At 40.0% G+C, this 63,344-nt stretch overlaps 2 protein-coding genes across 3 annotated transcripts; both read right to left on the minus strand.

Annotated features, from left to right (window-relative positions):
- Positions 1 to 672: 672 nt before the first annotated feature.
- On the minus strand, positions 673 to 10,532 carry pdcd4b (programmed cell death 4b). 2 transcript variants are annotated; one of them, XM_068592472.1, is made up of 12 exons: positions 10,402 to 10,532; positions 9,827 to 9,935; positions 9,120 to 9,434; positions 6,564 to 6,658; positions 5,307 to 5,420; positions 4,930 to 5,151; positions 3,291 to 3,388; positions 2,744 to 2,858; positions 2,273 to 2,380; positions 2,035 to 2,145; positions 1,492 to 1,631; positions 673 to 1,398 (listed from the first exon to the last, which is right to left on the minus strand). In XM_068592472.1, exons 2-12 carry the CDS (start codon positions 9,867 to 9,869, stop codon positions 1,338 to 1,340), a joined length of 1,422 nt encoding a protein of 473 aa, XP_068448573.1. In that variant the 5' UTR covers positions 9,870 to 9,935; positions 10,402 to 10,532; the 3' UTR covers positions 673 to 1,337. The 2 variants fall into 2 exon arrangements, with proteins under 2 accessions (XP_068448573.1, XP_068448574.1); XM_068592473.1 differs by having other exon boundaries at positions 10,383 to 10,479.
- Positions 10,533 to 11,121: 589 nt separating this feature from the next.
- Positions 11,122 to 52,776, minus strand: rbm20 (RNA binding motif protein 20). Its single transcript, XM_068592650.1, has 14 exons — positions 52,259 to 52,776; positions 26,975 to 28,010; positions 26,456 to 26,520; positions 25,972 to 26,081; positions 24,788 to 24,888; positions 18,630 to 18,776; positions 18,035 to 18,166; positions 17,875 to 17,954; positions 16,942 to 17,677; positions 16,773 to 16,859; positions 16,085 to 16,637; positions 15,458 to 15,523; positions 13,539 to 13,660; positions 11,122 to 12,197 (listed from the first exon to the last, which is right to left on the minus strand). Exons 1-14 carry the CDS (start codon positions 52,378 to 52,380, stop codon positions 12,129 to 12,131), a joined length of 3,426 nt encoding a protein of 1,141 aa, XP_068448751.1. The 5' UTR covers positions 52,381 to 52,776; the 3' UTR covers positions 11,122 to 12,128.
- Between the last annotated feature and the right edge of the window lie 10,568 nt (positions 52,777 to 63,344).

Below are 63,344 nucleotides of genomic sequence, written 5' to 3' on the forward strand. Positions count from 1 at the left end.
AACATGTATATTTGAGTTGAGTGTTTTTTCCCCTTCTTTTTTGGCAACATCTACAGGGCAACTTTCCATGGAAGACGTACCTACCATGGTTCTGTGTAAGCCAAAGCTGCTCCCACTCAAATCAGTCACTCTAGAGAAACTGGAGAAGATGCAGATGGAAGCTCAAGAGGCTGTCAAGCAGCAGGAACTGGCAATGAAGGAGCAGTTGCCGTAGACACCCAATGAACTCTTCAAAGCTGCAGGAAATGGTCAAATGAGCAGAAAATTCCTTCAGATGGATGGCAAAGATCCAGAATTTCCAAGCACAGTTAAGAGAGTATTTGCATTGACAGTCAAGTGTAATTTGAAGAAGTGACTGATAGTTTTGCTTCAAAGAGCAGATAAGATAAGGAGGGAGCAGTAATCTGAGCTCAACCACTCAACTCTTTTGAAAGTATGAATTATCTATCTATTGCTTTCCAGTGTGGCTGACAACTAAGACCTGTCCTGTGTACTTGTTCTCTACTTTCTATATATTATTGTATCTGTAATTTAGCATTAACGCATGCAAAATGTAACAGCTTCTGGGGGGGGAATATAGGGCAGCGCAATTAATGTGTTGGACCAAAGATGTCGTAAAATGTAATTTGTGTTGCGTGTTGATAGTGTGACATTCACAAAAACAGTCTTGGGTTATTTAATGGTGATTTAATGAACAAACAATGAGAAATACATGGTACATTTCACACACCAGTATTGCCCAGATATAAAAATAAACATTCAAAACACTATTTTGTGAAGTTATCCAACTGGTATTTGTTTTTGCACTTTACTCATGTCTCGATACCTTCAATAATGACATCTTTGTGGAATTTAAAGGGTTAAAAGAAAGAAGAAAAAAGCCAGCACAGCATAGAAACAGCAGCTAGTTAGGGGGGTCAGTATTGCAATTAACCAACGGGCTCCCCTTTCTTTTTTTATACCCCTTTATAAAGCTTTTGACACAAGCCAGTCATCGCTGTACAAACACTGCTTTCTAGAAAAACACAAGAGGAGTGGCAGTAAAATCAAGAAAATACTGTACAAAACAACATGGAATGACTGACACTGCAAGGTGTGGCACTTTAAGGGTGAGCTTATGTAAGTGTTTATTTAAAACACCTTGAAGAAAGTGATCCACTTCAGTTTCAAGCAAAAGTGCAGTTGTTGATGTTTTACCCTAGCTTAGTTTCAGAAGTTTACATTCTTTTGACTTAGAAGGGAAAAATGGACCCGAATTCTTTTTGAAAAATATACATAAGTAAAAAAGTAGCTTTATCCTTTTCTTTTCAGGAAATCTGGCACATAAAAAGGGCTCTTCAGTAACTTTCAGCTTTGACAACACCACCGTCTCCCTCGCTGACAAATCTCTTCCGGCCTCTGACAACAGACAGAACATATTAACCCACAGTTAAAATCAACAACAAAACAAACTGGGAAACAGGGTGTAAGGTGCGTGTAGCGTGCACTTACCGACAGGGACAAAGATCTCTTAACTTCACATCGATGATTCCCAGACTGAAGCTCTTATCAACAAATTGCTCCAGGATGAAGTATGCACGAGGGACATCAATGTTGATTTCAGCAATGTCCATATAAACTCTTTCATAGCCCTATGAAAGACAAAGAAAAAAAGAAACTGTCAAAGACACTAAATAAAAACTAAAATTGTACTGTAAAATTTGCACAGTATAAGAAGACATTATCTAAAACTGTTTTTAATCTTTTGGGCCATTCTTTTATGATAGTGGTTGTTTACTTTTACAACCGACGATAATTTCATCCAGCTGACCGCGAGAGTCCGAAGCAGATTGTCCATTGATGCACAAAACATTTTAAATATTTTCCAGGGGCAGACCCCCATTCTTAATACATGTCACTACCAATGTTGGAACCAAACCTATCCCCTATTGCTGTCTATAATACAGCCTATTTCAGGACGATCAAACAAATAAGCTGCTGCTTAGTCAAATAGGTATATGCATTGCTTAGTTCAAACACCAGGTGGCGCCTTACCCTTCTCATTTGGTCCAGAGTGATGACTGAGGACTCAGAGAGCAACTTGAGTAACTGCAGAACCATCTTCAATGTTTTCTCTCCTTTGGACTCCAATACCATCACAATTGCCTGAGGGAAACAGAAATATTTACAGTTGTATTAGTACTCAAAAACCTTTACTGCAAATCTACGAGAAGCACTTGTGATGCTTTCAGGAAAGTCTGAGTTCTGCTTCCAACTAATACAAAGACTTTACCTCGTAGACAAACTCATGGTGGAAATGGGGAACTTCCAGATCTCTCAAGCACCGCTCAGCCTCCTTGCCGTCTCCAGATAGGATGTACTCCTTCAGCAGCAGGTTCATCTGACAATACAGAAATGAGCATTATTCCTACAGCTACAAAAAGAGCATTCATCAGTTGTAACTGTAGGGAACTCATGGACTTGAGGATGTGTTAAGGCTCAAAGCAGAATAGATTATAGTTTATGAATTATGGTATCACACCCAATAACCTCAACTCAAACTATTACCATAGCCATCCACATTTCAATCTTGTCCACAAAGCCTTTTTATGGTGGTGAACTTACTAGGCCAGGAAAGCTTGATAAGCACAAAATGCATTTGACAGACAGAAAGAAATTAAGATATACAGAAGATACGAGATGAGTGCTAATAAAGAACATGTCTACTACCAATATCTTCTCCAGTCCGCCTTATATAATCTACCTGTTTGATGAGCTGTGGGACGGGTCTCTGTCCCCCGCCGGCTCCCCACTGGTTGTCTATGCGCAGGCCATACCTGCTCATCTTCAGCAGCACAGTGGCCCGGTCCAGTGACACTCTACAGGACAACAAAAACAGACAAAGTTGTTACTGCAAACCCTGTGATCAGACTGTGTCTCCTCTGATGTACCCACATTACTTGTTTTACTTGTAATGTTTGAGAAACCTTTGTTTTTCACATTGTTAATCTTACTGCAAAAGACTTTGGACTTGATAAGTGATCTATAATACTCACAAGATATGTTTCCTTTACCTCCAATACATTTCAACTCTTGTTTATATGAATTAATGCACACCTTAAAGAAAGGTCCAGCTTCTCTTGCACTCTTATGACCATAGTGATAAGACTAATATATGTACAGACAATCTATATGATATTATCGACTGAAGACTCCCATCTTATGGGATTAGCTAGAACCTCTGAGCTGATAATCATAACACAGAAAACTAAAATCACAGCAACAGCAGAGCTCAGCCAACAATAAAGTACCTGGTGTATTCGCAGTCAACTCTGCCTTTGTAGGCCTCGATGTAGCTCTTGGATAATATTTGGTCGCTCACAGCTCGTGCAATAAATTGGCCCACCAACTGGAAAATGAACACGGATGGAAAGAAAAGTGTCAACAAACAAACTATTGAATACGGCAGAGTTTACTGGAATTGTTATTCGGCCTACTCATGTTTTCGTTGCTGCTGTTTACATTCCTCCTGATGCAAATTAAAAAAAGTGGACGACAGGAATTACTACTTTTGTTTCATTTGTGTGACAAATAGGCTACAACTAAATTTCGTTGTGCCTTCTTGAGTTGCATAATGACAATAAATGATCCTTAAATAAAGCAGGTCACCTTGTTGAATGTCAGTAAGTCAAACAATAACAGGTTTAATAGACTGTAGCCAAAAGTCAAGGGGGTTCATTAATGACTGCCACTAAAAACACCACGTATTTCCTACATAGTAAATACAAATTAATATTGTCTTTATATATCAAAAATACAAGACAAGCCATGTATATCCAGGATTCAAGGATCAGTGTCCTGTCCTCAGTAAATAGAATACAGGTTTATTGCATGAGAATACATGAACTCTACGATAAGTGATTTGAGTCCACGTATAGTTTTAAGTCAAACAAACAATTATTTTACACATTTAGTTGCAATTACAAAATTATTTCAATTCGAAGAACTGGTCCCACAAAAACACTGATAGATGACTGACAGTGGCCTCAGAGGCTGGAGCGTTTCTGTTGGTTTACAGTAGTGTCGGCACGTGATTTTAGGGAAACGAAAGAGCTGGCTTTGCTCTTCTGGCCACGACAAAGCCTGTGCTTATCACTGATCATTGTTCCTGGTCAGACAAGAGGCAGCTCTCATTTGACCCGTGGCTGTGGCTAGACTCGCAGGCACATGAGGAGAAAGAGAAGAGAGTGCAGTGTGTGTGAGAAACTGAAAAAGCGAGTGTGAAAGGGGTAAAGGGAAGGAGGTGGGGAGCTGGGCAGAGTCATAATACCCCTTTAAACCCACAGAGGACTGTGAGAGTGGGACAAAAATGACTAGCAAGCCCCAATGAGACAGTGACAGGAGGGGAGTGGGGGAGGATGAGCAATAACCCTTTGAGCGTTTGCTGAGCTTGCATTTTGTGAGCACAGACAGACAATGGACAGAGATCTCATGTCTATGCAAGCTAAAAGAAAGAGAGCTAAGCACACACACACACACACACACACACACACACACACACACACACACACACACACACACACACACACACACACACACACACACACACACACACACACACACACACACACACACACACACACACACACACACACACACACACGTCTTGTGTTTACTGTAATAAGACTGTCATCAGTTTGTAAAAATGTCCTTGTAACATGGTAGTAAAAGGTTGGAATATACTAAATCCTATATTATGTGGATTCACTGCAGCTCCGGGGTCTGGTTTGATTGTTGAACATTTGTCGACTAAGCCATATCAGTTCTTCAGTATTATTATTTCATTTTGAATTTTTCAATCTTGAATTGACAACAATTTAAGGTTATTTACCGCAAATACATAAAATAAAAGTGTACACACACTTATCTCCAGACCCTCAAGAGACTCACCTGCGGGGCTCCGGGTGTATCCAGGACCAGATCGGGCAGCTCTAGGAGCAGCTTGTCAAAGGAGTTTTCCATGTCGCTGCGGGACAGCACCGGCCCACAAAGGTCAGCCAGCAGCCTGGAGGTGAGCTCCCGGTGGCTGGCTTTAGCCTCCAGGGCCAGTGACACAGCCAGCGAGGGAACCTCGCTCCGCTTGGGTCCCAGGTTCAGTTCTGCAAGCAACTCCTGGATGTAGAGACAGATGTTGAGGAGCACATGAGCTTCATGGCTGTGTTCATGTCTTTCAATTTGTCTTATTTTTAGAGAACTTTCTATGAAGATGTCTGCTTCAGTCAAGCATGAGAGCAAGTTTACTGACGGATTATTTCTTGCACACTTACCGCTACTTCATTTGTGTCTCCATGTTCAAAGTACTCTTGCACTATGGGGATGACTGTGTTCTCAAAGTCCCTCTCATCCAGCGGAGGAACCACAGTCTCATATACACAGTTTTCCTGTCAAAACACAATCAAGTTCCAGGTCTATTGTTTGAGAGATAAAATAAGGTTGAACTTCAATGCATGATGGTAATTTTATCAGGCATAGTTTGGGGTATTTAGACAGACAGACAGACAGACAGACAGACAGACATACATATATATATATATATATATATATTAGGGCTGTAAAATGATTACAATTTTTAATCAGATTAATCACAGGTTTCTGAGGATTAATCATGATTAATCACATATTACCGATATTCTCGGTATATTTTTGTAAAAACATAAAGATCTATGATAAAAGACGGATATATACATTGTCATTTATACATTGGGCTGCTGTTGTAAACAATGCAACTATAGGTCGTAAGGTTGAACCCCGTTATTGTTTCATCCCGTTCCACAGTCAAGCATCTACACAATCTTTAGCTCATAAAACAAGAACAAGTCGTGCTAAACTACCAAAAAAAAGTTTGTCGCTGAAATTCTAGTCAATTATTGATGCAGCGATGTAGGAGGAGCATGGAGATTTAATTGGGAGCATTGAATATATTCAGTTGATTCTGCAGGGAATAAAAAGCAAAAAAATAAAAATAAGGATAAGTAAAATGCACAGAGTACATGAACGTGTGAAAGTGACACATGTAAAAGAGCTTTACAATTCTAGATGGAAGCTCAGAAGACGCTCCAACTTACTCCTGCTCAACCGAAAGTACAACTAGAAGCTCTTGTCATCCAGACACAAATCGCGGATAGGTATTTGCCGTACTCTCTTTTAAAAAAAATTAAAAAATATGGCTGGCGAGTTTCTTGGGAAAAACTCGTAGTGCGTTTTTGTCAAGGAGTTTTTTAAGCGGCTGCGCTTTGAAAAGTCTCGTGCTGTGTGATCGGCCCCTCACCTCAGAATCTACCTCCTCATTAACGGAAGCGTTAGCTAATAACGTTCCACCGAGAGAGAGAGAGAGAGAGAGAGAGAGAGAGAGAGAGAGAGAGAGAGAGAGAGAGAGAGAGAGAGAGAGAGAGAGAGAGAGAGATACACACACACACACATATACATACAAACTCTGCATGTTTTGATGCTTTAGATTATACAAGTGATCATGCTGATCTGAACGCGTGCATAAAGATGTACAATATCAACACCAAAGTCAGTACCTGAGCTTCGTCATAGTTAGGGTCTTTCTGGTTTACCGCCTCCTGTTCATAAACTTCACCAGATCGGCCCCACACACCTTTTCCTCCAGCCCCACCTGCAGACAAAGGTCAGTGACGATATTAGGCATGACTTCATCTATTTTACAAGGTAACATGGTATAAAAGTCCATGAGCAGTGTCATTTTCAAAAGATTTAGTGGCACACATATTTGGTTTATGTGAAACACAACTTGATACACAACTAATTAGGAATGCCATAACAAAAGCTTTAGGTCACCACCAGCAAGGATTCTTGCAAAATAGTAGAGCTTAGAAAATGTCTGGGTTCTGCTCAACTTGTGTTGCAAAGACTTGCCCTGTTGTAAAATATGTCTTTTTATCTTGTTGTTCAAGTTGTTCCTAGTACATTCATAAAAAGAAAGTTATGTTGCAGCTGTTGGGCGCATCAGGTTCTCTGAACATGATATCCCTGAAATATAACTCGAGACTAAGAAAACATAAAAGCATTTTCAATGTGAAACAATTAGGAGGTGGTGAAGCATGATGTCGTGTGACAAAATATTGAGACACCAAAACAGCAAGGCGATGCTGATCTAGAGGCCATTTAAATAGATTTGCACTGTATAGCAACAACTTGGGTCCCTGTCTACTTCCTGTCAACTAAAGTCATTTACATACACTGCTAAAGGAAATGAACTGGAACACATTTGAAATGTTTACATTTACAACTGTGAAATGGTTTAGAGCTGGGAAACATATTCAAACCTCAAGTGTTTACAAATCATTAGTCAGATTACATTTTATGAGCAATTTAGGCTCAAACAGCCACTTTATGGTGCTAGTTTCAGATACATCTTTAGAATCCGCTCATTAAGAGCCTGACCTTCCTTATAGGCCTTGTAGTGTTAAGCCTCCCGTATTCCTTTTCAAGTGTCCAGGTCTAACGTCAAGAAGGAAAGAACAGTCAAGAATTATCAGGTGTGATCAACCTAAAAATTGAGTGTGCAGACAGTTACTCAGTGGTTTAGTAAAAATATGTACACGACTCTCTTTCAGACTTCTCACACAGCACATATCTCGGCTATAGCACACGTTAGACTTCAAAAAAGGTCTTGTTCTGCGGTCGAAACCAGTAATACTGTAGTTATAATAATATTACTTTAGTTAAATGGATGGATCTGTATGAGTAAGCCGTACTAATGCCCATGCTACAGTTTTAACCAAAGGACCAAATATGCTGTGATATAGTCACTCTATCTGGGGTGGTGACGTCTGTGTAAGTGTTACACAAACAAACATCTGCTGGGTCTGAGGTAAGCACCGACAGATTGAATTCAGTTTAAGAAGACCAGTCCCAAGCAGCTTGTGTGACATGCTTTAAAACCTCCTTTTGTCCTATATAGATGACTCTATATTTAGCACAGCACACATTGCTTGTGCAAAACTGTTCCACTTCAGCATCTACAACATGGAGGATGCTCATTTAATTAGGCCACAGAATCTGTACATCAACTTGTATTTAGTATTGCAACTACTGCGATACATGGAGGCTTAATGCAGGAGAGCTCAGATAGCAGAGCTCCACCGGTGTGACGGTTCTGTTATGCAACACAAAAAAAAAAGAAAAACGACAAACACTGTGCCAAGAAAAGCTCTACTTGCTCCAGTTCAACTACCCATGGGAGCCAAGTGACTGAGCAAAGTATCTGAGGTGTACTGCAGTCTAATGGGACATACAAGTAGGCATTGCATACTATAAATCTATATCTATATATATGCAGTATGCAATGCCTACTATATGAAGAACCTATAAAGAGAGACAGCTGAATAGAATCATGTTGACACTTGCTAAATTCTGATCTACTATAGTACATTGTGATGTGTCAGTGTTCATTTAAAATTACAGTTAACGTCAAGGAGAAGACAGATCTGAGGAGCCATATTTGTTTTTATGTATAATTTGGATATAAAAAATAAGCCATGATGCAGCATCAGTTGAATGTTGTTATGAGAAGGGTCACAAACAAAAATAAAGTATATCTCTAGCTATCAATGTGCTTTTTAGTAAGTCTAAAACAGAAAACAAATGCTCCTTACACCTTAATAAAGTCAATTCACACTACGTTTTGTTAAAACAACAGCCAGCTGTTTTTGCAGGCAGACATGGCACTCCAAAAGGTGAAACATTTACCACACATTCAATGAATTGACAGATTATCACTATCAAAAGCACCGGTACACTAAAAACACATGGATTACTGTTAACCTCTAACGGTAAAAAAAAAAGAACAGGGTGCTTTCAGATGAGTGACCTGCTCAATATCGCCTCGCCATTTGTGTTCATACTAATTGGTTCATGGCTGCTAGATGGAGGTGACGACAAGTAGGTCGCACGATGATAAAGGCCTTCCCTTTGAAGCACTGGGACTCTTCTAATGTTTACTCGCCTGTGGCATTGACCAGCAAAAGGTTATCCATTGAACATGAGAGAAACAGAGACATTTGATCTCTTTAGTATTACAATGTTACATGATAACATTATTTAAATCTTCTTACCCTTCTTTGGGAGACCTCTGCCCTTGCCCAGTCTTGACTTTCTGTCAAGCAGCTTGCTCTTAGGGCTGGTGGGTGCCACCGAGGTTCCCCTGACCACATCCCCATTATCGCTAAGAGAGTCCCCCCTGCCCGAGTCCCTGGAGGAGTTCTTTCTCAGCCTCCGCTTGGCCTTCGCCTTGAGACGTGCTTCATGGATGTTGTTGCTAGACGAGGACAACCAGTTGCCATTGATCTCATTTTTTACGTTTTGGTTGACAACCGATCCTGTATTGTCTTCCTCTTCAGATACCAAAGAGTCACTCAGGTCCTCTGCCTCTGTTGGATTTCAAGGGGAAAATAATGGGGAAAGGGTTTTAATGTTGAGTAAGTAGCTTGTATGTGCAGAACTGATGAAATAGACTAGAGCTGCTACACATTTGGTATTCTTGGTTATCTTCATTTCAATAGAGGCATGTGAAAATACAATAAACGTGGGTGATGTGTTATGTCAGACTGGCTAACGTAATAAAGACAAACACAAAATGTAGTAAGTGTGGCAGAATGATATTAGTGTCATATTCAACATAAAAAATGTAAAAAATAAAATAAAATAAAAAAAACCTGCAAGCAATGCAAGAAAATGAGCCAGCAACCACATCCGCATGTAAAAGCCCCACAGTAGACGCGTCACACAGCGAATGAGGCATTTAAATAGTTGACACACTTACCAACGGGGTTTGCGTTCAGCCAGGCTGCGCAGTCAGTTGCCATGTTTCACGAAAGAAAGAGATTTTGCAGCTGAACAATATGCAAAAAAAAGAGAATACCAAATGATACCTGCAAAGAGTAAACAGAAATTGTTACACGCAGACAATAGTTAATAACATGTCCAGACATGCAGCAGGATCCCCTCCCCCTCTCCATTCAAAGTCGCTCTGTTGATAAACAATGGAGAGCGTTGCGTTAGCTCCAATTCTCACAATTAGGAGCTGTGTCAAAAGACCAAACTCCGGATTATCTAGCTAAATACACATATACAACGAAAATACTCAAACATAACATCTCCAGGTCCTGTTTACGTGGTGTTACACGTTGTCATATATCGCTGACTCGCTAGTTGCCGAGGACGTCAGGAACGTTACAATTAACGTTACCGTTAATATATAGCTAACTAACTGTTAGCTGGCTCGCCGTAGACTTTTCGAAAAAAAAACGTTACTTAACAATACAACATGTCAAAAGTGAATGTCTAGCTCTCTTTTTGTGCCGATTAAAACAACTCACAATGCATAAAGTCACTGACCGTCTGTCGCGTCCAAGCTTCAAACTCTGACACGAATCCTGTTGTTTTTGTTTTATCTACCCAGCAACTCAAGCGCTGAGGTCTGAGTTCGCTTTTCTGATTGGCTGGAGTTGCGTCGGTTTTTTTTAACCAAAGAACCAATGAAAATGCACCACGGACTTTTCTTCTCGCATGTTCCGTGTAGTTTATGTGGTTTACAAGTGCTGCCCCCTATAGGTGGTGCTGCAGCGCTGCTCTTTTTGTTTGGACCTATTATCACATCGGCTACAACATTCTTGCTAAACAATAATGCTGACGATGGTGATAATATATTGATGATAATGATTGATTGACACAGTCTAAATGATAATGATTTGTTCTCCTGTCCAATGCACGTTAACCATTCGGATCAGTTCACCTAAAAATATTATGTTGTTTAAACCTACTGTGTGAGTAAGCAGACTACTTGTGTCATGTTTAGTAAAAGTACAATAATTTTGGACAGGACCAGTGTGAAATAGAATGTATCACAACTATTTAGTTTTAGCACCCAGATGTGTTGTTAGGCCTCAACACGCAGGGGAGCTCTTTTACAACACTCCCATTCAAATACTCCCATAAACTGGTAAATGCTGTACTCTGTGCGTGTGTCTTAGCTGCATTGCCAATATACATTATATAGCATGCAGAATATGTTAGACTATACATATTGTTCATTTGAGAATAAAATACCAGTTGAAGCAAGTTTAAAATGTTTATTTACCTTTTTTGCATCAAAAATCATATGAAAAGCTTGTCAAAGAAAACAACACTAGTATGTCACAGGATCAGTATTCACAGTATACAAGGACAGCATTTGGCTTAATAATCCCTTTTAACATATCACTGTAACATGAAACATTGCATGTTTGACTGATAAATTAAACACATGGTCCAGTTTAAGGTCTTCAATATTTAAGGCATTAGATATGTCAGTGAATATGACTGGGATTGCTTTATGAATTCAATCCAACATGAAACTTCAGAAAAATTAATGTTTTTTGCATAGTTGCATTATTAGCCATCCAAATGATTTATATTTTTATATGATAGACATATATCATTAATGACAAGATGACAGAAAACAGCAAGAGCCTTTAAACCACATATAAATAAAGATGTAATGTTGTGTACTAAGCTATACATTTATTAAACACATACAACAAACCTGAGAATCATAGTTTTAACAGAGTGAAAACATTCCTTGGCACATATTTCAAGTCATAAGTTGTTATGTATCATTGTTGCTAAAATTGAGAAAATGGACTAACATAAGTCCGTACTGTAAAAACGTGTCTTCTCAGTAATTAGACATAATAGCAAATAGATTTCTATTCCAAAAAATAACAAATACATATCATCACACACAATCCAATAAAACAAGCTGTAAGAAAATCGATGAACCAAAAAAAAAGCAATGAAATACTGTAGCCCCAGATATTAACATAATTGAGATATCTCTAGTTGTCAGTGCCTATCAAGACATCCAGACATCCCTTCTCCCAAAATATCAAAACCAGTGCAATTGTCCTCATACTCTATATTTCATGTGTCACACTATCTGTGCTGTAGTTGTCCATAACCTGGCACCAACAGCGCACACACACCCACGCACGCACACACACGCACACACACACGCACACACACACACACACACACAGATCTGTCCTCTGCTGTGCGCTGTACAAGACGTGAGAAACCAGCAGATGTCACTGTGCAGCTGAGGTTTCAGCAAGAACCCCCGACAGACTCTCCTCTGCCAGCTGGGACAGGTATTTCTGTGGGCGAGTGGGAAAAAATAAAAAATGTTTAAAGTATTACATATCTTGTTGAATATATATATATTCAAGAAAGGCCAAGACAAGAAAGCTGCATCTTGAGAATGTCAGCATTGCGGCCAGCTGTCCAATCGTCTCCACCAGCTGCATGTTGGATTGTACTATACAGTTTCTAACGCAATTTAATCACTCAGAGGCCGGTTTCTTTTCTTCTTCTTGTCCTTGATTTTGTATAGCAGATAAATATGTGAAAAGCTGCATCTGATGCTGCCTTGGATTAAAACTGAATTGATAAAAATGGAAACAAGAATTAACTGAGTAGAACAATGTAGTTGAGTAAGTAAAGAAAAATAGAAATCAATGTAGTCAAACAAGAGATATAAATTGATCCAAAACAATTAACCACCAGAACACAGAGAGCTTTGACAGACAGCACAAGTGTTTAAAACTGTTTTTTTTTTCCCCTCGTGGAATGTAAATCCATCAAACGTTTGAATTGCTGCTCCTCCGGCTCGCCTCAGCTGCACAGCCGGGGACGAGAGAAATGCAAGATGGCTTTGTGCTGAGTGGCCAATATTTAGAAACCTAATACAGTGGCAAGTTGGCATGCAATGTGTATGTTCGCCCATGTGTTTGGGCTCATTTGTGTGCCCATTCGACTGCATTCATACATTTTCTTTTTATTCTATAAAATGTCAGTGAGACAAGTTGTTAAATTGCCTTGTTTGTAATAAATAGCATAAAGCACAAAGACATTTAATTTCAAGTCATTTCGTTTTCAAAAAATTTGATTCAGTTAAGTTTTTGCATTCGACAGTTATCAATTATCAAACTAATATTATTAGTATGAGTGGATATTAACTGTCTTTTGCAATCCAGTTTAGAAAACACCATATTTGATATAAGATGTTAAAGTAAGATTTATCCCCAAAATAACACATATACAAAAGGAGAAAGGCAAAGAAACGGGAATATAACATGCAGGTACTATGAATATGAAGTGATAACTCATCAACAGGTGTTGATCTTGTGAATCTTGCTACCAGACCACACTGAGTGTGGACCACACCTGCAGTTCCCACGGTAGAGTTAAGTATGCAGCATACAGATTTAGATTATATTTGGTAGTATGAAAGGTGTTGTATATGTATACTTACACACTAACACACAGCGTGTCTGCACTTTTTTTTTTTAGCATCCTCATATGGGACGGAAGAATGAATACAATGTGGAATTAAAATCCAGATTATCATTGTCTTCCTTCTCATCATCATCATCATCATCATCATCATCATCATCATCATCCCCTGAAGGACTGGAGTGTCACAGATCCGCGTGTACCTGAAGGTTCCTGTAATGTACGGTGCTGCGGCAGTGAGTGGTCTTTGCAGTCTCCTCACTATTGTAGAACAGGCTGCAGAGTTTGCAGTAGAATCCGGTCCTTGGCACTATGAACTCCACTCCTATGAGACAGCAAACACAACTATTACAAATCAATCCCAGAAATCAGCACCAGACAGATACGAGTTCTAAGAAGCAATATAGTTGAAATAGAACTAAAAAGGTTTCATTGTATCCAAATTTTGAAAGTGAAAACTAAATCCTGCTTATTTAATTCACTGAACAACTTTTTTGTCATTCTCTTTTATTCAAATCAACACAGAGAAACTAAAGCATTCCTCTGTCAGAAATATGACTTATATAACCTCTCTTGGTAAACTACACATCGTGCCTCTGCACTCCAACATACCAGAGCCTATTTGATCGATTCTATTCAACATAAAACATTTTCTAAATAACATGTTTCATTCAATTATCATTACTTTCAATTATAATGAAAAAAGGACAACATATATTATTGGAAAATACAAAAATTAAAACTTTTAAACATACTTTGAAGCATTTTATGTGACTCAGATATGAAAAACAATTTAAAGGGAACTCAATTAAGCGGGAAACTTCACACAATGACCATCAACTTCAAAAGGCTGAAACCATGAGATTAGATGTGAGTTAACTGAACATGAAAAGTTTCCATAAAAACCCACAATTTTATTTTCTCCTTGGATGAATAAATTAAAGAGGAAGGGAAAGTATTATCTGACCTAATGGTTTACACAACATTCAGAGTATTAATAATGTGGCAAAATGCCATTTGCTATCTAAAGATAAAATTGAGTGATGTCTATCTGAGCAGAGAATTAAATCACACTTAGAAAGTAATCCGAGCTGTTAGAATCCAAGCCTTTCGTCATACTGGCTAGCTCGGCACTGCTCTCACACAGCGGTTACGGCTTGAAATCCCGTCCGGACCGACAGCGCCTTTGCGGAAGCTTAGCGCCCCACCCTCTGGTTCCCCCTCCGGTAAACACCGTTAGCACCGTCAGCACTGTTGTGGTTGTTTGCAGCGTTAGCTTCTAGCCGCTGGCTTAGCCAAAAAACATATCACATGTTTGCCGGTTATTTTTACACTGTTCAGATGAGTATCAAGGTACACTTCAACAATATCTGTGACAGAAAAAAATGGCAAAAACAACAACCAGATGACTCATCAGTTTTAAATTTGTCTCAACCATGCTATCAATGAACACAGTTTGCTCTAGACACACACACGCACACACACACACACACACACACACACACACACACACACACACACACACGCATTCCCATTCCCAGGGCGTCATACAACAGGAATAGCTAAACCCACGTGCCTGTACTCTAGGCTATTGTTGTCACACTGCACTGGGTTTATGTAGATCTCCATGCAGCAGGCCCAACATTGGCCATGTGCTCAGCCGTGTCATTCTAGCCCGAATGATAATATAAATACACATCTCTCAGGGGTGCGTTTCACAACCTGCTTACGGAAATAGGTCAGCTATATAGTGGCCAAGCAATTCCAGTCAATTAGAGTGCTAATGCAACAGGTTGTCAGTGCACTTATTAGTTAATGGTGTACATGACAACATGATATCCTTATGACAAAAACCACAAGCTGAAGACTCTCTGAACTCATCTCTGCGACAACCATTAAATACAGACCAGTTCAAAGACTCTTAGACTGAGTTTAATTCAGCCAGAGAAATCTGAACCAGTTTTATTATTATTTCTACTGCGGACTCTTTTTTGTTTTAAATAACTTGAAATTTGCTGACATAATAACAAAATGGAGGGTATCAAATATAGTGTGTGGAGCTCTCAAATTTAGTATATTTTCAAACATTCAGGTTCAGAGTCATAATAAAGCCGATGCTTACCCAAAGGGATGCTGTGTTCACTGACCGCTTTGTCTTGCTCGCGAGATGGCGAGGGCGGCTCGATCTCTGTAAAAGGCATGTAAATTATAAAAAAGGCAAGATGCACAATACAATACAAAATTGTGTCACAGTATGGAACACGTTTTAGCCGTGCACTAATTCACCACGGTGCATTTACTTTTACTGATTAATACATATTTTTTTTAAACTAGTTTGGGACATTACATGACAGAGTTGCAGGGAATGTCTGAAACTATTTCCCTCGTGAATAATAAAACAATACATAGCTGTTTTCAACAATCATGCATAAACTTTATAGTATAAACTAGCATAAACTTTATAGTTGTAATAAAAAACAGAGCTTGGTATGTCAACGACAGACCATTTTTTTGCCTTACACATCCAGTGAACCTCTTGTTTATTTTTTCCCTTCAGAATGCCTTTATTGGACAAAAAGTAAACACTTAAATTATTAATAATTTAGCGAAATCATTTTTTTGACAATCGACTAATTGATAATTTGACTAAACTATCCCATTGGGATAGACTTAAAGAGATCTAAGCCTATCCTTTTGGATGCTTTATGAACTGAACCCTCAATCTTTCATGGTGACGTTTGAAAAGTACCTTTTTGATGAATGTCATCCTTGTGTTGAACCCCATTATTGATTGTTTCCAGGACTTGTCTTACTTCCAGGGTTTTGCTATCCTCTGACGCACAAATGTGATTTTCCATTGACTCCTCTGCTGATGGCTCACTTTTGGTTTTATCCTCTAAACACGTATCCTCCAACGCAGCCTTGAACTCCTCACTGGGGAAGTCCATAAGGTTGTTGACTGGTGGCTCAGAAGTCACTGGACTGAGCGTCTGGTCTTCAGGACTGGCTGCTGTTAAAACACTCATCGGTTTCTCATTTACAGATGTTTCTGCCGGGTCTCCAGCATCCTCACAGGAGGATGAGGATGAGGAGGAGGAGGAAGGTGGTGGTATATGCTCCTCCACTGCTTCGTCATCTGCAGACTCTTTGGGGCAGGATACACACTCTTCCAGCTCGGGAAGATCTGGCTCAATTATGGAATCATCTTCTCCTCCCACTTCATCTACAGTGACCAGTTCCTCCATGTTCTTAGGATACCAACACTCTTCATCACTTTCATCTCCACTTCCCCACTCCTTCACCTTAGAAAACGGATCAAGAAAAGAACCATTAATACTCTACTCTGCGGTAGTAGTAACCTGGAGCTTTAAATGGGATGTTTACAGTTCCCCTAAGAGAAGTTTGAATGTGTAATAAAGATCGCAACGCTTACTTACAGTGTCTCTTTCTTTACTACATTCAGTAGACTCTTTCGGCACGTTGATTTGCGGAAGTGAAACAGATTTTTCTTTTGACTTGCAATCCTGCAAAAATAAATGTCTTAACAGGTAGGAAGATGTGCCACGTACAGCATACAACAACAAATGATTTTGTAAAGTTACTCACGGTAGTTTCTGTCGTGTTTTCTTTGTCATTCTTTTCTGCAGTGATGCACCTCCTGCTTGTCTTTTTGCTTCTGTCTTTGCCTGGCGAACCCTGCCTTTTGTCTTCTTGTGTTCTGCGAAGGGGCTCCTCAGTGATCTCATACTCAGAATGCCTCGATCTACTGTGGTAGTCACCTCCATCCCTCCTCTTTGGCTTGGCGTCATGCCTCTGGTATGGAGGTCTGGGCGGCTTGTCTGACTTGTACATTTGTTCCTTTGTGTAAAACTCGTCCTCCATATTCCTGTAAGAGCTGAAGGACATGCCGTGAGGGCTGCCTCGTGGGTGCCAGTCTCTGTTGCCCCTCACCCCTTCACCTCCACCTCCACTTCCTCCTCCTCCACTTCCTGCTCCTCCACCTTCTCGCTCATCTGCAGATCTCAAGCTGATATGATCCAAGGGTTTCTGGTAAGCCTTCCGACGGTCAGCTGCTCGTCCATTTGGCCGATCGTCATCCATACTGCTCCCATTTCTCCATGGGTCCTCCCTCTCCCTTTCGTCCTCACCCCTTCTTACGTGTGATGACCAGTCCCAAGAGCCCTGGCGGGGGCCCAGGCCATTGCTGTTTCTCTCCGGACCCCTGCCTGATGCTCCCTGGGGGCTGTGGGCTGAGCTGCATGATGTAAAACTGGGGCTGTGGGAATGAGGACTCAGTGAGCGGCTGATCGGGCTGCGGGAGCGTGCTCTCTCCGGGATGTAGCTGGAGGAAGATGATGGTGAGATTACAGGGAGAAATGCTCGCAAACTGCACTTTGTATTTGTAGATCAGAAATACCACATTGGCTTGATAAGTAATCATCAACAAAATGTCTCAATTTTCATTTTGATTTCCTTAATTAGTGACTTAAAGAACTGCACAAAAACTTGAGTCTGATAAAGTATGAAAAGTTGCCTTACTGTTCATGTTCTTGTATCTCATCTCTTCCCCGCTGAGATGTGATATCCTGGATGATGGACTGAAGATCTTTACCTGGTTTCTATACATAAAATAAATTCCAGTTCAGCAATGAGCCGATTCAGCCTTAAACCTGCTGTTTACTTTGTTATTCAGCCTTACCTTGAGCTGCAGCTCTTTGTACCTCTTAGACATTCGTATAAGAAGTTTCTGATTGCTAATCATAGCTGGAGTAAGTTGGTAGTATTGGACCATGGCCTGAGCTGCTTCAACATAAGCCATCTCCAGAAATGCCTGATGGGAGAACATAAAATTTCTACAAACAATAATCCCCTTTTGACAGTTATATGGTTTCTCTTGCGTCTGCACAATAATGTCTCATATTTCAAATGCCTGACTGGATTTAAGATCTTGGAAAATCATCATCTCAAGGTATTACGTTTTATTACCATAACAAACCGCTAAAACAGTTGCTTTAGTCCCTGAAACTAAAACCACCATTTTTGTATGAATGCTTTAAATCTGATAGGCGTGATATTAACAGCGTAATTTAGTCCTGAAACCTTAGTCAGTTGTACTGGTTTTGTACGGTTAGTTAAACAGACAGTTAAAAAAAAGAAGAAATGTGAGCAGAAAATTTGATTTGCATTTTTAAACATGTCTTTTTAAGACAAACTATAATATTAACAGGATCCACACCTGTCTTGGAACTCGTCAGGACAGAAACTTGTGCAAATGAACAGTAATATTCTTGTACCTGATGCGTGGAGCGCATGAGAATGTAGTTGGTGACTTTGCCGAAGGGTAGTCCCAGGTTGATGACATCATTCTCTGTGCAGCTGCCCTCAGGGAGATTGCAGATGTGGACGACTCGCCCAGCTGTGGTCTTTCTGGGAGGAAATGGCTGCAAATAATATAAACAATTACAACCATGAACATTGTATTAAGTATCACACCGACCATTATTCAAAATCCAGTATATCAATATATATCAACATCCTGCTTACAACAACATTAACACCATGAACAGTATATACTGGGCTAGTCATTTGCTTTTTGTTTAGTTGTTAACTGTGGTGAGCAAACCTGCCAACCCGACGCTGAGAACAGGTCTTCTGGGATCCTGTGTGCACTGAACCCACGCTTCTCGCTGCCATGTGTGAGCTGACTGATCCATTCAGAGTGCTTCCTTTTCTATTTCTTCATGGGTAATTATACAAGATATAAGATGTAACTACAGTTAGGGAGCTTTCACACTTCCCTTTTGACATAGTTAGGCTTCCAGTGATTATGTAAAGTGAGGCTTAACCCTCAACTGGATACACAGAAATAAAACAGAGATTAAATCAATATTGATGTTCTCATCTTACTGTGGGATTGACAGCAAACACTAAACACTTCCAAAAGTGCCGGTGTGCTCTTTTAACAAGCTATATAGCACATCAATCAATCCTACTGTATGAAATTAGTCTGTCTAACATTAGTGTAACACTATCACACAGGATGTCATGTCCGTTTCCCTCCTTAATACAACCCGCCTCATTCCATCTATTCATAGTTACTTGGCAGTAGTGCAGCCGTGATAATGAAAGTTTACTTGTTTGGATTTAGAGACTTGTCAGCTGACAGGCCCTAGATATTTCACACATTTGACACAAATCCCTCTGGGCTGCCAACTATAGTGACTCGCACTGTTTTTTTTAACTTAAAGGAAATGGGTAAATTAGCAGTAGATTATATTTTTCTTCATGGAGACACAGAAGGCTGCATAGAAAGAGTATAGAGATGGTAGAACTAATTTAATCTGCTCTGGTATTAGATATTGCATTGTCATTGATTCTGACACGTCATTTATTTATTATGATCACATTTACTTTTATAGAAACAAAATTTCAAGGCAGATACTGTGAACAGTGTTTATTCTTCGATTGGTCTTTCCCTGAATCTTTCCCTCCATGGACTCAACCCCCATCTTTGTCCCCCACCATCTCTTTCCAAACAGCCATGCTGAGAAATGTTAACACCGATAATCTAAAGCTTCAGCCATAGCAGGGACTCAGGATGCTGTGGAGGAGCGTGTGAAGGAAATGATATGCATCCTTTTAATAGTTGTTTCACCATTTCCAGTAGTTGCCCAGAATAATTTACTCACAACATTTATAACTTCAAAAATGCAAAGGCATGTGCCACAGACTGATTTATTCTGTCTATCTTTAATCATCATTAAACTAGACGTTGGACATGCCGTTTCACACCTCCTGTTGCTCTAACATCAATGCAGAAAGCGGTTGTAAATTCAGAGCATCATATCATGGAGTCTTATTTCTGCAACCATTGTGCTGTCACTGCAAGTTTTCCAGTTCCCCTCCTCCTCCTGCTGCTGCTTCTCTGGCTGATAGACCTGACAGACAGTTACATGTGCGAGACAGACTCGGTTTCTAAAACCACCTCGGACCAGAAGCTAGGATCTCTGTTTTTACAGGGAAAACACTAACGTGCGCTTCATACGCTTCTAACAGCGTGACATGTAGAATGTAAAAGGAGGAGGAAACTTATACAATCAAAGTCACTTTACTATGGATGTTGAAACATAATCATAGCAAAAACATAGCAGTATTCATAACATACAAGAAGCACTAATCACAAATAGTTCATAAATTACATGTTGTCACCTTCCCTAAATAATGGCTTAAATCGTTTTTTGACAAAAAATGATTTTCTTGCCTAAATCTTCTCCTCATGATACTGGCCAACCCGATTCTTCCCCGAAAGTATAACAGCCTATGTGAAGAGTGTGACTTAGGCCATTTTATTTTGCCTAAGTCAAAAGACAATGTGACTTATAAGCAATTTTACAAGCTTTTCAAGACGGTATTTTGAAGTGAGCATTTTATCTAGCAATTTAGTTTTTGTCAAAGAAAATCACACGTGAACATAATATTTGTAATCATAACACAATTTGACCGGTATTACAATATGCCTGTTGTGCAGTGTAGCTTGTGCACCCCTCTTACATTTGATCAAGTTTTTTGTGTTTTCTGAAAAACCTGAAAAAATGACGTGGGCCAATATTTTAGGCAGGTGACAATGTGATTATATCGACAAGAATGATGATGATATTAGTAGTTGAATGATAAACTGATTCTCTTTTAGATGGGTACTTTTTGCTAACTCAACTATTTTACAATGTTGATACTATACATTGCAGGTTATTTCTCTTCAGAAATTGTGAAAAAAAAACATATAACTATCCATACAACTATGAGCCAGATGCCTGAATTTCTATGCCACAACTAAATGGCCATCAGATATGAAGAGCAATAATTCTATCAACAGCTCTGTGCCATCATCACGCCACACAAAGGTCAATGCAGGTCGAGGTCAATAAACAGATCCAGGAATAGGCTGTTTATATCGTTGGGATATTAGAGAGAACAAGAGTGTTGCTCACTGCACTCACTAACGTCTGACCTGTAACATGTTTTCTGTGTCTGGAAGCTCAGACAGTTTGACCACAGCATTGATGTCACAGTCAAGGTTGGCTCAGGCTTTAAACGGGAGCTGTTAACTGCAAACCAGAGTCACGCCATGTCAGTGACACTCACAGGGAGGCCCCAGACACACTGCCAGGTTCTCCTTAAATGGTAAAACAGGTTATGCACTCAATCTGACTAAAAAAAAATGTAATTGAACTGGGAATCAACTATTATTGATAAGAATACCTTTCGAAATTAATGATTCTCTACAATGTTTGCATCATCACATTTTTGTTTTACTTATTAAGCCCAAAAGCAAAAGGAAAAAAAAATACATAATTTCTTCCCGTCAATGTACTTTTCCAGAAATCTACCAGTCGGACAATGTGCAGGTTTCACTCTACAGTCAACAGAGTAATGGCTTTACAAGCAGCGTGTGTTCAGCCATATGTTCTGTAGCTGAAATACTTCCAACACTGTCACCTACTGAGCTAGGGTCAAATGGCAAAAAGGATGACAACCATTTCTCACTGACCGCTTTCCTGTTTTCACTGACAGCGTGCTGAGTAACATTAGCTGGAATCTCTCCACAGGGCATGTCTGTTTATTTGTACAAAGCAGAATCCATGTTGCAGAATCCAGGGAGATCAGTCTGGTGTCACAGTTTCTCCCCACGTTCCTTCACGGGGCGCTCACACGCCGATTCCTCAGATCGCCTTCCCCATCTCTCACCAGTCTGTAACGTTACACCCCTGCCTGCGGGTTGTGACCAGAGGGTCTTAAAGTCTGTGCTCCTCACAGCAGTTAGCTGTGATCCCGTGTTTATCTCGGTTTGAGTTGTCTTATCACATAAAGCTACTGTACTACTTCAAGCTGGGCTGCAGAAAACTGAAGTCCAAACTTAGGACGGCTGCAAAAGACATGCTTGTACGCATGTACTAATGCACGTGTGCGAGCTTCTCCTTACAGGTTGTGTATGTTTGTTTATATTAACTTTTATAGACAAACATACGTGAATAAAACGTAATACATTCAAAATAAATGAACAAATCTGTATTCCACACGGTGGTGCGTGTGCATGTGTGAGTGCTCTCTGTTCAAAACAGGACTTTAAAACCAGTAAAACCCCACCTGTTCTGCTTCAACAGGTGTGTGTTTATAGCAACCAACATTAGCTCATGTAGCGCAGCCTATAAATATTTTCCCACCGCCACAATAAAACTCTTTGTCAAAAACCGACCAATGACCTTCAAGTTACTGAGTTCAGGCTCCTGTTAAATTGGCTGCCCTGGCAATGAAGAAAACAAACGGCTGATACGAAACAGCATGCAGACAGTCATGGATGTTTGTTGGAAAGGAACAGTAGACAGGATGTAAGTTAAAACACATGGGCTCTTTATTCTAAGATCCTAAACATAATTCTTTACAAAGCCCAAATTGTCCTGTGTATTTGAATCTTACTTTTCAAATGTTTCTTTTGTTTTTGTGTGTGTGTGTGTGTGTGTGTGTGTGTGTGTGTGTGTGTGTGTGTGTGTGTGTGTGTGTGTGTGTGTGTGTGTGCATTTATATCTACTCTTCACTGAGCTAATTGGTCCTGCATCATAAGTTGCTCTATGGGCCTTTATAACATTTTTTGTGTTTTTGTATCGGCTGAAGAAATGCTTAAAATTGTATATATATATATATATATATATATATATATATATATATATATATATATATATATATATATATATATATATATATTCCTAATTATTAAATATTTGTTAGGCAAATTTAACTATAGTCTACATTTTTTAAACCGTGTGAATAGTGTAAGTGTATATACTGTATAATGTGGCTTAATCACAGCTGATGTATATTTTTAGAAGAATGGCCTGAACCTTTTCTGTAAAAGTTGGTATGTTTTTTTTTCCAAGAACTGCAACTAAATACACGATGGACAGTGTGTACAGTATGCCTCTGTGAGCAGGTATGTGCATGTTAAGGTTTGCCTGCTGACTGTTGAAAGCCTCACGCTGGGCACTAAAGATGGCTTTCCACAGGTTTGCTGGGGCTGATTTTCACCCCGCTCATCATCTGCTCCACTGTGCTTTCAGAGGACACCTGCCTTCATGATGGACGCCCATCAACAGCTGCTGCTTTTCAACCGCAGTCAGGAGCTGAGGCGACTGTGGGGCAGCGAGCAGTGACAAATCCTTTCTTAACAACACTCAAATTTAATTGTAACCAAAAGCATAGTGATGGGATTAACATCATCTTTTCTTTTTGTTATTGATACATTCCTACAATGTGTTATTTCTGCACCCTCCACTGGAATCAACATTTTAATTTAAGTACATTGACAGACTGTGTGGCTAAGCACTAAAATACATTTTCATAAAAATGAATAGTCCTATTATTGTTTAATACACTTCAAATCCTGCATCAGCACCCATAAGAGCTGCAGCCAGTCAAAGGCATTTTATTATGGCTTTGTCACATGTGTGAATACAAATGATTTCTGAAGTGCAAATAATAACTTTCAGTTAGCTCTTAACAGTACGTGTGTGCTACAGTTGGAGCATTTGGTTGTGCACGGCTTATGTGAACAGCTGCTTTCGTTAAAACAATTTCTGTTTTGACGTGCATATAATTCAAGACACTGCTGAGTTGTGTCCAGTCTTAACCAAGTTTTACAGTATTGCACTTACACATGTAAAACGTGTTCCCCTGCTTAAAATCAAACCAATTAATCTGTTAATGTATGTAACAATAACTAATAAGTAGGATTATGCAACAGATTAAAAAATCCCAAAGTATGTATAATATTTCAATATGAATTCACACATGTCCACTCCTATATAACAACACCCTCAAACCATTCTTTTTTTGTTATATAAGCACATTTTACCGCTGAAATTGTATCCAGGGGCTGAAGAATAATTAGAGGTGAAATAAGGATATTATTTTGTTTATAGACAACATTTAAATGACTCAGAGAGACAAGAGCTGTCCAGCCCAGACAAAGCCTGCTGTTGGGCCTCAGCAGCTGTCAACAAGGAGAACTGTGTCTATTAATTAAGCAAATGCCTTCGGGCTCCATCCATTACACACTTTCTCGAGTTTTTCCTGCTGCTGAGCACCACATTATTTTAAGAAACACAGACGAAAGGCAGTAGGAGAGTATTTAACTATTACATATAATGATGTATCATCTCTGCACCAAACACCAATGCTGGCCACTTTCCTCTGAGTCTATTATTGCAGCAGTCATTATAAGAGTCAAATATTAATGATTAATCACCGTCAATCAATTTCCATGACACAAGATATAATCAAGGTAAAGCTAATTCAAGGATGACAGCTGGTCCTTTTCACGTGCATTCTTCAAAACCGGTCACAGCATGGGATTCACATGTCAAGGGCAAACGAAAAATAAAACATACATTTATCTGACCTTTGACTCTGTCTGGTGTGAGACGAATCCTGTGTCTGACATGGGATAAGTCTTCATGGCTGCAACTGGCAAGTATGATGCATTGGCTTCTGTAGCTGCATCTGTGAAAACAATTTGAAATTTGGATTTTTTTTTAGAATCTCTGCATATAGTCGACCAAGTGCGGGATACAATTATTTGTTGGCATGCATTGTTATGAATACTCTTTACAAAGGTTAATCATTCAAATTAAATTATTATAATTTGTTCTTTTTTTATTATTCTTTGTTGATGGAATTGTGAAGCCCTGCTTTGACACAAAATGCATCAGGGCTAAAACTGACATCTGGGAAGCAAGATAGTGCTCTAATGTCAATATACTCTCAGATTCTCACTTATACCCTTTGTTTACAACAGACAGTTTAAAAACTCCATCGAGAATATACACGCAAATGTTAAATCAAAGCTTACTTCTAAAAACTTTTTTTTTTTTAAACTTACAACTAGTTGAATGTGCTGTACTTCTAATGATCCGGCTTGATTTCTCATCCTTGGGCTACTGGTTATACTGGTTATCTCAAAAGAAGGCACATTGTCCTTATTATTTACAGCTATTGTTCTCCAACCTTTCTCAACACAAACCTGAAAGAAGAATCAACAAAAGGTAACATCGTATGTACCAGTAAACAACGGTTGTCTAAGTGAAGAGACAATCACTTCGATTTATGGCTGCTCGAAGGGTTAGGTGCAAAGGCTCTCTCAAGCTGCCTGCAGCCCAAAACAGGTGGTTTGTCTTTAATGACTTATACATAAGTATAAGATAAAGAAAGGGATGTAGAAATACGGTGGACACATTCTGTCGATATGGTAGAAAGCTGGTGCCCAATTTGTTTCTGTGCAGAAAAGCATTGGACAAGTGACATCTGCTTTATGGATTTGAAATAAAAATAAGTGCACCAACAACGGCATTGTAAAGTTTGTCTTAGTGTTGTGGTCCACCATATTTCGGATGTTTATTCAGCAGACATCAATGTATTAGAATACACTGAGTCAAGTTATAAAAACACGATGCCCTCACGTAACTCTAAAAATACTCACTGACCTCCATCTATCACTCCGTTTCACATGTTCCAGCAATCAGATAAACATCACTGTAACATTGCGAACAAACAGAGCGTGCGGTGGTGACATATGGGTGACCCTACCTTGACCTGCAGCCGAGTAGACCATGGAGTTCGTCCCTCCGTGGTTCAGACCCCCATCAGAAGATCTGCCGGCGGCGTAGTGAACCGCTCCAGCCGATACCACCGACGCGCTGCAACAATCAAAGAAGGCTGAGTTTAGCTGCCTCTCCCCTGCCTTGCTCGCTCATATCTCGTGACAGGGCTCATATTCATGCGAACATCTAGACAGCTGTATATAGAGCAAGGAAAGACAAAATAAAACGCTTCAACCACTGAAGAGAGATATTGTTCTGAACTGATCAGCTTTGTTTTAAAACTACAACCAACACACATTAACACAGCTGGTAAGCGTACTTCGATATTACCCGAGGTTTATGAAAAAAGGCAAACATTTTCACCTATAATTGTTTGAAAATCAACTCAAAACAAAAGGCCATTACAATTTTTGCAAACACAACGTACTTTCAACTGTGTCCAATACATTTTTGAGATGCAAATGACTCACCTTTCGTTTGTGTACAAGGTACGGTTCTGCAGGTGTAGTTTTCCCTTCACATGCTGGTCCCAGTCCTAAAACACACACATACACACACACACGCCATCCAAACATAGGCTCAGACAGCTTGGAAACACTGGAAGCTCACTGCCGGCCCTCCCATGGTCTTACATACCCCTTGTATAAGCTCATGGCTGACAGCCGTTAAAGAGACAACATCTTGGATTTGTTAGTTGCTGCACCTTTAATCAAAACATTTATCTACAGTGTATTTGCTATTTTCAGGCTGAAATGCCAATTTTCTAACCCAAAGCCAGGACATTAACCCACTTTAGTGGTTGGAGAATCACATGAGTTCTTGTTTAATTTGAATACAAATTTGGCCTTTTTTTTGTTGAGCTGAAACATGTGCAACTTGCCAATAAATCATTCTGTATAGTTTCAGGTATTACAGTCTGCTAACAAAATAAGCAACTCCTCAGACATTTACATGCAAGCATTTATATTTTGAGTGATCAGCTCACTCACCTTGAGGTTGTAGACCTTCTTGTCACAGATGCTACACTGGTGTGGCAGTTGAGTGGGTGTGACAGCATGGTAATCATTGACTTGGTAGGGCTGAAGTGTCCTGGTACCTGAAGATAGGATTTCCTCATTTCCATGCAGAGGCTGGTAGCCCCCGAACCCCTGCGAGCCACTTGGAGCAAAAGAGGAAACCCCACTACTGGCATTGAACTTGGGGTCAGGGGTTGGCTCCTCTGGGTTATACAGTTCAGTTCTGGACCGAATTGGCTGCCCAGATGCTGTCCACACACTGGCAGCATTAGAAACCCTATCCACCCCTCCAGTGTGACTCAAATTAGCGGGGCCTTTCCATTGCTCCTTATGCCCAGTGGAGTTATACAAATTAATGTTCGGCTCATTGCCACTAAACCCAGCTTGTTGTCCCAGCACATCACGCCCATAGAAATCTCTCTGAAAACCAACGTTGTTCATGTTTTTTGCCTGAGTGTTAATCGCTGTGAACTGTCCTTCACCAGCTGTGGCTGACGCTCCAGATGTTCCACCAACTAAGTTGTACTGAACACGCCTGTCAGTATCCGAAGGGTAAGTTGACACTGATGTTTTACCATACTCCGCACTCTGTTGGCCCACTGTCCCCCCTCCAGCAGGGTGGTTCAGTCTCACGTTCCCTGGGTTTCTGTTGAATCCCCCTCCAACCAAGGCCCCCAACGCTGAATCTGAAGAGGAAAAACCTAGCACCCCCGTGGGGAAGGCACCCGGTGGGTTCCCAACCATAGTGGTCCGTAGTTGATTGAAAAAGGGTTGGGACATGGCGACATTGGAAAGAACCTGATTGAGAACGGTGGCGGCAGTGGCCGAGTTGCCACCCTGAGCCAGTTTCAGGCGATGGAGGGTAAGCTGAGCCTGGAGCTGAGCGAGCTGGAGGCTGGCTGGGGTCAGGAGGAGCTGCTGGTTTTGCTGCTGAGGGCCCGCCTGCACACCGCCCGCACCGACCTGGAAGCACTTCTTATCGCCGTTGTCCACAGGCACCGTACTGATGCTACAGGGGAACAAAAAGATAAGCATCACATACCCCAGGAGTCTCAAAGGACAGATCCATACACCTTTGTTAGATATCACAGAATAGCTGAGAAGGTAACTGCTAATGTTTGTGTCAATGAACTGCATGGTCTGCAACTTAAGTTGGAGACCAACTCAAGATATAACGAAACCAGTAGCATGATTCCCACCAATGTGAACCGGAGGTAACGTGAACACGGAGACAATGCCAGCAGGAGCCAATCAGATTGAGGTATGGTGGTGCTCGCAACAAAAGTTATGAATGTATATTTGGGAACTCACTTTTGTTTTTCAAGATACAGTAAATACTGGTTGAACAGGATATGGAAGTATGGGTGGTTGAATTGAGAAGCCACCGTTTATTAGACATTTTAAACACAGGTTAGATTTTTTTTTTTAAATAAGTCAGTGGTTAGTGAACTCTTAGAGAGAAAATTCCTCCTGAAGTTCTTCTCAAAGACCACAAAGATAAATAGACAGTCTCCTTAGACCAATTACAATGTGTCACGAAACACTACATTTATCATGGACACTCGCAGAAACAATTTATCTTGCTCTTCCTACATTTCTGACATTTTTTAAATTGGTGCTATCAAATATAAATAAAGCAATGCAAACGTAAGCTAGAAAGAAATACAGCTCTTCCTTCGTCACTATAACAAACTCATACATTGTTTCAATGAATTCTGACCAACATATAGAACATGATGGCCTTCTGCCACAGAGACGTCACACCACATCTACCACGGACCGGGGGTTGCAACATAATTTCTATTTCTCGGGTGAAGTCTCTAGAAGAGAGTAGTTGAAGTAGAAGACAGCTGTACAAAGCATGGTTCAGATAGCAATAGGTTGGCTGCTGAAGCGCCCATTTTCCTGCTGCTATACCGTTTCGTCCACCAGGTTCTTACAACCCAAACTGTTAATAGAACCACTTAGAACCGCATGCCCAACTCGTGCCGTGACCCTGTTTGACTGGCCCGTCCTTTTCTGATGAACGCTCTCGCGAGCTGTCTAAACTTAGTCAACTCAACTATTCATCATCTATGTTGAGCACCTGACACGGCCCTATCTAGAAAGTGCTCCGACCCACCCTGCTGAAAGGTGACAGGCCTATTGGATGAGACGTGGTGAAATCCTAAATTGAACCAGAACAAGATTTGCCAGCCACAAAGTTTGCATGCAGAGACACTGATGCATTGCACTATGGTGATTTGTGATCATGTTTCCACAGATTATTTCAACATGTTGTACTGCACTTGACGAAAGAGAGATTATAATGAAACAGGTTGTTGTTGTTGTTTCTTTTAAATACAGGAGAAGAAGACTTTTGTAAATAGGAATTTATGCAACTGAATCTTGCACAGGATTATCGCCTGCAGGATGTGGTTTTGCGATTACATTGCCACTTCATAAACTCATAATATAACAACCATAATGTATTATCAAAGCTATAATGAGCTATACATTACAATGTTGTCAACATATGGTCCTGAAGTCAAGCCCCTGAGATTGAAAATGAAAACTCAAAACTATCGGGACAAAATGAAAAATATAAAAGTCTTAAAATTTGAGAGGAACGTGGAAAAAAATCAACTAAACTGCTGTCATACATGTTTTAACCATTTAATCACATCCATTACTGTCGCTTCACCAATTTCACATATGGTAGATGACATAATAGACATTTTACGAAAAACTAAAAGTTTTCCTGATATAAAATCGGAATGCTGAAAAATACATAAAAATGTTATTTCAAGTACTGATGATGGTGTTTGTTTTTTTCATAAACACCGTGACAATTTTTTAGACATGGTTTAAGTGTTATGTGTCTGCGAAAGCAAAAACATAAAACAGACCTGTATTAAAATCACATACGACAGTCGAGGAGTTACACATGTAATTATGATAACTGACTCCCTTTTGGAAAATTGACTGTTCTTAATTTCACTGCCGATTGTCCACACTCTTAAGTGAGCATGCGTGCTGATGGAGAGATATACTTACGCCATTCCAGCTGATGACTCATAGCTATAAATACTGGCGCTGCCCTCTGCTCTCCCAACACACGTCCTCAGTAGACTAATATGGACTCTTGGCTACTGGCACAGGGTGCGAGTTAGACACCTTGGGCCTTCTTGTGATGAAGAAAGGGACAATAGGTCTCAAGATGGATGGCCAGAGAGAAAAGCTTGTAAATAAAACGATGAGTGTCACAGTGTTACTGTGATCTTATGGTTGCAATAGTGGACACAGCCACACCGCCTGGACACATTTCTACTATAACGGCTGTTGAATTGTGTTATTTGCATTTATTTATAATACAATATATATATTGTAGAATATTTGTTATCAAAGAGTACCAGAGATTAACTATATGTGTAGTACCTCTAATGTATATATGTATATATAACCCTATAAATGACTTTGTTGCTCTTGGTTCATTATAAATTAAAGAAATTAGAGATTCAGAAATTGGGCAAAACTGAGAACATTTGTGAAATGGAGAGCATTGTTTGGTCTCAGTATTTAGACAGATGTTAGTTATGGATAATCTCCACTTTTTTTGGTCATAAACTTGCACTGAGAAGATAAACTTAAGAAATGTTAAACCACAAGTTTACTTCCAATAATATTTGTTAATTTATATAATGCAGCGGAAGAGAGCAGACATTAGGCTTTCAGTAGCCGAACAAAACTAATTATTAAATAATGAAATCCACCAGCAGTGACAAAGTCAGTGTTATGAAGAAAAAAAACATTTTTTTTTAGAGACATATCATTTAATTTACATAAAATACATATTAACGGTCTTAAAAACAAAAATAGGAAACTATTTCCGTAAAGTTCAACAACCTTAAGTTGTACCAGAGAGCTTGGATCAAGCGCTCATTATTTTCATTTTAAAAAGCGTGGCCAATATTTAATGTCATTATGTAAGAGATCAGAATATATTATACAGATCTCATTATTGGCTGTGATTTCTTGACCTTGTTTCAAATAAAAAGCCGGTCTGTTCTCCATGTGTTACTGTTGTTCTTCGCGACTGAACCCCTGACAGCTGAAAAACACCTCTCTCAGTCAAAGCCATGTTCTGGCCGAGCTTATTAGCTCAGCCTTAAGAATAGCTTCATGTGGTCATTTAAACACTTCTGCACAGAAACTAATGTCTCTTCTGTTCCACAATTTAAAAGCAAAAAGTACGCAACGCATGAAGAACAGCATCAGTTTGGAAAATGTGCACTATTTGTATCATTGTAGTGAATGTACGACCAACGTGAGTAAAGAGAGCAGATTGTGTAGTTTCTCAGCTCACAATGCTTGTACAGAAAAACACGCCAGGTCAAATCAAGTCAATTTAGCTATAGATAGATGTTTTCTTTCTTTCTTTTCTTTTTTCCATTTGATGAGTGAAATTGTATTCTTTCTGATTTGTCTCATTTTATTTGACTCATTCTGGTTTCTCCTTGTCTGGACTTTTCTTTCTTACTTTGACCAAATATCCACTACATGAACATGGACGAGAAAACATTTTACACTGAATTAAAGTGATAATGTGTAACTGTTCACTGTCCAGTGCCGGTCTATAAATACATGTTATTAAAACAACCTCATTTCAGAAAATAATCCAATATCATGGACAAATCCAAGCCAGAATCCACAATTAACTGACTAAAGGTAACAATTAAATGTGAACTTTATTGGCAACAATTTACTGTATGGTCAATTACTACAGACGGCAGCCACTGCTGCGTCATTTAATTTGCAAAAAAAGGATATTATCTTAATTATAAACAGCTGACATTGATATTAATAAAAAGCCACAACTTTTTATTAATATAACACAACACAATATAATATAATATAACACAAATCTTTTTGATTAAGTATTAAGTAATAAAGTTATTAAGTATTTCAACTAATCTGAAAGATCAACATCTCTTTGTGTACATCTCAACAAATTCTTTACCCAGCGGCCTTCCAACACAACATATAAGTTATAATGACACTTTCAGAAAACTGCATCAAATATATATATATATATATATATATATATATATATATATATATATATATATATATATATATATATATATATATATATATATATATATATATATATATATATATATACACACAAATATATGTATCTGAACAACTTTGAAAAACAAACCTATTCTGTTTTAAGCCACAATGTCCTTGCAAAGACACACACACACACGCACACACTTTCACAAAGATCTGAGGCAGTTCCGTAGTCATAACAAGACGCCACATGGGCCCACTGCGTTCACAGAGGAAGTAACAAGTTAGAGGAAGGATCCAAGTCCAGTCCAGCAACAGAGTCTACTGAAACATTCAACAAAATTTTCCACGATGTCCCAACATACCGTAAGCTCCACAGACGGCTATAAATTATGCCTCAATGCCGACTGCCCAAATTAGTGCAGCTGACAAGACTTACCACCTCGTACACAACTTACACAACACCCACTCCAACAGGCTTGTACTGAAAAGCACACCTGGACGTATTGCAGAAACACACCAACCTTGACAAGACAGGCGGCGGAGGTCCGAGCTACACCTCTGACACTAGACTCTGCTCTGCTTGTCTGCAGCCTGACCTCTGTCTGAGACTGACGTGTAAGTCTCTACCCACGGACATGACGGCTGGCACATGCACATTAGCATAGCATCACTTCTTCACCCTATGTGAGCGACGCTGCTCCCCTGTGTTCCTGACGTGTGATGAAAAGTCACAAGTGGTCAGTGTGTGTGTGTGTGTGTGTGTGTGTGTGTGTGTGTGTGTGTGTGTGTGTGTGTGTGCGCGCACGTGCGTGCGTGCGTGCGTGCGTGTGTGTGTGGATGGGGAAGACCAACTCAGGAAAGTATTCACTGGAGGCCTTCTTGCTCGTCAGTCTGGTTCAAAGTAGTTTAAAACGCTAACAGAATAATTACCATTAATCTAGCACGTCCAATGTTTTGTATTAATATATGTAACGTGTTCAATAAAATTTCTCTTCTCAGAGCTGTTTGAATTGCATTTTATTTTAAGAATACCAAACTATATCCCAATAACAAATACAGGACATTTTGTTGGTGAGGTAAAATAGTTTCAATGGACTTTTTCTTGGACTATTTTCTTAAATTCCCGAAAGAGCCAGGTGATCGACAGACAAAGAACATAATGTTATGATCACATCTCAGTCACAGTGGCTTTTGTATGTGCAAAATTGTTTAATTGTACAAGTGACTTCTTCTGTAGTTTAAAAAAAAATGTATCCCCAACTATTCCAAAAGTAAAATCCCCCAGATGAATGAATATATCCATACTGACATTACACGTCTTAGGTTTGAACAACTACAGTACAAAATAGGAAATTGTGTAGCTTGAAAAACATGAAATGAGAGGCGTTATGTGAGCTACCACTACACAAGTTAACACACCACCTTGTGTTTTAAAAACTACAAACACAATGTTTAAGTATCAATAAGCTGCTCTCCATGTAACTGTATGCAGAGGTTACTTTTTCTTTAAACATTTCATAAATCTAATAAATGTACCAGGAATTTCTGGTACCAAAAAAACTACAAAAAGGCTATTTTACAAGCATACTTTTAAAAAACTTTTAAAAACATTGACAGTAAAGTCAATCCATAAGCCAACTGTTGACTTCCATATGAATGACTAAACAAGATATGTATTATTGCTATGTTAACAGGTAAATTATTATACATTTCAAAAGCTACACATTTAGCATACATTTGTTATCAATTTCCTTTTTAATATACCATTTCATAAAACGGGCTGTTTCATTTGTATGTTCTATCAAACAAAAATTAACTTTTGGTCTATTTTTTATTTGATTGCAAAGCAACTTTATTAAGAATTACTCAGAATTGTTGCATTCACTCACAAACAAAACCACAAAGTACACAGACAGAAATCCAATTAATCAAAATATCCGTAGATTTTTTTTTCACAACTGTAAATGAGTGCTTTACATAATCATACAAGCATTCAAGTCCGAGGGAGGTATCACCCTGACAGATTTACAGTCACTCCATCTGTTAGCGACACACCCAGACGGCAAAGAGAGAACAAGCTGGTTTGTGTCCTGTGGCAATAACATACGTGCCATTCCATAATCTATAGGGATATTACCTGAATATATTATTACTGCCATTATTGTTCTCTTATTAGCCACTAATTCAGTTAACTAATTCAAACATGGTGAAAACAGTTGGGCTACATCAGTACCTATACAACAACATGTGCTGCCATCCAGAAAATCCATAATCATAAACCAGTGAGGTATTTTTTATGAGGTCTACAAGATTTGTATGTATGCTACTACATTTCAAGTTGAGACCAGTAAGTTATCTCACAAGAGTTAAGCTTCAACAGGCACATAAAATAAATAATACTGTATAAAACAACGCATGATAATCACACTGTTTTGTCGTATGTATTTTAGTTATTTTTTTATTTAGATTAATTTAAACTTTTGGAGCTGAAAGGGTTTGACATTATAACATCGTCCTGATGAACGGCTGTACATGCATGTAAGTGTTGGAGTGTAGTAGAATATTGTCTTCTAAACTAAAAATGTAAACACTGGTGTTTATCAAAAATCTTGCTACACTTTGTTGATTTCACTCATTTTTTTTATTTACTTCATTTAAGACTAATATTTTCAATTCTTTACCACTGTGTGGTAGGATAGGACAGAGTTTATGGTATGGAAGACGGGGGAAACGCACACACACGTGAGGCGTCTTACGGGACACATTTCCATGGCCCACTAAGTGGCGCCACATATTGCTAAAACTACCCCAGGAGAAATGCATCAGCCTGCCACAAGAGTGCGCTGTACATCATTTGATCAACTGTTCCAGCTCAGCCTGCAGAATGGGAGTCACGATGCTTACATTTGCAGGTTGTGATTTACATACTGACTCATAATGTGATGCTACTTATGGGAGCTCACCCTTGAAATGAAAGATATATTTTTTGCCTATTCTTTATACATAATTTGCTAAGTCTTATATATAGACAGAGTGCTCATTGAAGAGAACAACATCACAGACGAGAGAGAGAGAGAGAGTTATGCATACAATTACACATGAACTTTAGACTCAAGACACAAATCAAGCGGAGACCATGCAACCCTTATGCTTCCCGATATGGCGAAAACAGTTACTGACATTCCAAAGCCTTAATTTAACTTTTCAACAAATCAGACACATAGCCACCATCGTGCCATGAGAGATGGTTTCATGGGGCGAGGTATGGGTGAGGAAGCAGGGTCAGCTTGCCTTGCTCCGCATTTGGCACAGTGGCAAATGGGGGGTGGTTCCTGATTTACGGCGCATAAGCAATGGGTGAGGTATCCAGTCCGCAGAGACATGGGGTCTGGCCGCTCATGACCACCATCAAGGTGTCGTGTCCACAGAGAGGCATCACATTGATTCATAACGAATTTCTCTGCTGACGCTTGTAAAATGCTCTGATTTATGGCCAGGATCAGTCAAGGGGTTTTACGAAGTAGTATCAAAAGGTAAACTTAAGTTTGTGAGGTGATTGGAATCGCATGTTCCTGGCCACGGCCTATCTGCTGTCTAATAAACCTTTAAGTTTACATGCCTGGCATAAGTCACGGACTGAGTCACACACAACACACGTTAGACCCAGAAACAGGAAACTAAACCCAGAGAGGGCTGCGCTTGAAAAACGTTTTTCTCCATTTCCCGCTCACACACGCATAGTAGCTGGAGGTGATCTTGTTTCAACCATTAGGACGGCGTAACACAGGATATTGGGGTCACGGAGAAACATGTCAAAAGGCACCTTCTGACTTGACAGCTGCCGCCCGACTTGAAACTTTAAAAGCATTCCAAAAAATAGGTCCCCTAGCAGGAAATCTGCAATTAGTATTTAGAGCTCTGCTGACATACTGCCCACAAGAGGACTTTAGAGGGACACCTGTTTGGGGAATCTGCTAAGACATAAACTATCCCTGTGAGCTTCATGGTGAACCTCAGTCAAAGAAACAAAAGTCAAGAAGAAAGTTCAGCGTAAAGAAGACAATTCATGTTTTCCTTACCCGGACTAAACCGTGCTCACCAAGCACTTTTTCTCAAATAAAACCGGCAAAGCTTTCAAATGTAAACAACGCATTGCAACACCATCTCTTTTCTGACGTATCAGGTGTTCTGTGGTTAGTTTTTCACGCCCTGAAGTTACCTGGGATCCGCTGACATTGAGTGTCAAACCGGGTGCTGAGAGCTGGGGGCCAGGTGACTGTGTCGCCGGACAGTTTTCTTGGACTTTGGACAGAATGACATCATAGAACCGTCTGGCTTGTCAAAGCTGCTGCCGGCAAAAAGCAGGATGGCGACCGCACAGGCTGAAAGGACAGCCTGAAACCTACAGCAGCTATAGCTCCTGTTACAGTGGCCACATGTTTGACAAAAGAACAGAGCCTTCATTTTCCCGTCACTCCAAAAGCTGAAGGCGCTGGAACTACATAAGAGGGGGGAAAAAAGGTGAGCCAAATCAGGTATAAAAAATAAGAAAGTTAGTGTTTTTTAGATTTGACGAGAGGAAGAAATATTTCCCAGGTAGTGATTTAAGCACTGGGAGCATCACAAGACTCAGAGGTGAAGTAACATGAGGAGTGGGGGAGGGATCGTATTGGCTTTGACAACTGAGTCTGACCAGCCATTTTTGCTGCTGCACTGAAGTAGTTATTTATAGCTGCTGCCCGGGTGTAGACAGTAAAAAATGGTTTAACTAGTTGCTGCTGAGCTGTCCGGTGACATAACAAAAGTCCATAATTCTTCTTTAGGAAATTCTACAGGTCCAAATATAAACATAAAATGGACCATGACATTTCCAGCATGCTACTAATTCGTTCTATTCAAAAGCATCTGCAGGGTACAGTAAGGGACACCTCACTGGAGTCTTCCCTGACAGTGGTCGGCAACATCGGAGCTATTTTGGTGTACAAGGTGACGTAGCAATGATTTCCACAACTCCTCCTTCGAACTTTCTCTCCTTCCTTTCATATCCCCCCTCTCTCTCTCTCCGCTCTTACCTCACTTGCACTCGCCCCCATCTCTGTCCGAAGCAAGCATTGCATTTTACCATATGTCACTGCCGCCATGCCTACAAATACCAATCAAACCCAATTGTGACTTTCTCGCCAGTGGCCGTACAAACTCCCTTCTCACAACCCATCATTTCCTTTTCTTTTTTTTTCTTTCAAACACTTCATTGCCCTTAAACAGTAATCGGGCTACAACCTTAGGGTTACCGGAGCTATTTGGGTAGTATTGTGCATTCAGGGAGTTAGAATTACAGTCAACTCAAGCATATAGTACTGAAAGTAAACAAACCGCCCACGCCCTGCGCCACTGCGACAGGTGGTTGAACGTGATTGCCAAGAGAAGCCCTGTGGTTCAAGAGACTGTTCAGAAAACCTGAAAAAATCTCAAATAAAACGCCTGCATCAGCAATTACTGCAGGCTTTCCTGTTCACTTAATGTAACAAATACCAAACAAGAGTGCTTTCTTAAGCCTTAAAACATAACATATATCAAAAAGGCTTTCAAAATGAGTTTGTTTTTTTAAATGACCCCAACTTCCATATACTCGCATTCAATTACATGGGACATCTCATTATATTATGTCCATAAGTGTGAGACCTTTGGTACAACATGAGTTCCAGGGTGGCCTCACTCGTCCCTACAATTAGCGTTTTATAGATGCAGACATCACTGGCTGCTCGAATATTATATTAGTGCAAAAAAAAAAGCAAGAGAACTCTGCAACTTTTCCAACAGCTGGTCGGCAGAACACCCCAAAATTACAAATGACCAAAAGGAGGGAAACCCCAGTGCAAGAGCAGCAAACCCCAGTGGAAGTGAGAAATCCTGCTCAAAGCTGGTGGACAGAATGGGTTGGCTATGCTGCGGAGTGATGATCAACCAGGGATTTCTCTGTGGAGCCTTGTCATTGGAATAACACACACTCGTAAAATAAAAACAATTAGAACACTTTGAGTTTCACAATGTTATCGCTAAAAAACGGCGCATCAGGATCTAGCTTTCTGGCACATTCTAAAATAAATCAAAAACTCATTATTTTGCCCACAGCATCGGAGATTGTGGAAACCGGAGCTGCCAGCTGGAGGGGCGAGGGTGTCAGATGTGAAGATAAATGACATGGTGGGATTTGACTTCGTTTAGGACAACGCACTGAGCCAATCTGAGACAGAGAGGCTTTCTCTTCACTATCTGCGAGGGGGAAAGCAGCAAACCCACACGCTGCAGGGAGGCAGTTACCGCCACGCTGTCTTCACATGGATGATATTTTGACAGCTGTATCTGAGCTGTCCCAGACCAGCACCGTTACACATGAGCACCGTCTTATTTATTTTACCTGCAGCGCACACGCTGACTCTCCAGGTTTGATCTAAAACAGATCGTGTTACTCAGAAGAAAAGTGGAAGGGAGTGAACAGATTCATATCAGCAGCGCAATTACAGCTAATTACTTAATAACGGCGATCTCAAAGGGGAGGTCAGCAGCCAGGCACCTGTGCCCTCCTACCTCCCTGAGGTGCACATGATCACTTGGGGGAGGAATCGGTCTTCAATACGGGTTTTGACCTTGTGCTGACAAACAGACGTCTTCTAAGCCACTTCTCTCATCATACTGGGTATTTTAGCGTGCCCAATTCCTAATCTGTTGCTCAATCTGCCAGGCACGACAGCATAATTGTCTCTTTCTGTCTGTGTGTGCATCTACACCCCTCTCTCGTCGTCTCTCTCCCTTGTTTACGTGTTTCCTGTTTCACTCTCTCTGCCGTCCCACTTTCTTCTCCTCTTTAGCCGCGTCGCTCCAGATAACACACACACACACACACACACACATTCCCTGATAGTGGTGGTTCGGTTGAGGCTGATAGCGAAGGCCAGGAATAGACATTGTTTCTACCTCGGAGCCGGCACCAAGAGTTAATGTTGGAGATGGAGATTAAGAAGGCGAAGTTGTCTTTAAGATATAAAGGACTAATCTCATGAACCTCTTCAACTCCCTGAGGACGCCCTTGTTCGCGGTCCTCTCCCCTTGTTTTAGTCCACCCACTACTGTATGAAACATGCACATGTTTGTTATTCAGGATGTCCTCGTATGTCCTCGCCTTTGCAAACATGGCTGAGTTTAGCACAAATGCAATCTTAACATACACTATGAAGTAGAATGACTACTATAAGTCAGGTATTGCAGCCTTGAGGCAAAAGTTTGAGTATTATAAGTACTCTCATTATTACAACCTATCTTACATTAGTTTAAGTCAGGTTGTTTGGTTGGTTAGAATAGATAATGCTATCATACTAGCCAACTAATTCCTAAAAATAAAAAAATGTAATGGTTCTGGTTTTATTGTCATTGTAAGTTTGTCAAAGTTCATGAGTCTCAAATATGATAGTTTTTCAATACTTCTCTTGTCAAGTAAGACGACTAGAGAGGCTGAACGTATGAGCGAGTCCACACGGCTCTAAAGAGAGAAAAGAACAATGTGTGACAGTATGAAAGACACTATCTGAATAACAATAATGGGTCAAGTGTAATGAAACAACAAGTGCTCATGAAATTTCCAAAATAATCCTTTTGCCTAAAAAAAAAGTTTTACTTACATCAACACAAATGGTGATGCAGAACCTGTCCTAGTTTCCAAAGTAACTATTTTTGTGTTATATAAGGTTTGCGCTCACTCACTCCAGACCCACAAAGCTTTAGATGACTCACCACTAAACCCAAAATATGTGCACCCCTGCTGCTCCACACTTTGGGACACTCAATGGCACTCCAATTGAAGAGGAGGTTGGGCTTCATCACAGATCAGACTCTTGCAAGTGAAAGAGGACGGCAGGCTGAAGGTAGATGCTTTTACATGGAGACACATGCGCTTCCCTGATTACTGACCAACTGTGCATTTATCATGTTGTATTCATTCTATTGCAATGCCCATTTTCTAATTGCCTTTTCTCAACAAACTGGAATATTTCTCTGATGTAAAGCCAGTCAATGAAGCCACAATTGAAAAGCTGCTCAGCTCTATTAGAGGGGATTTATTGTGATAAAAGTTTTTTTTTTCCTTGGAAAATAAATTCATCAACGACGAGTGACTATAATAGCACAGAGAGTTTGGCATGGCGCCACGGTTTTTGATTACGGGCAAGATAATACAAAGTGGATTTGGTGACAGATTGAGTGGTTCTCACTGGTGGCAGTGTGGTCTCATGTGAGCCTCTCTTCCTATTGCCGTCCTGCTCAGCCCATTTAAATCTAATCCCTGCATGTAACTCTGTTCCAGAGTTCTGTGGGATCTCACTGGTGTAAAATCTGCGGTTCAAGTGTGAAATAGCTTCAGGAAAGAGTGGTTAGGTTAATGGGTAACTGTAGATGCAGTGATCCTGATTGCAAAAGTTGCACCAGATCCAGGAAACACAAATTGCTCCGTAATACTCTCCTCTCCCCATAGCAACTAAGGGGACACTGGAGAAGACAGCGTCCACGTTTTACCAACAGAAACAAGTACACAAGTCAAATGCACCCTTACTTATTTTTGAGAGGGACAGCTGATAAAAGCCAAACAAGCTTACCCCACGACTTGAAAAGTTATCTTAAGTTGTTACACTTCATGACCTCTAGGGTTCAGCACATTAAAGGAATGTGTATCAAAACAGTGGGATGCAAAATTATAAACCTTGATTGTAAAAAGACATAACATTAGCTATGTCTTATTTGTATGATTCTGATAATTGCTCTGCTGGATTGTCCTGAAACTGAGGGCTGAAACCGGGCAATGCGTTCTCAGAGCTCACCTCATATGGATGTGAACACTCACAAACATCCTTAAAGTGAAAGTCAGTTACATTAACCTCCAACATCACCGTTCCATTACAAATATAACATATATATTTACAAAAATTGGAATTATATCACATGACTGGACTGTAAGTAAAAAGAAAATATACTATAATTCCGACATCTCTTATTTATCGACCACGCCACACAGTAGCAACAACCTGCTGGGGATATGGCCTGTCTGATAACCTAACCATCTTACTGACTCGGTCAAGCATTTCCTTTCGCCTCAGAAGGGGGAAAACCTAAAGGAACGGGTCAAGAAGCAACATGAGCCAACCCTATTACATGTCAAACTGTATTTCAATACCGCCACAAATCACCAGGCTTCTTCAAGCTGCCACTCATCCCCACACATGGTCAAAAACAAAATGAAGTGTGAACATAGATAAGCTTTCATCAGTTACATGTTAACGAGAGTGTGTGAAAGCACACAGGCAACTAATTAGATCAAGTTAGACTAATGGCGGTAATAGTGATGGAAAACAACATCTATGTCCTTGTGGGACACCGCTGACCCCGGACCATAAATCTGGATCTGTAAGACAAGCGACATACATAAAAGCTAGTTTTAGAAACAGCACATGTTGCTTTACTGCACGAACAACAAACACGTCAGCTTGGTCATGCTCAAGCGCTTTAGGCACACAAAATCTTTAAAAAAATAAATAAACTGAAATTCAATAATCACACATGTTCTGGGATCACTATACTGAGACTATTTTTATGAAATACTTTCATACTTCTAGAAAATCCAAGACTCTACAGCGTCCAATGCTGTAGTCTTGTACGACAGACAATATGCCCCATGACGGTAAATTTACCAATCAACCAGAGTGGAGCAATGCAAGCGTTTACAACTAACACTATGTGCTCCTAAAGTAGTCTGGCCTTGAACTCCTCCAGGCCATAATCTGTTATATTTACAAGGATATGTGTGTAACATTGTTGAAACAAACCTAGTTTAGATAGAAGACAATGACCAGGCTCAAATTGGTTGAGATAACATGTCATAACGCTGTTAAATACGCCAAAGTTTTCTTATTACAGCCGTGTGATAGTGGATCAACGCAATAATGAAGATGTGGCTCGGTGACCTTTAAGAAGTTGCCAACGTGCTGGTGATAAAACCGGTAACCCTGTGGCCAGATTATACTACCACCGTCAAATACCAATGTTTTATCACCTTCACCCTTGGGCCAAATATTCCCTCGACTTAAAGACCAGCTGACCACAAACAGATGACTCGCTCACCTTAAGCTAAAAAAGAATTACCCCCTGTAGTTCTGGTAGGTGTGTATGGTTCATCTATAAAGGTAGATGCAATTCAATGTGAAAGAGAGGCGCAAAACCACTTGGTCCAAGTTCTTAGGACACAGTGCATCACACTGCTGCCACATCAAACCTCTTAGCGCTTGACAATGTTTGGAGAAGGCTTGACATCATATTTACCATTTGATACAGCGAGAGCCACGGCCAGCTGACCTTTTCCCCGAGGCAAGATAATTCGAAGCTTTGTGGCCTAACAAACACGTCAACATCTCTCTGGTCTAAAGCACTTCCCTCTTGACGTCAGAATGCATGAATCATATTTCACTAAGTGATCATTTATCTGGCGATTATGAATAATTATAGGGCGGTAATTAACACCCCCTTCCTTCCTTCTGCCTGCCTGTTATTCCCTCTCTTTCAGGGCCGAGAGGCTGAGCCCGGCATCTCTGCTATTAGGGTCCTATACATAGACGGCCCTGCTGATGGGATGGGGGCCACCTGACCGTGGTAGAACTCAGGCTCTAATTCAACATAGTCGCAAACAGTCTGGCTCTTTTGATTTATTTAACCGACTAATCAAAATCCTAAACACAAACTTAGAGTAAATCCCCCACTAATATCGGACTGTATCCGCGTCATGTGTCCTCTATCTGGTTTTTGTCGTCCGCCAGCCTCCAATGCTGCCATCCATTCTTGAGCCCAGAGAAGGGATTGTGTTTTCAGAGATTATCACCATGCAGTAGTCAAGTCGTAAATTCATTGTTAGTACTGCTTTGTGCTAGGTTTGTTTACAATGTGTTGCCTCTCCAACCACAGGCTCACACATGCATTAATAACACCGTCACAATTTGACATAAAACACACCAACAAACAAAATGCATGGTCTTCAGTATATTTTGTCACGTGCGAGTGGATCACGTGTGATATTTTTGTTCATATAAACACTCAACCTAATTACTTTTGCTGCGTATATAATACAAATATGGGAAATACATCATTCACTCCCCTGCTCAGTTTATGTCTGTGCAGCTCCCCTGCAGAGGAGCTGCCCCACACTAGAATACACAATGTCCATGCTCTCACAGTGGCAGGTCATGTTTTGACATATATATTAGGGACAAATCATTAACTACCACTTCGAATCAACCCACCTGAGCAAACCAATATGTTCTCAGGCCGCGTTCAGACCTGGCCGTCGACAGCTCAGTGTGTTTTGGTTCACACCTGGCATTTGAATGAATATCAAGTAACCACCTGAGATTGGACATCACTCGCTCCATATTCAAATAAACACACAGCATTTCCATTTGCTAAGACCAAATGTGTTCTGGTTTTGAAACCACTCTGTGTTTGAAATCCTTTTAATTTACTTTCTTGTGCAGAGCAAATAAAGCCGTTAGCTAGCTTCAGACTGAGAAATAAATATACATACATTCATGGTGCCGCTCAAAGGTTGTGTGCGTGTGTGTGTGTGTGCGTGTGCGTGCGTGTGTGTGCGTGCTGCACCTGTGTGCGATAGCGGAACTGTAAATTTGATGTCCTGTGTTCTGGCCCTGTCACCGTGTGGACAAAAGCAAAATGCCTTTGGGGTGAGGACACGTGCTACAATCTCCCCTGGCCTCAGCTGTCGGTGGCAGCCTAACAGAGCACAGCGGCTGCGTTAAAACAGGGGGCGGGTTAATGTGTCACTTAGAAACCCCTCTCTTACCCCTGCTTTCAATATCCTCTTCAAAAGCTTCTAACATCACATTATTTCAATAGAACAAGATAATAAAGAATGAGGACGTTAATAAAACATAACAATTCTAGTTTATTTGGTCACTCTGCAGCAAATGATTTTGATTTATAAATGTGTTTTTTTCCCCCTCGAGCATACATTACACCTTCACCTACATGCAGAAACGAGAGTCCGTGGGGTCAGAAGGTGTGACATTTTGTCATTTACACATGCCCACATGCCTCGTGTGGACTAAATTTGTGACCACACTGACTGTACCGACAAGTCCGCCAGCTGTTGAGCACATGTGTGTGCAGAAAAACTCCTCTCTGCTTGGACAAACGACTAGCGCTGCATTGCGAGACTCCAGGCTCAAATAGTGGGCTGCTCTTGTGTTCATCACTGTATTCTTTAACACTGTTCCTTCAACTCAGCAAGGGCACCTTTGTCTTTGGTGTATGACCACAATTTAAAAAAAGTGCATTTTGGTCACTTTGCTTAGACAGCTGAGCTGTGAAGCAGCTCCTTCATGGAAAGTGATACAAATGTCAGTATGGACTTTTTACAGAGTCTGAAGTGTCAAACAAGTGACTCTGTATGTGCCGCGCAAAGTAGCAGCAGCATTTAATCCTCTCGCTTACCTCCCTTTACTATCTCTCGAACAAATGCCAAAAAACATCTGATTGACAACAAGTAGCAGAGGCCTCCTACTTATGTTAGCCTTGTCAGACGAAAATAGTGCAGCAGTGGCAGTATTGACAGGTGCTAAAAGAGTGTCTGACTCATTTATGATGACTCATAGACCCAAACATGGGAATTAATCATTCTGAATTCAAGCAAAGAGCCCACGTACCACGGTCTACCTGCACTACCTCCTACAGAGCCTGATCAACAGAATGGTGTAAAACGCAGAGGGGAAATGTTTCTTCTTCTCCATAGTCGACCAACTGTGTCTTTTCACTAGCAGATCTTTCCAGCTTGGGGGTAACGATACAAGATTTACATATTCAAACAAAAAATGATCCCCCTTCCACATAAACATGAAATTAAAGAAGCAAGACAAAGAGCTTCCTGCTGAAGAATGATATAAACCACATCAATCGGAAGACTTCATGTACATATCTTGGACGTAGCTTGGATTTCAGGTACATAACAATATGAATATATTCATTCAGGAAAAGATACATCACTGAACTGACCGGCTGACCGGCTGCTGCTGTGACTTCATGTCATAACCACACTGTACATTTGTAACTGTTCATATTGCACTTTATCCACTTCAGACACTGTTTGTGCAATCCTGTCATCACATTCTTGTGCCTTATTCTTGCGCAATACCTCTGCTATATTTTGTGCTTTATTTTTTTTAATTATTTTTTTACATTTGATTGTAATTTGGTTTGGAGGAGGACAGCAAAATAAGCTTCTGATTGCACAAGTAACTTTGTAATATATGCACATGACATTAAAAATACTTTGAATCTTGAATATGTCAAGAATATAGAGAGTGACATTCTGACTTCTGATCTAAAAAAGGAAATAAAGTCAAGACCTTGTTGTAACCACGTACCTTTGACAGATAGAATACCCAAACCAGTTTATGTGGCTTTGCTCATGGGTTGAACAAAAATGGAATATATATATAGTATATTGTATGAGACATTATGAAATTCCATTGTGAAACAAAGAGTTAATCAATTTTGCACGGCAGCAGTCGGCCGTTACTTCATACTCCCTGTATTGGAATGAACGACTTCTGGCTTCCGTTATTCAAACAATGCGTGACGTTGTGGATGCGGCGTGATGATATACGCCTCCACGCCATATGGTTGGGATGTGTGCCATTTCTAAGATCTTTTGCTTCTGACCCTCGTTTTAGAGTCCAAGGCGGTGCAATGATTAATGAACAACAATATGGGATCATCTGACGTCCCAAAAGAATCGAAGTGATGTGATTTTCACTTTCATCTCCCCGCACGTCAGCCAGTTAAAAATGATTTTCTGGAACGACGAGGTTTTGTTCCTCTCATCTGTGCCGTCATTGTGTCATTTTGGAAGTGTGAAATGTATTGAATCTTGTTCTCATGCAATTACACGCACATTGAAAAACATTCACACACCAAACCTATATAACTATGCAAAACACAAAAAAAGCACAGGAGTCTTGCAGCCTGCACTTAATATTTCCTAATGTGGGAGTGCACTTCATTCGTTTCATATGAACAACCCTTTAAATTTAGATGTGCTTACACCGAGACCTTTAAACTGTGCCAGCTCGTATATTTAAGCATTAAGGACTGGGAAGGTGAGGAAGCGCTGGTCCCTCAGGACTTGGTTGATTGTGCTCAGTAGTTTGAGCTGAGGTCAATTCCTGCTTCCTAATAAGTAAAAGAGCACGTGTTTACAGTTCATTCATCATGTGACAAACGACACACCTGCACTGACAAATGATTTCAGTGCAATAAAGTAAAAGTTACGATGACAAGATATAGAAAGTTTTTGCTTTTGGCGCCCCGTACGAACACAATAGTAACAATCTAAATACGGTAACTGTCTCTCTTTATAAACCTGCTAATTCTGGATTAACTGGTTCATCCCTCTCAATCCTGTTCAAGGTAAGCGCAAATCTCGTTGGTAAATATATCCAGATGGAAATATTTGACAACAGTCTTTCCTCATTGCTATCTTTTAATGTTGATACAGTGTATGAAGACATTTAAGCCTCTTTAACTCTGTCCACTCCCATTGTTCCAAAGAGTTAGCCCTGTTAAGTCTACCAACTCAACGCCTGTAAACCCTTCTCCACGAGGACATCATAATACCAGGTGCTGCAGGGTGAGAACCAAAGACACAAATCTACCGTGCTGGTGGGTGTTTCGTGATGTTAAAGGATGAAATCTCATATCATGAGGTTGTACAATTTATGTTATAACAGCAAAAAGAAAACCAAATATTATTATTGGATTTGAATTATGGATGAATTAATGTGTTGGTAAATGTTGAGCTAATTTCCACTACTTTGTATAAGAAATAATTAGGCTACCTAATAATACATCGTAGCTTATTAGTTGATTTATATTTTTATTAAGAATATATATCTCCAAAGTTGTCTAATTAGTAACTAATATTGACAAATAAATGCAGTTTTAAAAGTACTAATTTCCCTCTGAGATATTGGGGAGCAGAAGCTTGAAGTTATGTAAAATGGAAATACTTAAGTAAAGTACATTTACCTCAAAATTGCACTTCAGTACTTGAGCAAATGTAATTAGTTACGTCCCACCACGGCTCCAACAATAGCACATCTCTAGTTCTACGCTAGTCCCTTTTTTTCTCTCGAAGTGCACAAGATTGATGAATTTAATAATAAGATATTCTGGGAAGCAGGCCTTTAGAAATCCTGTGGGAAACACTGCAATCTACGCGTCACCCAGTGACAGCACCTCTAAAGCTACATCAGCCAAGATATCTATTTAAATATCAACCTTCTCTGATCATTTCTCTCACCATTGGAGGGCTGTCTCCACACATCCTGCGTATAATGGTGTTTAAAAATCTGATAATTCAGTGTGGACAAATATTAAGTCTATGCATTTAATAGTTTGGAATCATGTTCACGGAACAATACAAAATGAAAAGTGCAATAAATGTACGCCTCAAAGCATGTTGAAGAGCTTCATTTGAAGTTTCTGTTCTGTCACTTTGAATCGTACACAGACGGTGAATGAACCTTCATTTGAACAAATAAAATCCGTTCACTCTGTTCAGGTCGGAGGTGATGGTGCAGTCTTCTTCTTGTGATTCAGGCTGATATCATGGGTGTTTGTTTTTTTTACGGAAAAAACCTTGTGTTGATTTACTGATGTGATTACAGGACGCCATGACAGAAGATGCCAACATGGCCCTGGTTACGATGAGGCCTCTGAGGCCCCAGCCTGGTGCCATGCAACTGTCAGCCATTTAACATCAAGATTAGCCACAGTTGCTGCCTCGTGTCAACACAGCAATGAACACATGCTTAAGGTGGTGGTGGTGGTGGTGGTGTTGGGGGCGGAGGTGCGGGGGGATTGGGGGGGGGGAATGGTAGGAAGGCGGCGACACAATAAATATTAATCCTGTAAGAGCAAAAGGAGAAAAAAAAAGTCTTCTCACCTCCAAGTGAGAGCGGGGTATAACTAACATATGCCTCCTGTATCTGCACTGAAAAGACTTGTTGCTGATGAGGAGTTACCATCTCGTCTCTGGGAGGATTTTATGCTAATTTCAAAACCATTTTGTCGGAAGAAATAGACAAATTAATACATTGCTTTCACACATCACCGAGCCTAAACGACGAACCACTGTTGAGGTGCGTCCTTCTCTCAAGACAGCTAAATGAAATAGTGACTGCATTTCTTTTGCTTGTTCAAACTATTTCCACAGATTTCAAAGGAGAGCCACAAAGTCACAGGGCTGTAAAGCCCGCTCCCTCATCAAGGGACACATCTAAGTCCAGACAAGCATTTGGGCAGAGCCATATGAGGCGCGGGAAAGCCCTACCAGATTAGCTCTTGTTAATGACCTTCGAAGGGCTCGAACTCTCACTTCTCCAGTCAGGTTAAATTAGTGATGGATATGTGTCAAAATATTTTTGAAATAGTGAGACAGACTGAGATCGATGGGCTGAGAGATAGATCTAAACCAAACACAGACAAAAACACACACACGCCTGCTCTATAAGCAGAAGGAAATCCTATTTCATGATAAGAAACTTAAAAGGAATACGATTCAACTGACACATATTATGAGCTTCACAATGTAGAGAAGAATTGCATACAAGGAATAGCGTGTTCCCATGAACTGTTTCCAAAAACAATATGTGTTTTAGTCAGCATGGTTAAATAAAATATATCCATGGGGTGAGGTGAATAATTATGAAAAGAAAAGTTATTTTTGTTATACTACCAATACTGTATACTGTTACAATACTATACAATACTGTTCTAAGGCTGTTATACTTGGCATAAGTGATATAAATTAAATAGTTAAATTAAATAATTAGCCTTTTTTACAATTCGCATTAAATCAAAAAGGCATGACAACATCTAAAGAATTTATTTTAAAGTGCTATACAGCAAAAGGTTCTCTTTACAATCACAAGTGTCAGGCCGGTAATATAACAACATTTGGTGCCTAAAGGTTATTTCATTAAATGCGGCTCCGCGGCTCAAGAAAAAGAAACCTCAACCCCACAAACACGAAGCGTGAAACCTCAATGCAGCTGAATAAATGACAAAAAAGCACAACTCGGAAGGATTTACCTTTCCTGTGGCATTTTCAGACATCCGTGTGCTGATGAAGCTCTGCAGGGACTGGGTCAAATTTGCTCAGACAACTTTCCCCTTCTGTAACATGCTGCCAGAGTGATATAGAGCCGGCAGGTGGGAAAGAGCGGTAAGATGAGGAAAGTGAAAAAGGAAAAAGAGGAAAGCTCATATGAAATAAGTGTGACAATATGTGTCAACTATAATGAACTAATCTCTTTGACTAGAAATCTGTTGAAGTGCGATCCATCAGAGGATTCATCCGCAAACCAGAAGAAAAACTACAATTCTCAGCGAGTCTTTCAGTCCCATCATTATTCATCATGTCATCTGTCTCTGACTAGTTTCAAGACCTTGCTTGTCCGGCTCTACTAAACAGAGCTTCATTGTATGTTTGTCCAGTTTCATCCAAATGACTTGGTTCATGTTCTCAGTCATAGAAAATCAGCCACGAGTATCAGGATATGCTAAAGCAATGAGCAATGTGCACGAATGAGTATAGATTGTCTTTTTAAATCAAAATGAGTTCAAGATGTTCTGACTATCGGAGCAGCGCCTCGTACCCCGCTTCATGTTATCTGCATATTCATTCGCTTTTTTCTCATTGTCTGCTTTGTGCAATGGATTTTAACGTATTATTATATTAATTGTATGTAAATTCTATACGTACAGAAATGACTGCAGCTGAAAAAAAGCAGAACCAAAGTACTAAGACCAAGATTTTATCCTGTAACATTATCACCGCAAAGACCCTGACAGGTGCTGAGACGGAAACCAATTACATCAAAACTCTGACTCAAACGGAACAAACAACACGGCCTTTGTTAATCACTATGAAGGCGAGGAAAGAAGACTGTAAGAACGAGGGTGAAAGAAAGGAAGAAATAAAGCGGACTGCCATTGGACTGTTAAGTTTGATGCAACTGCTCCCTCTGGGCATTGAGGATCAGACTTAATATGTTGCTTTTATTATTTCTCAATTTGACTTTGATACACTTTGACTGTATTTCTATTATATTTACACTTTTATGTTCATTTTGTTTTGTTGTTTTTTGTTAGTTATTTTGGAATTGACTTGTTCTATCAACAGCACTTATTGTTGACAAGGTGGTGACTCATGCTCTGAGTACTCTAGACCAGTGTTTGTCTCTCAAAATACAAACCTAATTTCATATTTACTGTTTACTCTGTATTACTGTTGCATGGGCCTTAACATATTGGGATGTATAAATAAACTTGACTTGATTAGATAGAGGTAGAAAAAAAAAACATGTGTTGGCCCGGTATATTTTTTACAGGAGGGTAATTAAAATCTGTGCTCTCTATTATTTTTTGGCCTATTTCGATCTTAAATGACATTAGCATAAACATGGAACATATTGTACGCAGCTGTGAGCAGCGTATTTAAAGACCTTCAACCAGAAATCTTTCACAGAAGGAATGTGATTGGCTAACGTAAAACTTTTAAAAACTCTGCTGGATCTCCGGTGTGGCAGTACATCCTTAATTAGCTTATAATCTAAAAAAAGCAGCAGACTGAAAATCCATGTACGGACCGCTGAACCCTTTTACTTTGTCCCTAACAAGTAATCTAATTAAATGTTGCCACAAAAACACACACACACAGACTATACACACTCAGTGTTTGCTCCTCTTCTTCATCACTCCTGGGTCTATGACAGTTCAAAGTCAAATTACAGATTAAGAAGCAAAAATACAACACATTAAAGCTGATTGAACATCACATTTCAGACAGTGTCGTCCCAAACCGTCTGAAATCTGATATTCAATCTTTCAGATAAATAACATGCTCGTCCCCGTTACTGTTTGCTGTAGGTAACAATCCGAATGTATGAAGACGGGAAAGAACCATTCAGTCCTCCCTTAACACACAATGCTGCAAAGCACATTTTTGTTGCATTGCAGTTGAGTTGTGAGATGTAAACTGTGTTGTAACTTCACCCAGTGCTGAGATGCAGCTATGCAGCGGAGCAAACAGACTCAAAGTTAAGCTTTGACATGTTCTCCCGATGTAAGGCCGGACTTTAATGACTTCACCAGATGCATTTTTTACGTTGAAATTTCCCAATTCCACATTAACACATGTGAAAGAAAAGTAGTCACATCCGGTGGAAAAGGTTTAGTATGTTTAGTGGGTGAAAATAAAACATATTTTATTCAATCATTTCTATTTAACAGTAATTAAAAAAGGTTAACTGAGCTATAGATATTCAATTATGTACATTCATATTTTGAGAACATATAATGTTTTCCTCTGCAACTAAAGATACCAATTTTAAGATTAATGACATAGTAACAAATAATTCAGTTAATAATATGACACATAAATCAAACCTTTTTAATCCTCATGTGAGAAAAGTTCAAATAAATGTATGTGTGTAACATGTTTGTGGTTTTAAATAAAAAGTCACAGTAATTATATTTTATATTTATATTTGATTTTATACAATTGGATTTAATTCATTTAAATTAATATGATTTGTTTCAGTGGCTAATAAAGTTAAACATGTAAGAATTTAAAGCCAACATTTAATGAGTTTGCACAAAAACAACTCAGACATTTTAACTACTTAAGACGGGAAATAAATGATAGTTGGAAAGAATTATATCTTTATATCTTGCAATGGTAAAATACTCAGTCTTTACTTCTACACAAATATCTTTATGTTCATAGGAAATATCCAAATACTTAGTTTTGAGACTTATTGCAGATACTCGCTTTATTGCCGTATAATTCAGACCAGACGCATGGCGAGACATTTGCGGACGGACATTTCAGTACAATTCATCTTCCAGAAATACTTCCCATCACCACAGCTACTTTTTGAAGTTACAGTGAAATTATGAATGTCATCACTCCAAATCCCAGTGGAAGAAATACATTTTTCATACAGCCACTTGAGCACCAGACATGAGCCTTTCCTGTATAATGAACACCTTCAGATGTTGTGTGGCAGACAACACTTTTTTCCTTACCTCTGCAGGAGTTCACTTGTTGTCTCGGGGCAGTATCCGCCACTTTGTCCTTTTCCCAGCATTTTTGTTTGGCCTCTCTTGACACCCTCAGTGCTACTTGTCCGGTCCCACGCTTGCTGCATGGCCAAACAAACTCCCTAGCACCACCTGCAGCCTTAACACCCCTAACTTCCCCAAGCACCCCCCTCGAAAATAACTACCACGGCCTCGGGACCGCAATCCTGATGAGTCAACCCTCTGTAGCGCGCTCTGATTCTCTCTCCCCTTTACTGCGTGGACAGACGACAGAGAGGCCGGCGGGAAAGGAGAAGCAGGACTCCTGATCGACAACAGCAAAGGCAGCAAAGCTCCCTCCAGCCTCTTCTCTCCAGCTCTCTCTTTCCCTATAAACCACTCAATGTACACTTCCAAGCCGTTCCTTCCATTCCCCTCTTCCTTCAAGTGTTAAAAGATGGGGGAAACCGATCAGAGCCTCCTCAAAGGGAAACAGGAGGTTGACTGAGTGCAGTTTAATGGGGGAATAACAGAAGAGGTGGGCTCAGGGGACGACACAAGAGGGGTGGGGGGGGGGGTGAGTATAAAGAGACCAACTGGGAGTCCCGGTCTGGGACGGCTTCACGCGGCACAACAACGGGGACAAGAAAGTCCCTCCTGCCACAACTGATTATCACCTCCACAGTCCCACACAAACACACAGCCACTGACACACGCAGCCTCACATAGTCTGGCCGGTGAAGGGATGCACTGGGGTTCTGGGAATGCAATCAGTCACTCAGTAGGTGTCGGGATCAATTTAGCTGCTGAATCATCGGAGGGCTCTGGAACACCGTGTCAGATTATTCACATTTTGTCATGGTCTGGCCGTCTGAGGTTTCACATCTGTGAGCCAAACAGTTGGGGCGTGTCGTGTCGGGTAATAAATTACCATTGGGGAAGAATAGTACTGAGTGAGAGCACGGCGGCAGTTCTTGTACAGCGCACCTCAAAAGGAAGAGACAGGGTATATCTCGGTGTGGCCAGATGGATTTTAAATATGTATTTAATTTGGGTTGATTGGAAATTGTCATTTGGCAAGGGGAGTCATGTTATGACTGGGCACAAAGGACCAGCCCGAGAGTGAGTTGTTATCTCTAGAAACTGGAACTCTGTCCCCAAGTAGACAGATATCATTTAAAACATTTATATTTGCTTAAAAATGATTGTTTATATATATAGATATATATAATGTAAATCCAGCTGTTCACAAAATGTGAACATGAATGGATTTTTACGTAATGTTCTATTAACACTGGAGTTTTCATAACTCAAGCGTTCTCTTTTGTTGTCATGTGGATGTATCCTTGGTCTTTATTAATCTACTTTTTAAATGAAAAGGGAAAGAGAGAGGAACATTTTGTTTTTGAAAGTTCCCGCGGCATTGACTGAACCTAACAAATGGTTGTGTTACTGTCTACGGAGGGACGTTGTTTATCATCATAAATCTCGGCCGACATCATGGTAAATTCCCTCAGCAACCAAGAGTGGATGCTTTTTCTTTTTAACTTCACATCGTCTGGTTCAACAATGACAAACTAAAATCCAAACTGACATATCTGACAGATTTCTTGCTGGCAACCACCAGAAAACTCTCGCTACGCATTGTGTGTTTAGAAGCACGTGCATGGATTCACGTGACAACTCGACAAAACAATCCTCCCCTACACACACACACACACACACACACACACACACACACACACACACACACACACACACACACACACACACACAGACACACTTATTTTTGGCTCTGTCAGAAAGCAGATACCACTGTAGCATGAAGTGGTTTCTATAATGGTGCAAGTTTGAATTACTCGACGTCGAGCGCGGCGGTAACGGTAGGGAATTAAAATTAATCTGTTAGACCAGTGAGTCTGCAGTCTTTCAAAACCATCAAACTCTGCATCCACGAAACGATAGTTACCTCCACAAAGGCTCTGAAAGGATGTTTCTTGTACACACGGTTTCACGGCTCTTTTCTCGGACCTCACCACCCTCTTTGAAATTAAATAAATATGCTGCTACTGTGTTGCTGCAGCAATCGAGGGAATGAATCATTTTTGAAAATAAACACCTCCATACAGATAAGATATAACTTTGCTAATCCAACCTTAAAAAAAACTTTTTAAAAATCACAGTGACACCCGTGTGAAAGAACTTCACACTCATGCGTCAGAGTGAGTCTGTGTGTGTGTGTGTGTGTGTGTGTGTGTGTGTGTGTGTGTGTGTGTGTGTGCCGTCTATGATAAAAAAAAAAAATACCAGCTAGCTCTAACCATTGCGGTCTTTGTAGTCAATCTGAATATCAGTAAAGCCTTCTCGCTCCACTGAAAGTGTGCTATCAAACCACGTTTCCCATAACGCACCTCACCAGCTAACATTAGCACATTTGTGTGAACTGAGAACATGCTTAGAAGTGATCCGTCATATTCAATGTGACCAGCTGTGGTCGAAAAGCCGAGTGATGAAAAGTCATATCTGATGATTGAGAGCGGCAGCGAGAGGCCTCCCGAAGAATCGACCAATGACAAAGTGTGGTAATCCGTGTCACAGCTTCTCACCACGACAGGTCCAACACACAACTCTCAGCTTCAGGAGTGAACTGAAGTTGCAGGTGCAACAAGTGGTTGTCCTTTACTACTCTTGTACTTTGTTCATCAGCACATTTCTATTTGTCCGTAAATGTGTGTTAATGTGTGTCCGTTTTTCACTTATTAGTGGATCTGTTGATGGGAAGACTTTTGATGCATTGTGTTATTGTACATTATAAATTATGAACTCTAAATGTTGTGGGAATTCATATTTTGAAGATATTTTATTTAAAGAAGATTTGTCAACGCAACAGAATATTTGAGTATGAACAGAACTTTGAATGTGTGTGTGTGTGTGTGTGTGTGTGTGTGTGTGTGTGTGTGTGTGTGTGTGTGTGTGTGTGTGTGTGTGTGTGTGTGAGTGTGCTACAAACTGCACTGAAAAAGATTATACTTTGGACCAACTTTAAAAAAAAAGCTAAATGTATCATTTTTTATTTAATTTAAACCTACAATTTGAATGTAATTTGAACACAAAGTATTTATATTAGCCAAGATAAAAATGTACCTTCATACAAAGTAATTTAAGTAAATCATGTTTTTGTATTTTTAGTTTTATTACAACTTGATTTTTTCATTTTGGAAAAACCCAGCATTTAATATTCTTTCAAAGTAAAGTTTTTACTTTAGTACAAACTAGTTAAAACGCTGTAATTTTGTACACAAATGTATCAGCTTTCATCGAGTACAATGTCTTATTCAGTACTACACGCTTACAGCGTGTCCTCAAACTGGTACCGTGTGTGTGGCTGCGAGAGCAGTGCAGTATATCTCACCCTGCATGCAGTCATTATGAGTGAATGAAGCAGTATTTAGCGAGTCTGTAGTTTTACGGGGATAAAGGGAACAGGGAAATGATTTGTCCCTTGTGATGATCTTGTCGGATGAAAAATGTAATGTCTCAATGTCACAATGTCTCTGTATCAGTATCTTTTATATTATAACAATAATTCAGTGAAACAAAGACAACCATAACAATTTGTACCATTGGCCCAACGCCAAAAGGAGACTGTGCTAAGTAAGAACAACTCCCTTTTCTAGGCGATCAGTTTTCCAGAAAACGCTCCCGGTGCAGCTGAGAATGTCGCTCTGGAGCGGAGCATTCCCATGAAGTGGGAATGTTTATTTTGCAGTGGGTTTAAGCTGACATGTGTGAAGCCATTAAGCAGGCTTAGTCTGTTAATTAAAGCCATTCTAATATTCTACCTTTAGCCTCATTAGAGTGAGACCTCGATGTTGAGAACTGAGCAGGCTCTCGTATGTGACAAACCAAAGCTCACAACTTCACTCACGAACACATGTGACACACTTACATACACACACATACACACTGAAGGTCAAATGTGCTTGTGGTCATTGCATGAGGAGAAGGTGTCTATTTCATCAGGCCTTTTTTACAGGCGCAGCAGCTATCACCAATAGCACACACGAGCATGCTATAGGGTTTGTCTGGCTTGGGGTTAAAGCTCTTTCAGAGAGTAGTATCGAAATAAAAAGCAAGGAATCTCTGTCTGTCTCGTTCCAATTTACTTCACACTCGGCAGCGTGGGCAGCGGCTCATTGACTGTAGTTCACTTTACAGTTCAGGTAAATGTAGCACAACTGTGTTTTCTTACAAAGTGGAAGTATACGGTTCAGTTGTAAGATGTACTCAAGTGCTTTGAGCGGCTTCTGTGAGGTAGTTGAGGGTACAATGAGTTAGATGAGTAATGTAAGTTGAGTTAGAGTTTTCTGTTAAGGGCCCTTTTAGATGGGGTAACTATAAAGTCTCCCCTTGTGCTTTTTTAGTGTTTCTGACAGCAAAATAGCTGTGATTTTGGTTCATCACGCATTTATGTGATGGCAGGTGTATTGCTCAAGAGCCAGGGAGTCACACTGTTGAGTATAAAGTTGTTTGTGTGGGGAACTCTCGAGAAAGATGCAAGCAGCAACACCGCAGGCATTCAGCCCGTTCTGAACGGGTACGTTTTGACAGAAGAAACATGTTATTGGATTCAAAAGCTTTCAGAAGAGTATGTATTTTGCATGTAGAAGAAGCCTCTGACAAAGCATTTCCAGGCAAATTTCCCTGCGTGTCGATAAAGTTTAATTTATCTTATCTTGACACAATCACAGAAAGCTCAAATTCCCCATTAATCCCATGCTACATTTACATTTACATTTAATTTAAATCAAACCTCTGAATACACTGCATTTAATTCAATTTCAGTTTGCATTTAATTTATCCTCCGAATACACTGCTGTGTTTTGCTTGTTGTGTATGTTTTGCACATGTGTATGTGTATATGTATGCATGTATGTGTACATGTGTGTATGTATGTGTACATGTATGCATGTATGTATGTATGTGTATGTATGTATGTATGTGTATGCGTGTGTATGTGTATGTATGTGTGTACGTGTGTGTATATATATATATATATGTATATGTGTGTATGTATATATGTGTATATGTATGTGCGTGGGCCATGGGTGGGTGTGTATGTGTAGGTATGTGTATGTATGTATATATGTATATGTGTATATGTATATGTTTGTATATATGTATATGTATGTGTGTGTGTATGTGTATATGTATGTATGTGTGTATATATGCATATGTAGATATGTATGTATGTATGTATGTATATGTGTGCGGATATGTGTATATATATATATATGTATGTATCCATTTCGCTTGCTTGCATGTATGTGTATATATATGTTTATACTTATTTCTTACTTATGTATACATCTGTTACCCCCTGTTCCTGTTATTATTTATTTTATTTTATCACCTGTGTGTTTAGCTTAGTTTATGGCATTGGGATGCTGCTAGTACGACAAAAAATTTCTCCTTGGAGATTAATAAAGTACTTTTCATTCATTCATTCATTCTATCTCCATAAAGGGCGTGCATATTCCACCGCAGCTTTTTTTGTCATGAAGCCGCTTGACTTACACCATATCGTCACTTTTCTCACAAGAGAGGCAAACTGATCGGTTTAAAGATCTGTGCAACCCAAGTAGAAGTCTTCATCTACAGCCAGCAAGACAAAGACACAAACGCACAGTCAAAGCTGTTCATCTTTGTTCTTTGTTCGTCATTTTCAGTATTGACATTCGTGTCCATGTGGCAAGTTATGACCAGCCATCAGCATTTGGCCATGGATCCAGAGAACATATGACCTCATAAAACCAGCTTAAAAAAGGAATGAGGCACCAGCAATCACTGAGAACAGCCTGTAAATTCCTCTGACAACAGTTGCATTTTTTTTATTGTTGAACTAAAATTACACGGTGACACAAAGCCGTGGTACAGCATGCAGAATTGCTGTCGTCCAATCGTGTTACTGGCTCTACGGAGGGCAGACAGGAAAAAAGCCAGTTTCAAACAGCCAGAAATAGAAGGACGTATATGAACGGTTAACGTTTTTATAGACCAGAACGACCCTAACACCAGCAGTGGAACTTGCATCGGATCCGTGTGAATGGCTTCAGTCGCAGACCAGAGAAGCTTTAAACAGCTGAGATTAGGAAAGAGTTTGTTAACCTGTTCCCATTTTATAGACTTCAAGAGCCGCTGCACTCACTTGCACATACGTGGCAAGTCTTGTAAAGCAGATTTAACAGATTCTTGTAAACACATTTGTTGTCTAACAATTACATGTAAGTACAAATCAAACTCAATTTACAACTTCACTGACCTTGTAACTGCCATAATCATCATTTGATGGGCAAAATCGAGTAAAGAAAGCTAATTTAGTCGAAGTTCCTGTCAAGGTAAAATATACTGAACTAGAGAATATACTAAAGTAGAAGTACTATTACTAGATCTAAATTCAGCTGCTTCCAGGAACAGTATTACTTACGTTTGATTTCAATGAAATCATCAAAGTGGAATCCTGAATGTCTAAACAACCTGTCAGTCACCTCACTAATTCAGAAAAATATAACTTTCGAAGAACTTATAATGTGTCACAGAAAATAAATGTACAGCTAACTTAGCTTATCAGACTGTAGCAGCGTGAGTACAGGTTACTCATTTTCGCCTTCACATCTTCTGAGTAAAATACAATTAAAAAATGTACTTAGAGGTAGAATTTCATTCAACTAGGAATGAAAACACGAGCATTCATTGTTTACTGTTTACACAATTAATATTAACACATATAAATCTCTTACAGTGAAATTTTAGCCATTAGAAGTACTATCTTTTTTATTATTTTACAGAATCTATAAAGACGATGTTAAAATATATTTAATTAATCAACATAGTCCTAGTTCATTAAAAGTCTTTTCCGACGATTAGGACCTTTTTTGTTTTATTTCAAGTTGTTGTATGTTGTATTCTCTTTGTCTGAAAACCATTGTTGTCTTTTTGTCAAAGACCCTTTTAAAGTGAAGCAGGTTGAATTCAATGGAGATCACAGAATGAACTACAAAAACAACACAGATCTATCTTGAGCGCATCACACTTTGCCTCGGGCCAGCAGCTTGGGTCGCGTCGTGAACTCGGGGGCCAGATCCACCGGTGACCTTGGTTCCACGCAGTCTGAGCCGGGGCCTCCTGCAGGGCCCCGCCAGCTCAACAGCAGACCAACAGGGGTTAATGTGTGTCTCTCTCAGCCAGATTGGTGTCAGCTAAATAAACATTACTCTGAGAAGACCCATTTCATTTGAATCCCACTCTGTTGTTCTATCCATATGAATTACATGCATAGTTGTAAGTAATTGACTTGAAGCTTCATGCTTATTTTAACAACATTGTCAGAAATCTGATTAATCTCAACAGTCAAAGGCCGATATGGCCATTGTGTCTAACTAGCTTAGTTAACTAGCAAGCCTAAGCTTGGACAGGTCATAAGACTAGCTAAATACTCGCCGGGACTGTTATAGGCTCCAGTGGCTAACGAGCAAATCTGACTAGCATTATCATAAAAGCTCACTGGCGAGCTAAATAGTTTGCCAAGTCTCTCGTGGGATGGTGTGGCTTGACTGGCTCATAGATGATTCACTACCCAAATGTCATGAAGCAACCCAAGTTACCTAAAGAAAACACGCAGACGGAAGGACAATGTCAAGGCGCTGTATTTGATATTCAGCACATTAATGTAGCAGCGAACAACTAGCATCTACGTGAACATATAATGCAGGAAAGTCTTCTTGATGTCCCGCTGTGCGTGTTTCTTTAAATACTCTTATATTCAGAAGAGGGAGTAGACACAAGTTCATGCTGCATGTTTAACCATAAAGTATTAATGCATTTATTGTTCAGAGCGCTTTCCTCGACATGACTCACAGCTACTTCGAAGGAATCACCTCATTTGATTTTCTGAGGTAGCAACAGAGAAATGTTCTGGTCAATCAGCAGCTGCATTTGTCAGTGAGAGCGAGTCAGAGACGCCACGTGAACTCACCTTTAGGATTTTAATTTCAGCCTTTGTTTTTAAGATAACTTGCTAGTTTTTGGCAACAGTGTGACCCGTTTGTTCTCGCTTAACATTAGCATTAGCCAGAGTTTTCTGGCTAACCTGGCTCGAGGTGCAGCGATTACAAAAAGTTAGGAGATTACAACAAAGTGGGGATATTTGGCAAATCCTCGTGTGATAAATGGAAAGTTTAGTTTGTTGAGACGCATCCTAATGTAAGCAGAGTGACGTGTGTTCACAGAAACAGGAACATTGGGGAAAGCATATTGTTAAGGAGGGGTCTCCCTACCTGCTCAACGTATCACCATGCAAGACAACACAATTAAACAAGTCAGAAATACTACTTATTGAGATATGACAGTTTTTAGATTATGTTGCGCAACAAAAAGCCCATGAAACCACAGCTCTCATCACTCATCCTTTGCTTTGCAGCCTGCGACGCATCAGTCACCACCACCTTTGGGCTCCAGCTCAGGCTTTTAGACAGTAACGCGTTTGACCAGACTCACACGTCCGTGAGAGGAGATAAAACAGACGGGTATGGAGATGACTTTGGAGCAAAAAAGAGACAGCCAGCCAGACGGTCAGGCCTGCTCAGCAGATGGACCACCATGAAGTGCAAGGACAGAGCCAGTCTGTTCACGGGCGCCCTCTTCCTCCTCTTCCTCCTACTCCTCCTCCTCCTGCTCCTCCTCTTCCTCCTCCACTGCAGTTAATAAGCACCTGTTAGACAACAAATTAACTTGTTGACTGTAAAAAACAGGACAGTTTTATGCATGTTTTTATGATTAGGAGCTTGATTACTGGAGCTATAGTATGAACTATTCATTTACTGTATTACACGTGCTGGTAGCGGAGGGCAGGAGGGCACTTGGATGGTTAAAAAGTGTTTATTGTCTGGGAATGGAGGAAAGAAGGGCTGCCAAGAAGGGAGGGGTACATTACAGAGTGGAGGGAATATTATATGGGCAAGAAGAGAAGGTGACATCGTTAAAAAGCAACACTTACACACCCACTTATGAATCGATTTCAAGCAACGTCCAAGGATAGATTTGTTGTCAGTTTTTGATGAATTGGTTCTGTATTGCACTAATTTAACTGGCTGTCTACATTTAAAAAGTTACGAGAGTGGAACTTAAAAATGTACAGCTACAATTGCCTAAACACACTTTAATTCCCTTTTAATGTGACAAGCAAACCTACAGCATTATGTTGAAAGGTCAAATGGTTAGCCAAGTCATTTTAGTTCTCCAAGATGGTGATGACTAGTTTGGCTAACTAGCCGAAGCTAAGAAGGTAACTAGCTCAAAAGTAACAAGATCGATTTGTCTCTAAATAAACACCAGAGGATATTTTGTCACAGAAAAGCACAGGTGTAAATATTAACATGAATGATGTCTGGATTCCATTTAGCTGTTTCTGATTCATGGTCTTGGTACGCAGCAGCGCTGGAATGAGTCCCAAAACACGGAAATAAATTATTATTTTTTAAACATCCAGTTTTCCTTTTTTTAAAGACATTTGTGCGTGTTTTTTTTTTGTTTTTATGGTTTTCCTTTAGATGCCTAAAGTAAGGTCTGTGGTGAACACAAGTGTAAGATAATGCAATGTGTTATTCTTTGATATGTACAATATGTCAGAAGATAGCATGTCTTCAAAAAGTCGGTTGCTAACAAGCGGCTAAGTGGAGACTCCGAAATGTCAGCACGTCAACTAGTTCACCTTCAGCCTTGTTGTGCAAACTCGCGCACATGTGACCGCGGGGAGGTTCATTTATAGCCTTTAGCAAAAATCATAAGTGGTGTTACTTTGGGAAGATTACGTTGCTGAACAAAATGTGTCAGTAGAATACACTTTTGTTTGCCACAGAGCTTTTTTTTTAACGCAATAATCCAACTGTTTGTGAAGGGAACCACTGTGACGCTAACTTTCCGGGGTTGGCCTCCACATGAACGTCAGCCACCACTCGACTCAGCCAAGCTGGGCTGCACTTTAATGGGATACACTGTCCACCACAAATGGTGCAGAAAACACCATTGAGATATCAAACAAAATGATCTTACTTAATTTGTTGCATATGAGAGAAGACAAGTAGATGAAAGGAAATCAAAACCTGTAGGAGATGAGTTACAAGAATATGGCTGATCTTTCCTCATCAGCTGACTTGGCGACAGATAGTGTGCAGGGTTGTTAATATCTGGCAGAGCAACAGATCTGCTCTTTGCTGGGCGGCCCAGAGGGATGAGGTGTCCATACCACACCAGGCTCACTGACGTGTTGGCAACTGACTTTGAGGTCAGTGTGGGTCGCATTTAATGTGAGCAGAAAAAAAAGAGTGCTGATTATATGGATGCTAACTGCAAATGCAGGGAGGTTCAAGAAAAACAACGGTGTAAAAAAATTGAAAAGAAGTCAGGATTATGATTGTGCCCCTTTTTGAATGTTAGTTGTGGGCGGAATCGCATAAAAATGTATGAAATGACACAATGGATGATAACATTGATATCATTGCCATTGTGAAATAAACTTCAAGTCCAAAAGGGATGGAGAGGTACCATATAAACGTGTAAATAAATGTTCCAGAATACCAGAACAATGTGTTGGTAGAGAAAATGACAAAGCTATAACAGCTAAGGTGTGAGATGTGGGGTGGTTATTTCTATTTTTTACTTCACAAGTGTGAATATGTTGTGCAGGAAGCTGCAGGAAAGCAGTACAGTAGAGAGAGAGAGAGAGAGAGAGAGAGAGAGAGAGAGAGAGAGAGAGAGAGAGAGAGATGTGAAGCAGTAGTTACCAAGACACAATAAGTCTACAGAGTATCGTGCAAACTACAGCTGCCATCTCCTTCCAGAAATACATTTCTGCTTCAGGTGACGTCTGACAATATAACTCGACGTTGAATGACGCATGTGTGACACATGGGACCAACAGGATCATCCATATCACAAGCAAAATGTATCAGAGGTGCAAGGGCGGCGTAATGAGTGTCATTGACCTTGTTATGTATACGATGTGCCTCAACGCTGGAAGGCGCTTCTTCCCCTA

Source organism: Clinocottus analis, unplaced genomic scaffold (genome assembly GCF_023055335.1).
Source record: "Clinocottus analis isolate CAN_PGR_092001 unplaced genomic scaffold, fCliAna1.0.p SCAF_27, whole genome shotgun sequence".
Taxonomy (NCBI): Eukaryota; Metazoa; Chordata; class Actinopteri; order Perciformes; family Cottidae; genus Clinocottus; species Clinocottus analis.

What these genes read in the sequence shown, in the direction of transcription:
- pdcd4b (XM_068592472.1), bottom strand. Translation starts at nt 9,869, where the DNA reads ATGGCAACTGACTGCGCAGCCTGGCTGAACGCAAACCCCGTTG. An exon ending in ATACACCCGGAGCCCCGCAG is followed by an intron (nt 3,389 to 4,929) that starts GTGAGTCTCTTG and finishes TTCATTTTCCAG; the next exon opens with TTGGTGGGCCAATTTATTGC. An exon ending in AGAGATCTTTGTCCCTGTCG is followed by an intron (nt 1,399 to 1,491) that starts GTAAGTGCACGC and finishes GTCTGTTGTCAG; the next exon opens with AGGCCGGAAGAGATTTGTCA.
- rbm20 (XM_068592650.1), bottom strand. Translation starts at nt 52,380, where the DNA reads ATGCAGCAAGCGTGGGACCGGACAAGTAGCACTGAGGGTGTCAAGAGA. An exon ending in ACCTTGTACACAAACGAAAG is followed by an intron (nt 26,082 to 26,455) that starts GTGAGTCATTTG and finishes TGATTGTTGCAG; the next exon opens with CGCGTCGGTGGTATCGGCTG. An exon ending in GTAGTAAAGAAAGAGACACT is followed by an intron (nt 16,638 to 16,772) that starts GTAAGTAAGCGT and finishes CCGTTTTCTAAG; the next exon opens with GTGAAGGAGTGGGGAAGTGG.